General features: G+C 45.3%; 1 protein-coding gene and 2 long non-coding RNA genes across 3 annotated transcripts; all 3 read right to left on the reverse strand.

Annotated features, from left to right (window-relative positions):
• Positions 1 to 7,003: 7,003 nt before the first annotated feature.
• On the reverse strand, positions 7,004 to 13,705 carry LOC135188085 (uncharacterized). Its single transcript, XR_010307559.1, has 3 exons — positions 13,548 to 13,705; positions 12,662 to 12,802; positions 7,004 to 7,102 (listed from the first exon to the last, which is right to left on the reverse strand). It is a non-coding gene; the product is annotated as an uncharacterized LOC135188085 (long non-coding RNA).
• Positions 13,706 to 15,856: 2,151 nt separating this feature from the next.
• Positions 15,857 to 17,609, reverse strand: LOC135188184 (uncharacterized). Its single transcript, XR_010307594.1, has 3 exons — positions 17,572 to 17,609; positions 17,081 to 17,220; positions 15,857 to 16,916 (listed from the first exon to the last, which is right to left on the reverse strand). It is a non-coding gene; the product is annotated as an uncharacterized LOC135188184 (long non-coding RNA).
• Positions 17,610 to 29,300: 11,691 nt separating this feature from the next.
• Positions 29,301 to 33,343, reverse strand: MAFB (MAF bZIP transcription factor B). The gene has a single exon (XM_064167625.1). The coding sequence runs from the start codon at positions 32,650 to 32,652 to the stop codon at positions 31,717 to 31,719; it is 936 nt and encodes a 311-aa protein (XP_064023695.1). The 5' UTR covers positions 32,653 to 33,343; the 3' UTR covers positions 29,301 to 31,716.
• Between the last annotated feature and the right edge of the window lie 37,867 nt (positions 33,344 to 71,210).

The following is a 71,210-nucleotide window of genomic DNA, read 5'->3' on the forward strand; positions in this document are numbered from 1 at the left end:
ATGTAGCCACCAGGAGAGATGTATAGAGCAGTTCAAAGTACAAAATAATATGTATTCAGCTTCAGTGCTGAAATATGCCCCCAGCTCACGGGGGACACTTGGAATGGGCACAGAGAATCCAATATTTGGTGAGAAGGAAACAATCTCTTCATTTATTAATTTTTAGAAGGTGTTATGACATTTGTACAAGGCAATATTGGTTTCACAGCTATAGATCTTGCACAGACTGACTCCTGTGTTTAACTTTCTATATTCTAAGTAGGTCCCATTGACTTTCATGAGCCTGCTTGTAAGTAAAGATAACTTAGAGGATCAAAGCCCTATAAACTGTGTCATTAAATTTTAAGAAGTTAGAAGCTACACGTTCCCTGCCCAGGCTGTAGCAGCATCTCCCATGAGTGCTAATGAAACCAGCTCCCATGTCACTGCTCTCTGGATGTCAGAAGACAGAGATTTGCTCTGAGTCTTGATTGCAAAGATGAAAATGAGCAATAACTCCTGAAAATCATTGAAGTTATATATGGTAGTCAAACTGTAGCTAGTAAAGTTCATGTTCATTTTGGGTTCCTGTCTGAAGTGCAGCTCTCTACTTAACACGCATGATGCATCGGCTCGGTACAGTAGGTTAGCAGAGCTCATTAAAATTGATTCTTCATGTATTTGTCAATAACAGTTCCAGGAGGGAAAAAAAAAACCAAAGGAAAGGACTACACTAACAGACCGATACAGCTCAGGAATGTGTGGGAAAGATGACTCAGATCTTAGCCAAAGTGACAGACTCCTCCATATCTCGTAAGAGAGTTTTCCTGAAAATCAGCTGGGGTTTGACTGATAACAAAGCTTCATGAGATAGGAAGTGAGAAAGAGAAGTGGGGAGGATTTTGTCTCTCAAGAACCTTCTCAAGCCAGTGCAGAGGGGAAGAGGAGAGGTGGAAGCATCCTCCTAGAAACTTATTTTCTTCTTTACAACTATCTCCAAAACAAATGAAAAATAGATGCTGAAGAATCCTTAGGACAAAGACAGCTTCAGTAGTTAGAGCAGATTCTATTTTGCCCTACCTAAAGTACAGGATAGAGGACAATTTCCAGTGACTTCAGGACTGAATGAGACACTTTCCCCTCCAAACATCCCTGATCACATATTCCACAGCAAGGAGACCTAGGCTGTGAGGGAGCCTTGGTACACCCCAGCTAGCATGGCCAGCATGGGAATCTTGAGGGCCAGAAATGCAGGGAACAACTTGGGAAAACCTTTGCAGCCTCCATGTGATGGGTTGGTACATGAAAGGAGCCTGTGTAGGACTTCTTGCTTCGCTCCCAGGACTTCTTTGCAAGATACCCTCCAACAGGACCACCTACTGCGAGTCACCTCTGCCAGTGTTCAGCTGTCATCTCCCTGCAAAGGCAGAGCTTTCTCTGGAGTCCATGAGCACTGCTGTAAAAGGGAGCTTTAGCTGAATAAAGAAGCCAGAATCTGAAGGAAGATGAATGGCAAAGCAGTCTCTGGAACAAACTCCTACCACCACGCACACAACAATGCTGCTTTTCAGCAGAAGACAAGAGAGTAGCATCTCTTGCAGGTTCCAGTGAGCACCAAAACCACAGGGGACACCTTTTGTCGGGGCAAGCATCACTGAAAAGGTAAAACAAGCATATCCTGGGCAGAGAGAGCAATAAATGATTCATGAAAGGAATAGGAAGCATCATGGCCAGGGCAAAGAGAATGCTAATTTGCTTTGCAACCTGATCAAATGGAATGACTGGCCTTGAGGGATGCAGCCATTTTGGGGGTTGATTGTTAGAGTTAATACAGAGCATTAACTTTGCAGCTTTGCTCCAGGCAGAACTTGTCCCAAGTGAGCTGAAACTTTCAATGCACTTATTCTATCAGAAGATTTGTGTGTGTGTGTGTGACTGCCTAATTAATGAGCTTCCATTCAATATTAATATGCAGAAAAGTTTACTGCCTTAAAGGTGTGTCAATATATACATTTTTTCTGGCTAAAGAAGCTTGCCTTTGGCTATTCTGAAATATAAAAGCTATTAATTAAAGTCTACAGTGCTTTAGGAAAGAAAAGGGGGGGGAAGATTGAACTGCTGAAGTCTTTGGGGAGAATTGCTACAGAATTTATGCCAAATGTCTCAATAAATTGGTATGTTACAATGAGTAACCTGAAGTATTCTAGTAAAGGTTTTGCACAAGGCTTCAACTGCTCCCTCCCACCTATCAAGGAAACCTGACAAAGTGGAGTAGAGAAAAAACAAATGCACATACTCCTCCCAAAGCTGTTGAGTTGCTCCTTACCCTGCAGAAGGACCTATAGGAAAGCACAAAGCCCTCATGGTGGCAGACATCACCGCCACACCAACCAAGACTGCTGGTTCTGCGTGCATTGGGCACCTTGTAGAGTTGGGTTATTGGTTTCTGAGATCCTGAGTCTTTTCCAACCTGAATGTTTCTCTGATTCTACTCCCAGCAGCTTTGCTAACCAGCCACACAGCAAACCCCAGCCCCAACTCAGCCCTGTGCCTGAAGAGGCCAAGTGCCACCAGATTGCTGCTTCTCCAGACATCCTCTGACTGCTGCCATCCAAGGCTAGCAAGACCCCACCAAGGCAAGAACAAGGGCCAAGAGTGTGGGCAGACCTCACATGAAGTGAGGTCTTCATTGCAGAGTGCAGCCTGTCCTCAGAGGTGCTCCCCACCCTGTGCCTTGTATCTGGGAGAAGCCAACAGAGATGCAGAAGAACTAATATTATTGCTCTCATTTTTACATAGGGGAAATTGAGACATGAATGCAAAACACATCTCCAAAAAAGTCTTCATTATTTTTCATGCCTAAAGAACTTCATAAACTATTTTCTCCTAGTGACTTCTTTTCAAAGGTTATCCAGGAAGCCTCTGGGAAAGCCAGAGGCCAAGGGTACAAACCCAGTATTTTAAACTGGATCACTACTCTCCCTCCCCAGTGAAATGCTTACCAAATTATCCTTCCCCTTCTTAAATTTCCCATAGCATACCATAATATCCTTTCTTATCTGGCAAATCCTGCCATACAGCTCTACCAGTGACTGTCTATCATAGAATCAGTCAGGGTTGGAAGGGACCACAAAGATCATCTACTTCCAAACCCCCTGCCATGGGCAGGGACACCCTACCCTAGATCAGGCTGCCCAGAGTCCCCATCCAGCCTGGCCTTAAACACCTCCAGCCATGGGGCCTCAAGCACCTGAGCTGAACAGATTCTTAAACCAGAGTAAAACCCTTTGGGGATTCCTCCCAGCCTGTCTGGACCCCAATTAGTACCTGTGGATGCTGCAATAAAGGTCCCAGGAAACTGAAAGGAAAGAAAACTCTCTCTTCTTAATCAGCCTGATGAGGTTTTGGGGGGAAACTGCTGATATTCACAGAGCAAGGCTGGAGTAATGGACAAGGAGCTGTGGCAGCTGTAAGGTTGTGTCAGCCCATTTGTCTCTTCTCCAAGGGGGATGCAGGAGTGAGCTCTGTGGTGGTTTTTAGCAGAGGTCTTCTGGTTAGCAAACATTATTTTGCAGATATTCTGCCAGAGCTTTTTTCTCATATAGGTGATTGTTGTATTCTGTGAGCAAGAGGAGTTAGGTGGCACAAGGTGACAAAAGCAGTAGCAGGCTACAGTGAGTCTTCAGGCTCCCTCAGTTTGCTGAGGGACTGAGAAAAGAATGAGAATGGAAGAATCATGAACTACTCCTGTTCTTTGTTCCTCAACTCCCTGTAGTTGTAAGGGAGATAGGATCACAGAATCATTTCAGCTGGAAAAGACCTCTAAGATCATCAAGTCCAACAACTGAACTAACACCACCATGGCTATTAAACCATGTCCCAAAATGCCATGTCTACACCTTTTCAGAACACCTCTGGGGACAGTGACTCTACCATCTGCCTGAGTGGCTTGTTCCAGTGCCTGACTACTGTTACAGTAAAGAAATTTTTCCTAATATCCAATCCAAACCTCCCCTGGTGTAATTCCAGGCCATGTCCTCCCATTCCATCACTTGATTCTAGGGAAAAGAGATCAATTCCCACCTCACTACAACCTCCCTTCAGATAGTTGAAGAGAGTAATAAGGTCTCTCCTCATCCTTCTCCTCTCTAGACTAAACAACCCCAGTTCCCTCAGCCACTTCTCATTAGACTTGTTCTCTAGATCCCTCCCCAGCTTCATTGCCACTCTCTGGATACACTCCATAACACAGGAGATAAGCTGCTGCTGCTGCTCAGTGTAGGATCAGTGGAGTCACAAAAAATGCAAAGCTTTATAGATGTCATTTGATCTCTAATAAATACACTGAATACATGGCTTTTACATCAGGCTTTGATCTCAGGGAAGCATATTGTAGCTGGGTTGCTACCACCCCTCTAATGAGTGGTGTTGGAGGCCCTACATAAACAGTGGCTAATAAAAGTGGGGAGGAAGAATGTAAACTCTGACATCCCAGTCCCAAAGTAGGTCAAGCTCCTCCAAGGGCAATGGCTTCAGGACGCTCCTGCTGTAGTAGCAGCCACCCGTGCGGGATGAAGTGCTAACGCCTTGGCTCCTCACTGCTGAGGGCAGCTCTAGCTCTTACATGGGGGATCAAACAGGTTGGAAGAGACCTCCAAGTTCATCTAATCCAACCTAGCACCCAGACCTAGCCAGTCAACCAGACCATGGCACTAAGTGCCTCATCCAGGCTTGGCTTGAACACCTCCAGGGACAGCGACTCCACCACCTCCCTGGGCAGCCCATTCCAATGCCAATCACTCTCTCTGCCAACAACTTCCTCCTAACATCCAGCCTAGACCTCCCCTGACACAACTTGAGACTGTGTCCCCTTGTTCTGTTGCTGGTTGTCTGGGAGAAGAGACCAACCCCACCTGGCTACAACCTCCCTTCAGGTATAGTTGTAGACATCAATGAGGTCACTGCTGAGCCTCCTCTTCATCAGGCTAAACAACCCCAGCTCCCTCAGCATTCAAGGGCCACTGCAGAACAGCTTCATATGGCTTAAAGGCTGATCACAGCTCAGGAGTGAGGGCTCTGGCAGACCAGACTGAGGGATCCAAAGGGCTGAGAAGCTGCTACAGTAGATACCTTCTGTCTGGTACAAACCTATCTTGCAAAATCCTAAACTGCCTGCAGAAAAGTTAAATGAAGTTTTGCTTCTCAGATCACTGCAAACAGAAGTACCTGGAGAAGAGATTTAGACCCCGCAAGGTTCCAGCAGCTGTGCTCTAGCTGTCCTGTATTTACGGAATGGTAGGGTTTGGAAGGGACCTCTGAAGGTCATCTAGTCCAATCTCTCTGCCAAAGCAGGGTCACCTAGAGCAGCTCACACTGGAACACATCCAGGCAGGGTTTATAAGTCTCTAGAGAGGGAGACGCCACAAACACATTCAACTGCAACTGCCTTTGGGTGCCTTCTGGTCCATGTTTGTCAGTGTGATTGTTCACACACGTACCTGCCTGCCTCCAGCAGAAACAGACACTGGGCTCTCCAGCCAGCTCTGCCTAGGTGCCAGGCATTTGGAGAGCTGAGCTGCTTTATCCACGCCACTCAAAACAAGCCCCTTCATACATGGGCTTTTTAGGACTAGGAGCATCTCTAGATGCCAGGTCTAGTGGAGTCCTAATTCACAGCTGACATCCAAGGTGCTGCAGTCATATTCCTAGCAAACCAAGTAGGACAGGAAAGGAGGCCTATAGCTGCTGCCAGCTCCTGTAATAACGTGTCCTAAGTGTGCTTTCTCCTGTCTCTTTCAAGTCATGCACGCACAAGTTACTTTACAAAGTGGTCTCTTGTCTGAGCCTCACAAACTTGTTTTACTTAGAACACGTCTTAGATTCTAGCAAGGACTGCCAGAGGGGAAGCAGCATTACACTGGATTGCACCACAGAAACCACCCAACTTAAGTGGATTACTCTTTTTGCCATGGGCTGACTTGCTTATGCAGGTTTGCTTTGTTATCAAATGTCTGTTACGACACAGGAAAGAACATCGAGCTGAGCAAGGCCTCTTCTGTGATCTGGATTATCCACCCTCTGCTTCCCTGTGGGAGCTTTAAGGGAAGAGTCTTCTGTATTGCCCAAAAAAAATTCCTTGTCTTGAAAAGCCCTTGGGAAAAGAAACTTGCAGCATCTGACTTTAAAGAGAGCTGCTCGGTGACCTGGAGCAGCTTGAAAGATGCTTAGTCCTTCAGCTGGTAAAGCCTCAGCTATGATCCATCCAAATGATGACCTGCAGGCTGTCAGGATCCCTCTGATTCTTTTCTTGTCATCTGAGTAAGGGACAATATTCTGCTCCTGCTTGATTTTACCCTAGATTTTTTTCTTTAGACTAGAATTAACACACCTGAAACTTTCAGTCTGCAAGACATGGGCTGGGATTCAAGGAAGCTCCTTTTTTAATCCTGTCTTCTGGCGTGGGGTTTCCCTAAATCTTGCTGTAGGTTTGATCAGCCTCTGACTCCAATTAGCCTCACACAATGACAACAAAAGGCTCGGTTTCAGAGGCAGAGAGATCACAGCTCAACGTTGGGTGAGGGAGCCCTTTCTCTCCTACCTCCGCACCTCCCTGTGCCTCCAGAAATTAGGATTTTAGCTCCTAAAACATGAGCCTTTTTAAAAACAGTTGAAGTGCTCTTGCATTCTGCTCTCGTGGTTCACTATATTCGGGTTTTTGCCACATCCATGCAGGCTGGAAACCTTCTTCTCTTAATTAATCCTGGAACTCTGCTATATACATATGATTCCAAGGTCTAGGGTTTTAAGAAAAATACCAAGTGTCATGAGACTCCTCATAAAATCATGACAGTCAGCTAGCTGAATACACAAAGAACAGTCTTGTATTTTTTTCCCCCTCTAAAGTTATTTTAGAGTAAGGAATCCTAGAAAGAAAAAGAGCAAAGTGCCCACAAAAGATCCTTGTGTCATGCAGCAAACTTCCTGGAATAAAACTACCAGCTCTGCTCCCCTGAAAAGAGGTTGCCTTTGAAGATGCAGCAGTCCATCAGACAATACAGCAGTTTGTGAAGGTATTGGAAGCACTTGTTGGAGAAGCCAGGCACTGCCAGTTGAAAACCAAGCTCTGAAAATGAAAAGGGTTGAAATGCATCATGTGCTAGTTTGAGCCTAGCTGGGATAGTTCAGTGAGAAGAATTAGGCTATAGGCTGTGAAAAAAGAAGCAGTGGTGATGTCTACTTCACTCATAGGCTTGCTGAGATGTAGAAGAACAAGAACACAAAGATAAGAGAGTCTCTCTCTGGGTTTTGGGGCTGCATAAACTTCTCTCTTTCTAACTTGCTGCCTGACTAATCCTTCTGCTTACCACCCCTGGCCGACCCTCCAAACTCACCTTGAACATAAGGCAAAGTCTGGGGTATAGTAAAGGGGTGGGGAGAAGGTGGAAGGGCTGTTGGGAGCCCCTCCTGGGGACTCTGGTTCCTGGGAGGGCTGTTGTGTTTCTGTATCACTTTTTACCTTGCCAATGTCTGTATATACTGTAAACATCTACTTGTGTGTTGTGCTAAGCTGTAAATACAGCTTCGGTCTTCCATTTCCAGCTCAGCTGAGTCGAGTCTGGGTGATTTTCCTAAGTGTGGGGGGGCAGGTAACACCCAAACCATCACACATCATACTACTTTCTGTACTACAGACAAATAAAGTAACGCTTAAAAAGGAGCAACAATCAAATAAAGGCCCCACACTGCGGCTGCCTGTCCTGCAGTAATTCTGAAACCTGGCTAAATATAGAAGAAGAGGCCCTGAAACTTCTCCTGAAGAGAACTGGTGTTTGTAAGTCAAACTGGTGAGGAGAGTTTCATTTTTCACTAGGAACAGATTGTTTCTGCAATGCCAATGCATCAAGGAATCCAAGCCACTGTTAAAGAGAAGTGTAGTTTCATAAGCTAGGAAAGGTCTGTGACAGCAAGGTCTGCACATGCTAGCGAGGATTCTCTCCCCTGTAGAGACCTGTGACTGTCCATCTGCATTGGTGGAATAGAGAAGGTGGCTGTGCAGATGAAAAATCAGAACATTATCCTCTGTCTATCATTTCCAGGGCTATCCTCCTCCATTAGCTGCTTGGAGAACTGTCAAATTGGCTTTGTTTCATTTTGCTTTCCTAGCCAATAACAACTTTGTCACCATCATAAACCTCTGCACCATATTTAATCCTGGTCATCCTGCTCCTTCTCATCTAGAGACGAGGTACAGTGGGGGCAACTGTCTTCACAAGGTGCTTCTTTGAGGAGAGGAGCTGGTAACCCAAATTAGTTGGCAGCTCTAAGAAATCCTAGCAGGTAATTTTTGCAGCACTCTCAGCCCACGTGGCTGCTGCAGTTGCTCTGAATAACTACAGTAGCTCTGATCGTGAATTACTGTGATTTGTCAGATGTAATATAAGCCCAGCAAGGGGTTTGATGCTTTTGCCAGCAACATGTGAAAGAAAATATTTGAGTGAAGCTGCCCAAGCCAGGTTGGGGGGGGGGGGTTGGTAGAAAAACCAACCTGACCTGCCCAGATTTATTTCATGCAGTGATGAAACCAGCTCGGTGCCTGGATTGAAACCAGTGGACATATTTAATCTGCTTGAATAACTCCTGACGGCTGTTGGGCTTCTTTCCCTTGGAAATTATAATCCAACCCTGCATACCATCTAAATAATGCAATAACCTACTGCAGTATCTCTTTTCTTGGCACAATTGCACATAACATTGTGGGGGGAAAAAAGTAGGTGTCTGAAAACAAAAGCAGTCCTCCTGACAAGGATTGCTGCAGTTGGGACAGTGAGGTTTCACTTCTTTTTTCCACTACTGGGGAACAGAGTAGTACCACATGGAGCAGGAGGCAAGGAATCCACACTGATTCCCCAGTCTCAGCTGAACTGTGCAGAAATGGAATAGCAGGCTCCAATCTACCTCTCTTCTCTGCCCTGGTGAAACCCCATCTTGAGTACTGCATTCAGTTCTGGGCTCCTATTTTAAGAGGGACAGGAATCTGCTGGAGAAGGTCCAGCAGAGGACTGTGAGGATGATTAGTGGGCTGGAGCACTGCCTGATGAGGAGAGACTGAGGGACCTGGGGCTGTTTAGCCTGAAGAGAAGACTGAGAGGGCATTTAATAGATGTTTATAAATATTTGAGGGCTGGGGGTCAGGCTCTGCTCACTTGCTCACTGGGATAGGACAAGGAGCAATGGATGGAAGCTGCAGCACAGGAGGTTCCACCTCAACACAAGGGGGAAATTCTTTACTGTTAGGGTCACAGAGCATTGGAACAGGCTGCCCAGAGAGGTTGTGGAGTTTCCTTCTCTGCAGACTTTCAAGGCCTGTCTGGACACGTTCCTCTGTGACCTGAGCTAGAGTGTGTGGCCCTGCTCTGACAGTGGGATTGGACTCGGTGACCTCCTGGGTCCCTTCCAACCCCTAACATCCTGTGAACAGCCATCAACAGCCCTTCCTAGACTTTCCTGCTGGAAAAACTGAACACATTCCCTGAATTCAAGTGGGAGTTCTTGAAGCTTCATTGAGTTATCAAGTGAAATATGTCAGGTAGCTGCAAAAGGAGTGGTGGCAATCTTCATTATTACTATAGGTATAATTATACATAGCAAAATGCATATATAGTTAAATATATAATTACACAGAGCACTCTATATATATAGTTACATAGTTATAGGTGGTTACATCTGTTTTTTCAACAACCTAGGAGTCAGGAAAATTCCTAGTGAAAGTTCTCATCTTGCAGGGAGCCCTTGTAGAAGGATGGCCACGTTTACCTATGCACCTCACAAGAGCCTTGCAGAGCTGGAGTCCAGCTTCTTAATGGTCTCTTTACAAACCTGTGTCCTCTAGTAAGAGCATGAAAGGACAGCACTTCAGCATGCATTCAGCTGAGCTTTCCTTCCTCCTGCATCTGCATATGCTGCATGACAAGCAAGCTGCTGAAGGTTAATTGTTACTCTAGGATATTACATTCCTTCTCTCTCTCTCTCTCTCTCTCTCTCGTTAATTTTGGGGACAGGGTGGGGAAAGTAAAACTCTGACACTTGAACCTTGCTGGAAATGTCTTGGTGGTGGCTCAAAACAAATGTTTATCTTTAAAAAATACAAAATAAAAACAGTCCAAAGGTATTCCTCCTTTAAATAAACCCTGTGTTAAACCCCCAAAAAAAGGGCAAAAGAAATTTACCTGCTGCTTTTGTTGTTTCTGTAGCCAAGGGACTGAGTCAGGAACATCTACTGGGTTTTGTTTAATTGTTTTAACATCAACAGATTCATTATTTTACCTCTCATCAACATCAGAGTTTTCTCTGTGGTTTAAATCCCTGCTTAAGATCAAAATTAGCCCAAATAGCACCAAAGATGCAGGTAAAGAAAAGAGATGTTGTACATTCCAACCCTGAGTGGCGTAGAAGTCTCCACACTGCTTGCAAACTTCTCTTGAGGGAAGCAATGAATAGGAAACATGAGAGCAGGAAGAGGAGAAGGCAGAGGAGAGGGGCTGGATGGAACTCCAGTCTGGACCTCCAGACCCATGGCCCTGTGCCAAATGTCCAGCTGCTTCATCCACCATCACCAAGTGGCTCAAATAATGAAGTTTATTTGAAGATCCCCAAAATACTTTCCTGCACGGGTTGTGGAAAAGACAATCCAGACCAGTTTAAACAGATCAGCAAGGCAAATGCAGGCAAACCCTGATGCCAGGCATGGGCTCCTGGAAAAGGCAGAGCTATTAGGTCCGTGTTCAGCAACTGATGAAGTGCCTGCAAGTGCCTGGTGGCTTCATTTCAAGCTCCATCCTTTTAATACTAGCTTCCTTCTAGATTCCTTTTAATTCTAGACAAGGCTGGGTGATAGGTTGGACTGGGTGATCTTGGAGGTCTCCTCCAACTCGGTTGATTCTGTGAACCACAGGAGGGTGAATACATAGAATCAGTCAGGGTTGGAAGGGACCACAAGGATTGTCTAGTTCCAACCCCTCTGCCATGGGCAGGGACACCTTACCCTAGAGCAGGCTGCACACAGCCTCAGCCAGCCTGGCCTTAGACACCTCCAGCCATGGGGCCTCAACCACCTCCCTGGGCAACCCATTCCAGCCTCTCACCACTCTCATGCTCAACAACTTCCTCCTCATGTCCACTTTGAACCTACCCATCTCCAGCTTTGCTCCATTCCCCCTAGTCCTGTCACTCCCTGATATCCAGAAAAGTCCTTCCCCAGCTTTTTTATAGGCCCCTTTCAGATACTGAAAAGCCACAATAAGGTCACCTGGGAGCCTCCTCTTCTCCAGACTGAACAGCCCCAACTCTTTCAGTCAGAAACATGAGGGTTTCTACCCAATTATACCTCCCTTTAACAGTGTAGGAAACTGGAGAGCTGCTCCAGTACCCAGCTGAGGTAGAGGGAATATTTATCATCTAAGAAGATTTATGTTCATGACCTTCTGGATGCAAGGTGCCAGGACAGCCCATGCTGTGCCACATCTAATATACATATTCATGGCTCGTTTATTCATGAGCAAAACGGCTTGGATTAGTGACGCTTTGAAGGGCACTGATCCTGGAGTCAAAATACACTCAAGTTGCTCACAAATTAGAACTCCCTTTTTTTTTTCCCCCCCCTTAAATAAATTTGTAAGCCAGTGTAAATCCTCCATGCCAGCGTTGTTCTTGGAAATATTACATTGTATTTTATTGGCTTGCAAACACTTCGTAGCTAGCAAGCTGTCAATTATTTTTAGCACAACACAAGGTTTCTCCTGATGATAGATGGTGAGTCTAAATAATTTTTATAAAGTATTTCTACTTAGTGTGGTGTCAGGAAGCTGCCTGCCTGCCTGGGTAATATTGTGACTTCTGAAGCTCTTACCTGTTAGCGCTCCTTAATTGTGTAACACTCATCCGTGTGTCAATCACACACTTAGAACCATAGAATCAAACAGGTTGGAAGAGACCTCCAAGCTCATCCAGTCCAACCTAGCACCCAGCCCTAGCCAGTCAACTAGACCATGGCACTAAGTGCCTCAGCCAGGCTTTGCTTGAACACCTCCAGGGACAGTGACTCCACCACCTCCCTGGGCAGCCCATTCCAATGCCAATCACTCTCTCTGGCAACAACTTCCTCCTAACATCCAGCCTAGACCTTCCCTGGCACAACTTGAGATTGTGTCCTCTTGTTCTGTTGCTGGTTGTCTGAGAGAAGAGACCAACCCCCACCTGGCAACAACGTCCCTTCAGGTAGTTGTAGAGAGCAATGAGGTCACCCCTGAGCCTCCTCTTCTCCAGGCTAAACAAACTTGCAGGCTCATACATGGGATTTTTCTTCCAGAGATTTTCATAGAAGGGGGGGGAAATTAAGATCATAGAAAAAAAACCTGTTGGCAGCATATGGAGGAAGAAGCAATGCCAGACTTGCAACCAATCGTAGAAATGCAGGGTGTGAGGAATAAAGAAAAGAAGAAGCTCTTCACTAATGAGCTCCACTTCTATTCAGGACGAAGATACCTCCCAGTAATGTGTTTTTTCTTTCTCTTTCACCTCCCCTCCCCCCAACTTACATTGAGTGAAAAGGGAAAAAAGCCCAGTTTTGCATGTCTTGAGCAGATGCAAACTTCTGTGACTAAACAAGGTGCTAGAGATCAGATACCTGACATTTCAGTTTCAAAGTCACTTCCAGAGATGAGGAAAAGATGTGAAATAGCTCTCTCAGAAACAAAACTTCATCCACACCGAGACTGCTTCAACCAAGATCATGCCATCAGTTACAAGCAGAGATGGGCTTGGTATCCTAACAAGTATATGAAGTGGTAGAGAGACATTAGAAAACATCTGGAATGTCAAATGCACCAAAAATTACTACCCCTGCCCTAGAAGTGGTGATCACTTTTGCATTCAGCCAGGCTGCTTCTCCAGCAGTGGAGACCGCCCAGGGATCCCAGGATCATCCAAGTTACCTGCTTCAGTGACACTGCTCCTTCATCTCTGGTCAGGAAGAGCCACACCATAGGGGACTGTCTGTGGCTGGCCCAACACTGAGTTTATTTGCCTTACAGTACCCACAGCCTCTCCTGAGCTTGTGCCAGAATGTAATCTGCTTCAGCAGGGAACAAATCCTGTCTCAAGTGCATGCTCAACCACAGGTCTCTCCTGCTTCTGCTCTTGATCTTGGCTTCACTGTGAGCATCAAGTGCTTTGGGGCTAGGATATCATTTACCTGCTACCTGGGCTTGAAGTGGAATAAGAAAGAGCAAAAAGGTGCAAAGGTGCACCCAAAACAGTCCTACAAACCCAAGCCATTTAAAGCATGATGTGTTGCATCTGCAACCGTATCTGTGTTAGGAGCTTCTGAGTTTCTGTCATAGTGTAGTCCAGGAGGTCTGGACCAGCTAGCAGCCCAGAGTACTCTGCATCTGACAGCACTGAACAGTCCAAATACCTGTGGCAGGGCTGGGATCTAGGTGGTCTGGTACTTATCCCTCTTTATACACCACACAGCCTTTTCCAGCCATTAAACTGATTTTATATGTACAAACCTGTTTCAACAATTAGAGCAAGAGATCTTTATAGCTCTTTTGGTTTGAACTGGGCTGGTTTCAAGTCCAGGTACTCAAATGGATAAAATTATCTTGAAAAGCAGAAGAATTACACCATCCTCTGAGCTCCTCTGTGCTGTATTATGAAAGACACAAAGATAATATTTGTATAAATTAAAGCTAGTGGAGACATATGGAATTTCAGTTTCTGCTTCATTAAGTTGTCCTCCAGCCCTAAACATCCCTAGATCTATTCTGCTGCATTTGTCTATTTTAAATTTAATCTACCCTGCTGCAGAATGGAAGCTTAAAAGGATATTGCCTCTTTAAATTAAATGTGGAAAGAAAAAGAACAAACCACCACCACCAACACAACACTGGTGGGATTCTTGCTGAAGCGAATGTAATGTATTATATAAGTTAGAGAAGTCATAACATTTTCATATGTCTGTTAGCTGCCCTGCTAGAATCATAGAATCAACCAGGTTGGAAGAGACCTCCAAGATCACCCAGGCCAACCTAGCACCCAGCCCTGTCCAATCAGCTAGACCATGGCACTAAGTGCCTCATCCAGGCTTGGCTTGAAGACCTCCAGGGACGGTGCCTCCACCACCTCCCTGGGCAGCCCATTCCAATGCCAATCACTCTCTCTGCCAACAACTTCCTCCTAACCTCCAGCCTAGACCTGCCCTGGCACAACTTGAGACTGTGTCCCCTTGTTCTGTTGCTGCTTTCCTGGCAGAAGAGACCAACCCCACCTGGCTACAGCCTCCCTTCAGGTAGTTGAAGACAGAAATGAGCTCTGCCTGGAGCCTCCTCTTCTGCAGGCTGCACACCCCCAGCTCACTCAGCCTCTCCTCACAGGGCTGTGCTCCAGAACTCTCACCAGCTTCATTACCCTTCTCTGAACAGGTTCCAGTACCTCAACACCTCTCTTGAATTGAGGAGCTCAGAACTGGACACAGCACTCAAGGTGTGGCCTGACCACTGCTGAGCACAGGGGCAGAGCAACCTCCCTTGTCCTATGGCCACACTGTTCCTGATCTAGGCCAGGATGCCATTGGCTCTCTTGGCCACCTGGGCACACTGCTGGCTCATGTTCAGCTACTCTCTACCAGCAGCCCATGTCCCTTTCTGCCTGGCTGCTCTCAGCCATTCTGTCCCCAGCCTGTAGTGCTGCTTGGGGTTGTTGTGGCCAAAGTGCAGAGCCCTGCACATGTTAGTTCAGCAGCATATTTCTTTACTGTTTCACTATCACTACACTTAGGTTTTTTTTCCCCCCTTATCGGTTGTAAGGCCAGAAGAAGTGACTGTGACCATCTAATCTGATTTCACATGTATAATAGACCATAAGGCATGTCTGGATTAATTCCTAATTTGATTAAAATGACCTTGGAAAAATATCTGAGTTTTTTCCCTTCAGTTCCCAAGCAATGGAATATACCTTTGGAACCCTCTTAGGAGTTGTTCCAACCACCAACTGGTTTAGCCTTGTCATTACAAAGTGTTTTAAAGGGCTCTCTGGTTTGAGCCTGGAATTTTGTCTTCCTCCAATTTGTAGATATTGGACCTTTCCCCTCAGGTACTTGGTTTTCCTTTGTGTGGATTTGATGACAACCAAATCATCACTGAAGCTTATAACTGGTGGTGAAAATATCAGGACATTGATGTTTTCACTGTGGTTCTTGTGACTCTCCTGTGAGCCCTGTCACCTGCTGAAGGACAATGCCATCCATGCTAGCTGGTAAGAAATAAAGCAGTGAGTTGACTCATGCTTTCATGGGGGTTATTCACCCTATTTGGTCTTATATTAGCATCTACCTCTCTGTTACACTGTGCTAGTTGGAGGCTAGCTGAAATATTTTGGTGAGAAGAATTAGATGGCCATGAAAAGGAAATATTGGTGATGACTACTGCACTCATAGGCTTGCTGAGATGGATAAAAACAAGAACATAAATATAGAAAACTCAGTTGCTCTCTGGCTCTGGCTGCCTCCCTTCTCTCCCTAACCTCCTGTCTGTGTAACTAATCCTTCTGCTTCCTCACCCCTCTGGCCAATTCTCCAAACTCACCTTGAACATAAGGCAAAGTCTAGGATAAGGTAAAGGGTTGGCAGGAAGGTGGAGAGCCCCTCCTGGGGATTCTGGTTTCTTGGAGGGCTGCTGTGTTTCTGTATGACTTTTTTTTTAGTTGGTATATTTCTGTATGTAGCTGTAGATATTGTAAATATCTGCTTGGGTATTGTGCTAAGCTGTAAAAACAAAGCTTCACTCTTAATTTCCAGCTCAGCTGGGTCTAGTCTGGGTGATTTCAAAAGTGTGGGGGTAGGTAACATCCAAACCATCACAGACACACAAAATTTTCTCACAAGGGTGGGCACTCAAAGATCTCATTTCAAAGACCTCAGCTCTGGTTGCCTGTCTAATGGGAGAGAGAAAAAGACTCTGTTTTCTACTGCACCCAAAGGTGCAAGTACCCATTGCCAGAGGTGCTTGGCACCGTTAGTCTCCTGCTCTGCTCTAGCAAAGCTGTTCTGCTTTGTTCAGATGAACTTGGGCCAGAGGGAAGGAAAGAGATTGCAACCATACATGTATAGGCGAATAGGCAGAACATTACATATGCATTCAGCACATAAATCCAGGTAGATCTGATGGGAACACTCTGAGAACACCTTAACAAATTGAGCCTTAAGCTGGAGAGGCTCAGTAACACCTTATTTTCATGTATGTGAATCAGATCTGAGCTTGAAAGAGGCAGTAAGCTGCTTCTGATAATCCCAGGAGCAGAAGTCCAAGGGCCTGGAGAACTTTACAGATAATAGTGTAGATATCTCCAGCCTGTAAGCTTCAGGAACAGTCCAGTGGGGATTTTTGAGAACCTAAACAGAGGACTTAATGTTCCCAGTTCCTTTAATAGGTATTTATCTGCTTGTGTGTTTATGGGTCATCAGGTCCTTGATTACCAGGGGTGGTGTGTGTTGTAAAACATCTTGAAGTTATTGTCCTTCTGGTAGGGCTGCAGTGGAGGGGAGTAAATTCTAAGAAATAAACTGAGTAGAATGTGGGTGGAAGAGACTCCCAGAGTGGGAGTGGTGGGATCCCCACCCCGGGAGGTTTTCATGACTTGCTGAGACAGCCACAGCTGACCTAATCTGCTGTTAGCAACAGTCTTGCTTTGAGTAGGAGGTTGTAGGAGACCCCCAGAGCTCCTCTCCAGCCAACGTTTCTATGATCTAGGAGCATGGATGGATGTAGTCAGGGAGCATTGTCTGTAGTAGCCTTGGAATCATCAGCAGGTTCCCTGATGGAAGCTTCCCTCCAACTCCAGCTACAAGAGCAGGCTCTCATGGGCATTCTCAGTGGGACCACCTAGGAAAAGACAAATTTAGTCCAGAGAGAGGGAATTAAACAGCAATTAAAGAAGCCAGCTGAGATTTCAAGGCAAAAGCACAAATCCATAGGGTACATTAGTTAATTAAATAGAAGCATAATCTTCAGGGCTTTTTCATTCACAGAAAGCTTCTGTTTCTTACCAAAGGCTTCTTGAACTGGAGACAGTAGCTCAAGACAACTGCGGCTGCTTTCAGAACGAAGCGGTTCAGAAGAGGCACAAACACATCCCTTCCCTGGAGTCCCAAGTTCTTGGCTGGAGGAGCTTCCAAGCCCTGCTGTACTGCATGTTCAGGGTGGAGCAAAATGATTCAAGCAAAGGCAGATACTGATTATGGCTTAACCACCACCACAGTGCATCTCTTTGCTGAATATCTCCTGGCAGAAGCCACCCCCTTGGAGGCTGGGGAAAACCTTGAGCCCCAGCAATGTCCAACAGCCAAATTCCCCAGAAACTTTACTTGTCTTACAAACAGGCAAAGTTTCACTTTGTTTCCTTCAAGTCCCCTTTGAGTTCAGCATTGTAGGTTCACACATCATAGCTTCCTATCCTACCTAGCCGGGGGGCCCACCAGGCCCCCCGGCCTTTTAGATCACCTCCACCATTCACCCAGTGCGCACCAGGAGCACTCACCAGCGATCCAGGAGGAGGATCCCTCTGCCCAGTTGGGCACAGCTTAGGGCTTCTGCCCTTCCTGAGCAGATTATAAAGGGGAGTGGGCAGGGAGGGCAAAGTGGTCACACCTGGGGTGGGAGGAGACTCCAGCAGAGCCCAGGTGCTCTGGGTTTGGGGGATAAAGAGGCAAAATGCTGCTGGGTGGAAAAAGTGCAGATACGGTGGAAAAGGGGAGGTTCTGCTGAAAGGAGGGAGATGGAGAGGAAAAGGATGGAGAGGGAAAGGATGGAGATGGAGAGAAAAGGAGGGAGAAGGGAGATAAAAGAACAACAATACAAATGAAAACTAGACTGTAGTGCTTGCATTGAAACCAGCCTTTTCATGACCAACATTTTGTCATTTCTGCCTTACTATGTCATTATTGGCTTACTATGTTGGTTGAAGAAGAGGAAGTCACACCTGTCTAAGAGGAAAAACTGAGGAAACAAAGAGGACAGCTAAGAAATAAAAATGAAAAACAAATACTAATTATATATATATATATGCACAAAGTGTGAGGTCTTTCAGCAAGTTCTACATGGGCCAGCAATGTGTCCTTGTGGCCAAGAGGGCCAATGGCATCCTGGGGTGCATCAAGAAAAGTGGGGCCAGCAGCTCTAGGGAGGTTCTTCTTCACTTCTGCTCTGCCCTGCTGAGACCACACCTGCAATATTGTGTCTTGTTTTGGGCTCACCAATGTGAGAGAGACCGAGATCTGCTGGAGAGAGTCCAATGGAGAGCTACAAGGATGATTAGGGGTCTTGGGCATCTTCCCTATAAAGAGAGACTGAGAGCTCTGGGGCTGTTTAGTCTGGAGAAGAGAAGGCTGAGAGGGAATCTGATCGATGTCCACAAATATCTGAGATGTGGGTGTCAAGTGGAAGGGACTAATCTCTTTTCAGTGGTGCACAGCAATAAGACAAAGAGCAATAGACACAAACTGAAATATAGAAGGTTTCACCTCAACATGAGGAGAAACTTCTTTACAGTGAGAGTGACAGAGCCCTGGAACAGGCTGCCCAGGGAGGTTGTGCAGCCTCCTTCTCTGGAGATTTTCCAAACCCACCTGGGTGCATTCCTGTGCAGACTACCCTGAGTGATCCTGCTCTGCCTGGGGGGGGTTGGAGTCGATGATCTCTGGAGGTCTCTTCCAACCTCTAATGTTCTGTGGTTCTGATTGTCTGGGTCAGGTCAAGCCCACTTGTGAACAGGGCTTTTGTCTCACAGCTAACATTTGCAGATGGAATACATGATGTGGGGCACTCCATTAGACTTTGGGCACTGTTGCTGCTAAAGCCAGTGGATTACAAAGCAAAAGGCTAGAAGAGACCCTCAAAAGACATCTTCTTCAACCCTTCCCCAAAAAAAATCCTTACATTCAAATAATTTGGGTTAGTTTTAATTGGAGGAGGTTTTTTTCCCCCACACACTTAATGAAAAATACCTTTTCCCTACCATAACCAAGAAAGGAGGCTGCAGCACTTGGCAAACAAACTTCTATTAAGTGCATTTGCTGGAAGTGTTTATACTTTGCTCTCGACAACTATCTTGACTCTCCTGAGCATTGCACTGTGCTCTGGCTTGCACAATTCTGACATGGGAGCAAAGTCCTTACTGGGGAGGTAGCAGTGAATTTCCTTAGGCTTTTTTTTCCCTCCTTTTTTAATATTTGTCACTTGTTGTGAGGCAATAATTTGTCTGGGAAAAGGTTTTCAGCTCCCCAAGGATTTTCTCTCTGCTCTGGTTGATTTAACAGCAGAAGGAGAACATCTTTACAGGGAGTGAAGAGAGAGGGGGGAACTCCATAAGAGTAGGGAAATCACCATGTTCTTCCATGCAGGCTGGCAGATGTTTAAGATGAGGTTCTCTGTCTTCCTCCAAAACTCCCCTTCTGCAGTGTGCTGCCTGGAAACCTTCGGCTTCTTCCCCTTTCACATTTAATTACTGCAAATTGCTGAAAACATTATCTAAGCCCATATCAGACAGACGAATCACTGCTTGATTAGGGCAGATAAATGGACCTGAGCAGTTCCAAAAGCTGATCTCTGCCTGCTTTGAGTTTTTGGAGGCTGTTCTCCCTTACTATTGGGATTCGACCCAACATTTCCCAAGCTGAGGAAGAGAAATTTGGGCTAATTCAGAAAGACTCTTGCTCTTCGGTTTTGTATATGACTAGAAGATAAGAAAGGAGGTAGACAGAAATTAGCATAAGAGACTGGTTAAATGAATATGAATGGATGCTCTCACGTCTAGGCAAACGGGTGGCAGCTAAACAGATGGTGGCTGTTCACTAGCCCCTGTGAAATGATGCTAGTGGCAGGGTTATCCTTGCAGATGGATGTCTCCATTGCAGCTTGACTCCCCTTCTGGAAGCCTCCATAGAAAGACAGTGAAATGCAGCCCATATGGGGAAGGCTTTAATCTTTGCCCCCAGCCTCTGTCTTTGCAGGCTGGATGACGCACGGCGTGTGGAGAGAGCCGGAGGGCAGTAACCCGTCAGCTTGGTGCCATGATAATTGGGTGCTTAAATAAGAGGGTGTCGCACGGCAGCGGTGTCTGTGCTGGCACGGCTCCCTGACACTGAGCTTGCATCCACACAGGTGTGGCTTCATGACACTCCAGTTCCCACAGCAGAACCTGCAGCTCCACGTCCTTTCCCTGCGTGGAGCGGGAGAAGTGCAGGTGCCTCCTGGTACAAAGATCCACCTCACTGAGATGGGAACTCCTATGACGGGAAGCGCAAAAGGAGAGCTGCGTCTAAAATCCTCCCTGCCCACCTACTCACACAAGGGAGCCACATGAAAAGACAAAAGTGATCCGGGGGGGTGAGCCCTTCTCTTTCGTGAGTGAATTCCATCGAAGGCCATGAGACACACGCTGTGGGCATTATTTGCAGGCTGTCTCCCAAGGACAGAGCTGGGAGTCCCCAGGACCATCTCCGACTGAAGAACTGTGAATCTGTTAGGAATAATTCGCTCTGTCTCTAGAGTCTCCAACACACAGAGCCAGGGCAAAGCAGAAGGAATAAACCACACAGATGATTTCTAGCAAGAATAGTTTCCCTCAGGTCAAGAATGCAGGCAAACCTGACCCCAGGGCTAGCTGCCCTCAGGGCTTGTTTTTATGAGTATTTTCTTGCCCTCTGACAAACTCCTGGCTGCAGATTCTGCCACTAGCTGGTTTCCACTGAAAGAGCAACAAGCTACAGAGGCACCAAAGAGTTAACCTACGCTGGAGCCAAGGCAGGGAGCCCACACACCCCAGTCAGGCTTTTCTCCCCTGCTTGTGAGAATCCCTTCCCGGATAGCTTTGCACACTCGAAGCTACCACAGCTAACAGGTTGTTTGTCTTTCAGTGGATCGGAGGGAGTCTGTGTAAACCTCCATGCAACTGACTTTAATTACCTGCCAAACCTGCACCAGTGCATAAGCCCACATGTTGTATGTGACATTACCAGTAGAGCAAGTACTGGAATGCAGGGGCTAGAATAATTTGACAGCTAACATAAAGCACTGTGATTTATATTTTGGTTATATTGAGATTTCTACCACCACCCCCCCCTCCTCTTTGAGCATTCATATAAATATTTACTTGGATCCTAGGACCTTGCTTAACTCTCACAGTGCCACATTTTATCTTCTTCCCTTTTTTCCCTTTCTTTTTCCTGGTACTTTTGAGTTGTTGGGGTTTTTTTTCAGCAGCTACTCCAGAAATGCCTCTCATTTTAAAACATAGAAGATTTAAACCAAAAATAACTTCACCTTTAAACTGTTTCATCTGTAAACAACGTGATCCAGTAATCTTGATATATTTACTGTAGTGCTCAATTGGAAACAGATTACAGAGAAGGGCTTCTTTTAGAAGATACAAGATTTATTTAGCAGAAGCATCGGGTTTAGATCCCAGAGCAGAGACCAGCCGATACCTCTGCTATGTTTTATGTTTTATCCAAGCCACTTCATCAATTATTGAGCTATATATAAAAACCAAAATCTGATTATACCACATTTAAACCTCCTTGCTGTTAAATGTCACCGGGAAAGGGACCTTTTCCTTTGTGTCACCTCCTGGGTTAAGTCTGTGCACAGTAGGGCAGAAGTCACAACATGAGAGAGAACTGGTAATGCCACAAATCAGAAAGCCATAGACAGTTTTTTTGTTATTATTGTTATTATCATGATTCCTGTCTGTCTGACTTACACATGAGTCATTTATTACCTAGCCCCAGAGGCTCATGTGTATTTGCTTAACACCCTGCTCTTTTGGGTGCCTGATTTGAGATAAGCGAGGACCTGGAGATACCCTTCAAGAATAATTTTCTAACAACATCCTTTCTACCCCTTTCATCCATCTGTGGAGGGGGTTAACTCATCACTCCACAAAACCAGTGAGGGCCTAAGGAATCTGTGCTCTTCCAATCCATGAGATCAGCATGAGCTCTCGTGGATCAGTGTAGCATTGCCACCTCAATACCCAGGATAAAATGCTTGAGCCATGGGTCAAGGCTGACATAAAAATAAGAAGGGCCTGTGTCAAAATGAGTTTAGCAGTTCTCTCTGGCGTCCTGAATGCACTCTGTGTTTATCAGCCTCAGCAAGCAGACGGGATGGCTTGGTGTTACAGCTGATAGTAGCAACAGCACTAAGGTGATACGGGGAGCTGGATAGGTTTGGATGCTAAGTAACATAGGGGTTGGACAGAGGATAAAAAGCTTTCCTTTAGGATTGCATGAGCAGAGATTTCAGGCTGAAAGCCCTTCTGCCTCTAATCGTTGGCTGCTTTAAACAGGGGGAAAATACAGATCCAGAGAGCTATTAGGGCCAGTGTTAGCTCAGAGACCTGCCTATAATTAAATGTTCCTTTTCTCATGTTTGTAGAGGCTTTAGGTAATAAGTGCACCATAGCACACACGCAAGGAAGAAGCAGTTAGCAGAAGTCCAAGGTGCAGGTTTATTGCCCTCTGTAATTTCTTTTGTGAATGGGTCCCCTGAGCCAGCAGGAAGGTTTCTGCTCCATTCAACAGTAAATAAGACAGGACCCATAAAACCACAGGGCTAAAGGGACTTGTGCTGCCTTCTCTCGCTCCCTGTCCCCTGGAGATCCATGCTCTTGTCCTCTGCTCCCAGATGTGGTGATGGGAACTGAGGCAGCATAACCCAGAGGGACTTGTCAGAGTGGGCCCTGCCATCAGTCTGTGGCTCACCAAGACCAGGTCATCTCACAATGCCTCGATGTCCCCGTCTGCAAAAGGTCAGTGGCCTCTTTTATTAAAGTGCCCAAAGTTCTAGCGAAGAAGCAGCATTGTTGATTTTTAAGATTGCAGGTTTCACAGGGACTTGGCACTGGTTTCTTGCCACAATTATTTCAGAAAAGAAAATTGCACTGAACACAAGGTCCTTGTCATGGAGTGTTTAATGCCCTTTATAAAGCCAACAGCATCTTTCCTGAAACAAATGAAGTCTCGTTAGGGTGGAGTCCAGGCTAGAGCAGAATCAAACCTCTGGAATCTATCAGTAAGAGGCTATAGATTTCAGTAGTTAAATATGGGCAGAAACAACACAGGCATAATTCCAAAGTTTATGCATTACTGCAATATTGAATGAAAACATCAGAGTTCAGAAACCATAGATAGTGACTCATATTATAGGGTCATCATAGAAGTCATAAATAAATAAACCCATCTCTACAGCTGTGTGGACATGTCCCAGCATCTCCTAGTACTGCAGTGAGAGCAGGAGACTGCAGAGAGGTTGCAGCATAGTGTGTTAAAGCTACCCACTGACATTTTCAGCACAGGAGCTTTCTCCAGTATAAACCTTTGCCCACTGCCTCAAAAAAAAACAACAAAGAAAGAAGGAGAAATAAGTTTGAGGTGTGTCTTTAAAGGAAAGCACTAAACTTGGTAAAAGGACACAGCTTTCTTACCTTGCTCTCTGCCCCTCATGCCTCAGGATATCATAAATTTTTGATACCAATAAAACAGAATTTTTGATGAGCTGCTATTTTGCATTAAAGCAACTTTACATGCAAAGATTGCATAATAGGAAGTAAAATTGAATTTTGCCTCAGAACAAGTTCTTATTATTAATTTAAATGTGTTTTTTTAATGTATTTTAGCAGCAGCTTATCATTCTATATATTTAATTTCTTTCAAGTGAGAACACTTAACATTGGTTTCCTTATCTAAACAAATCTTTTAAGAGAACACATGTATAAAGTGGAAATGCAGTGTTTTGAATCTGTGCCTTGAGACAAACAGTGAAACTTTAAAAGGGGAAATAAAACATGGCAGAGGACAACTATCTCTAAAACCTAAGAGCAGCCTCGGTGGGACAGGAAAACGTGTCGTTTGCTTTATGTGGAATGGTTTTCCCCCCCTCTTTACAGCGATGTTTATTCTAACCAGATTGTGACAAACCTGTAAATACACCAAGCCCCCGTTGGAGCAATTCTGTTTAAGGATTTGCAGTACCGTGGGTCTCAAGTACACCGCAGCCCACTGCACGCAGGACCAGCTCACAAGCCTAAATTGCTTCTTCCCTGTCCTGGATGCAATAGCAAGAAAACGCTTTGCAGCACCTCATGCTGTGTTTAGAATTCGCTACCGAAAGTCACTATTTAAAACGCAAGAAAAGGCAGCACTTGAAAGCTTTTTCTTTCTTTTCCCCATTTTCTGCTTGTTCTCCTCCTTCTCCTTCTTGCATCAAATAAAAGTCTTGTGTGGGATTCTATCAGACTGCTGCATGCTACGTTACTGAACACACTATGGGATTATGCAATAAGCTATTTAGAGAGAACAAGTGTCTGTTTGTATGTGTGCATGTAACTTCAGATTTACCATAACCTTACGCAGTGAAACATGATGGGTTTTTAAAGGTAAAATAAACCGTAAGTGAAAGTTATCCACACACGGAGCAAAACAGTGTCCCCTCCCGACCCGACCCGGTGACGGGGAGATGCTTGCTCAATTTTGTAACGAGGAGATCAGAACTTAAAATTAAAGAGGAAAAATACAACCCTGGAGCAGAGCAGCGGCAGGGAGGATGCTGGCTGGCGGGCAGAAGGAGGCGGAGGGGTGCGGAGCCAGGCTACGCGGCCGCGGGAACCGGGCAGGGTCGTTCCGCAGCCCCGCAGAACTCAGCGCTTCCAGTCCCGAGGCTGCGCGGCCGCGGAGGAGCCAGGAGGGGCTCTGCTGAGCGCCGGGGCTGTGTTATCTGTCTTCTCCGAAATCCGACACCAGCAGCCCCGAAGAAGCTAGCTTCCCTGACCTTGGGCTGTCAATCACCGGCACCAAGCAGCCTGCCAGAGCCAGACGGGCACTGAGCCCGTCCGAGAAGGATGGAAAAAAAGATGTGTTGTTTTTTTGTTGTTTGGTTGTTGTTTTTTAAGAAAGAGAGAGAGAGAGAAAGAGAGGAAGAGAGGAAGAAAGAGAGGAAGAAAGAGAGGAAGAGAGGAAGAGAGGGAGAGAGGGAGAGAGGGAGAGAGGGAGAGAGGGGGAGAGGGGGAGAGGGGGAGAGGGGGAGAGGGGGAGAGAGAGAGAGAGAGAGAGAGAGAGAAAGAGAGAAAGAGAGAAAGAGAGAAAGAGAGAAAGAGAGAAAGAGAGAGAGAGAGAGAAAGAAAGAGAGAAAGAGAGAAAGAGAGAAAGAGAGAAAGAGAGAAAGAGAGAAAGAGAGAGAGAGAGAGAGAAAGAAAGAGAGAAAGAGAGAAAGAGAGAAAGAGAGAAAGAGAGAAAGAGAGAGAGAAAGAGAGAGAGAGAGAGAGAAAGAGAGAAAGAGAGAAAGAGAGAAAGAAAGAGAGAAAGAAAGAGAGAAAGAAAGAGAGAAAGAAAGAGAGAAAGAGAGAGAGAAAGAGAGAGAGAAAGAGAGAGAGAAAGAGAGAAAGAAAGAGAGAAAGAAAGAAAGAGAGAAAGAAAGAAAGAGAGAAAGAAAGAAAGAGAGAAAGAAAGAAAGAGAGAAAGAAAGAAAGAAAGAGAGAAAGAAAGAGAGAAAGAAAGAAAGAAAGAAAGAAAGAAAGAAAGAAAGAAAGAAAGAAAGAAAGAAAGAAAGAAAGAAAGAAAGAAAGAAAGAAAGAAAGAAAGAAAGAAAGAAAGAAAGAAAGAAAGAAAGAAAGAAAGAAAGAAAGAAAGAAAGAAAGAAAGAAAGAAAGAAAGAAAGAAAGAAAGAAAGAAAGAAAGAAAGAAAGAAAGAAAGAAAGAAAGAAAGAAAGAAAGAAAGAAAGAAAGAAAGAAAGAAAGAAAGAAAGAAAGAAAGAAAGAAAGAAAGAAAGAAAGAAAGAAAGAAAGAAAGAAAGAAAGAAAGAAAGAAAGAAAAACTTAAACCCTAACCTAGCTGGGAACAGTTATCTTGCAAGTCCTGGCTCATCCTCATAAAGCATCTCACCTGCCCACCCCACGACGGAGCAACTCATCCGCCGACGGCAGCATCTCCGGGAAGTCTTAGATCAAAGCTTCTGTCTTCAGCACCCCCAAATCCCCCCACATGCCTCCCCTCCCCCTCAAAAAAATTTAGTCTTTTTAGACTCACATTTCTCTGGTTTGGAATTAAAAACAATTGGGTTTATACACTCTGTTGAAGGGAAGGCAATATTGAGAAGAGTCTCTTACATGGTTGGCAGAGATAGTCTGTAAGGCTTGGGTCAGCAAACGGGAGAAGAGGGGGGTGTTGCCAATTGTGCTTCCTGCCTGAGCATCTCGTTTAACTCTGGGAGCAGCCGCAACCGCTCGTCACCTCTGCCCCGGCGGGGGGATGCAGCTCTCGCTACAGCTGTTAGCAATAGCTCTTGCAAAACTGTGAGATCAAACGAAATAATGTGATTTTCACTGAAGGGAATCGTCCTCCTGCACTACATGAGATCGTGTAGGGAACCGTCATAGGGCAGCCAAATTTAGCTGTTGAAACCTTGGGCTCTTCCCCCGCCATGTCCCGAGTGTGCAGGGCAGCCAGCTTGTCCCCGCCGCGCTGCTCCCGAGGAGCTTCGACGGGCCCATTGCTGGCTGCAAAGGCACCGAGCTTCTGCTCCCAGCACACCGCAGAGCCCCCGACCCCTGCTGCATCCGGGGATGCACGATCCGGGTCGCAATTTGAGTCCGGTCCTGGCTCATTGATACCCCGACCCCATCCTCCCCGAGGCTGCAAGGAAAGGATCAGAGTCGGAGTCCGCTCCCTGGTCATACTGGGATATTTTTGGAGGCAGCTTGCAGCACCTTCGCTCTGCAGAGCCTCAAGAGCAGATTCCCGGAACGGAAGGTGGGCAGCGCTCTGCCCCTCCGAACCGTGTCGGTCTCAGGCACCGGCGAAGCCCCCGTGCGCGGCAGCAGCTGCAGCCTCCCGGCCTCCTCCGAGCCCCGGGGTGCACACAGGCTGCTCGGGGGTGCTGCACCCTACAGACCTCCTCAAACCCTGACCGGGATGTGCCTGGGGACAAGTAGCTCAAAGGACGAACAGAGGACGCGCATGCAAAGCGACATATCCGAAGAAGGCATAAAGCGGGTTTTGGGCAAGAAGTACTCTTTATCCCCCAGAGTTGCCACTCAGCTTCTCCACAACGCTCCCAGTGGGAAGTAGGGAGCCCCGGGAGGGCGGGCTGAGTTGACCCCCAAGACCCCTGGCTTCTAAGGGAGCACCCCGCTGGCAGGCCGGTCCCGGCGGGGGGGAAGGGCGGGGGGGGGGGGGGGGGGGGATGGTCTCGTTTTCCTTTTCTCTTCAAGAAACCTCTCTCCATCGTGCCCTCGACTCCTGTGTCTGTTCTTTATGAATCAGTGATGAACGGCGAAAGATCAAAGTGGATACGCGGGCACAGCAAGGTGCGAATGATGCCGGGGGGCAGGGGGGGTCACCTTTCCCTGGCGGAGCTCCTTCGAGGTGAGGGGGCAAGGCAAAGTGGTGGATAGGCAAGCCCTGCCCTCTCCGACACCCACAGGGCTGCCTGGCCCTGCTGCCGGTCCCTCAAGGCAGAGCTTTGCCCAGTCTCAAGCTCGGGCGACCACAAGTGCAGATGGTTTTGCCCATTCCCCCCTGACATGTCGGAACCCCCTCCCAGCCAGCCCAACCCGGCTCCCGGCCAAGAGAGCAGCCCACAGGCCAGGCTCAGACAGGTTCATCCCTTCCAGAGCAGGCTGATCCCGATGCCACCATCCCGGGCTGTACTCGTGATGGTGACAAATTGCTTGCTTCTTTTCTGTGAACTGAGATAAATGAAATCCCTGGATTGGGAACGGGCGCTGGGAAGCACTGGGGGCTGCAGCCACCCTGGCCATGCAGTGGCTTTGCCCTGCCACTGACACAGTTCTGCGGTGGGAATCGGGAGGGCTTTTCTAAGGCCTGTTTTTCCTATTTGTGTGTGTGTGTGTGTGTTGTTGTTGTTGTTCAATTAGCCTCAGTGATTTATTCAATGCATGCATGAAGGGACATTAATATGCGGTGGCAGTTCCCACAAACAATATTCCTCTCAGGCTTTCTGCAGCCATAGCATTTACTGGCAAGGAGGGAGGCTATAGAGGGAAAGCCAGGCGCTCTCATCCTTTTCCTCTGCAAACTCCTGTCCCCCCTTTGCAGGGCAGCAGGCTACGAACTTGTTCTCGGGCCTGACTCATGTAGCCGGGGGGCTGAAACGTGTCCCGGCCGTTTCCAAGCTCCCCCAGCCCAGGGGCTTGGCCCAGCTGGCTCTGACAAGACCAGGATGGGAATGGATTTCGAGGGGTTTTGGTTTTAAGTTACTGTATTTCCTTGTAATTTTTCTGTTTTGCCCTACGCTGTCCTTAACTGTTTGGTTGTCTGTGTTGGGTTTGTTTTTTGTTCTTCAAAAGCTCCTTATACCACCCCTGCAAAGACAGCTCGCTGCTATTGGGAAAAGGAGCAGGACAGAGGGGGGGGGATTCTTTTTAGTCGTGTGGTGCCTTGGGTTTTGTTTTTAAGAAAGATTTAAAGTTCAGCAAGAGTTTTTCCACACTTGGAGAACACGCTGAGACCCGACTCCAGGGCTCCTGCTCCCGCAGCCAGGCGAGGAATGGGAGCGATTTCTAACCTCCTCCGGCTGTGGTTTAAGGAGCTTCGCGATTCTTTGCCTTGGAAACAGCTGACGAATTGGGGGAAGACCGTGAGGTGTTGAGCCCTGGGGGGTGGCGGGGGTAGACCTGGCATCTTTGCCACACGATTCGAAGAGTCTTCTAAAGCACTCGTTGCTCAGAAAGTAATAATAAATTTTTTTTTTAAAAAAAAGAAAATAAAAATAAAAGAAACACCCCCCTAAATTAATATTTAAAAAAAAAAAAAACATAACACAAACCAACTAAAGAAGAAGAAAATAAAAAGCCAGAATAAACAAAACGTGCAAATGGAGAGGAAGGTGAATGGGCAGCCTGGATGCAAGAGGAGCAGGGAGAAAAGACAGGCTTGTCCGAGTCCTCGCATTTCTAATGTTAAGAAAGGAAAAGATACAAGGGGAGGGGAGAGAAGAAAGTGTGCCTCCCCTTCGCGTTTCCCCTCTCTGGCAGCCCGGGGTGGCTCGGGCCGGAGGCTCCCGCTCCCTGCGGGCTGCAGAGGGGACCCCCCGCCGGTAGCCGGGCCCTGAGTGAGACTCCGGCCGCTCCACTTCTCCAGGACGGGGTTGGGGGGGAGGGGAGAATGGATGTTCACCCCCTGCCACTGGAGAGATTTGGGCAAAGCGGGGGAGGGGGCACTGCAGAGCGGTCCTATCCTGTGTGCAGCAGCGGTGCCGAGCGGGCAAAGCAGCCTTGCGATCCCCCGAGCAGAGCCCGGCGCTGGGCGCTCGGAGCGGGGCCGGGCTGGACAGCACTGCGAGGGTGCGGAAGGTCCTGAAACCTGCCTTTCTTTGGAAGTGTTGGAGGGGGCAACTTGAGACGTCAGAGAAGCAGGTCCCTTCAAGAAATGCCATTTCAATGATTTTAATAAGCAAAATAGGAAACAATTTTAATAACCAAAAAACAGAAACCAGTCTGAATAAAACTACAATAGACCAGTTGGTTTTTTTTTAATATTTTTTCATATCATAAGCAGGATTTGAAATTGATCCCTTCAGAACTTTACATGAAATAAAAACAATTTTTTTTTTCTCCGCTGCTGCAATGTTTTGATTTCAACACAGTTGAATCAGTAAAAACCAAAGATCGTTTTCTGATGCATGACTAATATCCACAATATTTAAAACTGCAAGCACCATGCTGTTCATTACAACCTTGTTATTACTGTTAATTTATAAACTAATACAAACTTAAAATGCATCCGGCCAGCAGTGCCAGCTATCCTAAAAGGAAACTAAAAAATAAGTTTTCATTTTGGTATTTTTGTCAGTGCAACATAAAATCCTTTTACTGACCTGCAGGAGGAAAAAGGAAAAAAAAAAAAAAGGTAATAAAAACACCCATAAGACTCCAAACTACTGCTACTATACAACTGCAAATAAATTCCGGCTAAAACTTTCACTTGCTGCGTAGGGAAGCAGAGAAGCAGGTTACAAATCATTGCAAAAGAATACATTGAAAAGTTGCAATATGTCTTCTTTAAAAAAAAAAAAGGAGGGGAGGGTGGTGTTACTTTTAAATCCTTTTCCAGCTTAACTCATCCACTGCTCCCAGTGGGAAACCAAACTTCAGTTCTCACTCAGAGCCCTCGCTGCTGTTTTCAGCCGGACTCGGAATCAGCTGGGTTTAGGGGTTTTTTTGTCTTTATCTACCCAAAAATCAAGGGGCAGTTGTTTCTTAAAAAGGAATTAGTATCTCGTCCTTCGCTTCCTGAGTGTATGATCAGAAGGGAAACTTTATGGCCCTGCCTCACCCCTCCAGGCTGGGAAGTGTCCTAAAGGGAAGAGCCTCTCTGCCACTTTAAAGCGTGGAGTAGACTCTAGTGACCGGTGAGAGTTATCCCTCTTCAGCTTTGCCAATGCCATACAGGCTGGTTTGCTTCTGCCCCAACAAACAACAACCAAAATGAAAACTAAACAAACAAAACTAAAAACCAAACAGAAAACCCAACAACAACAAAAAAAAAAAACAAACCACCAAACAAACTCAAAAGTGCACCAGATACACAAAGTTGTTTTCTTTTTTTCTAATGCAAAATGCCCATAACTTTTTTTTTCCTCCTTAAGTATCTCTTTAATACCAAACAAACCATACAACCAGCCTGCTGAAATGTTATTTTCTCTTTGTGTGAGTGTGGGGTGTGCTGTCTTTTTTTTTCTCTCCTGTGCGGTTTGAAGTAGCAGATATTTACAAGCTAACAACCATCAAAGAAAAATAGAGTGAAACCAACGAACAAAACTGCACAAGCAGTAAAAAAGTTTGATAACTCGTGATGCTTTCCTTATCCATGAAACAAAACAACAACAGAAATCTATGGTCAATGATCAACATGCTATAGTTAAACAAGAAAATGGTACAAAATAGAAATTATTACCATACATGTCCAGCATGCAGGATTAATATTTTTAATGCAGATTTTCGTATTTTTCTATATAATCAAGCAGGCAATAAAACTGATGAGTTTTTTTCTTTCTTTCTTTTTCATTCTTTCTTTTCTTTCTGAGATTGAATGTCCCATCTGAGTCCTGTAAATCATTTCTCAAAGCAGGCAATATATGAAGACTTTGCATATATTGTCCTCTTGATTTAGGGTTGAGTTTTTTTTCCAAGCAGGTAAATTGTGCATGAGATGGTGCTGTGCATGTCCTCTCTATCTCTCTGAACAGGCAGTATGCTATAGATGGCTTGTTCATTGTCTTTTATTGTTATTCTCTAAAAGTCCATCTCATTCTGCAAGCAAGCAAGCCATAAAATGCTTTACTTGTCCTTCTTTGCCTCTGTCTCTGTCCCTCTCCCTAACTTGCAAACAAAAGCCAAAAAGTTGCACTTTACCTCTCCCATCCCCACCCCCAGCCTACTTTTTCCCACAGCTACTCTAGAAGACTGGATGCTGGAAAAAAAAGAACAAAAGTAGTAAAATCAAGTCTCTATTTTTCTCTCCTTCTTTCTCTCTAGTCAAGCAGACGGATGGAGATGTCAGAGGAGGATGGGGTAGGGGAGAAAGGTGACGGGGGTCAGGTTTGGGGGTGGGGTTTCTTTGTTTTTTTGTTTGGGTTGGGTTATTTTTAATTATTTTTGTTAAGCACTCACATGAAGAACTCGGGGGAAGATGGGTTGTCACTGGTGGAGCCGGCCTCTCTGAAGCCATTGCTGGCAAGTTTCTCACACTTGAGCTTGTAGGCGTCTCTCTCTCTGGCGAGCCGGGTCACTTCTTGCTTGAGCTGTTCCACCTGCTGAATGAGCTGGGTCTTTTCATTCTCTAGGTGATGTTTCTGCTGGACACGTTTATACCTGCAGGACTGGGCATAGCCCCTGTTCTTCAAGGTCCTCCTCTTCTGCTTGAGGCGGATCACCTCATCTTTGGTGAAGCCTCGGAGGTGCCTGTTGAGCTCCCTCACGGACATGGAGACCAGCTGGTCATCCGAGAACCGGTCCTCCACGCTGCTGGAGGGGGGATGCTGCTGGTGCGAGTTCTGGAGCTGCTGGGAGGAGCTGGAGGAGGTGGAGGGAGTGGGTGAGGCCTGGTGATGATGGTGATGGTGGTGGTGAGGGTGCCCGCTGCCGGCCAGGTCTTCATGAGTGACCGCGGGGTACTGGTGATGGTGTTGGTGATGGTGATGATGGTGGTGGTGGTGGGCCCGGAAGCCTTCAAAGCCTTGCAGCTGCTGGGATACCTGGTGGGACCCAATGAGGGCTTCAACAGCGTCCTCCGGGGTGAGGTTCAGCGCCTCGGGGTTCATCTGCTGGTAGCTGTTTGCCATCCAATACAGGTCCTCCAAGTGGGTCTTCTGCTCGGTGGGGCTGAAACTGGGAGAGGAGGGCACGGAGCTGCAGGGAGTGCTGATGGGAGTGGAGGAGACGGAGCCGGCAGGCTGCAGGCGGGTGCAGTGCCTGCCCGAACGGTCGTTCCTGCCCAAGGGCTCCTTCTTCACGTCGAACTTCATCAGGTCGAAGTCGTTGACGTACTCCATGGCCAGGGGGCTAGTGGGCAGCTCGGCTCCGATGCTGAGCTCTCCGGCCATCGTTGTCTTGCGGGCACCTCTCCCGGTGGAGGGGGCTGGAGACCTCACTCCAGCGCTCAGCCTGGCAGAGGGTTGGCCGTGCTCTCTTATTCCAAATCAACTTTAGCTTTGCTTCCTCGGCTCCCCCCTCCACCGCCTTCTCCTTCTGCCGGCTTCTGAGACTTCGTCAGTCCAAAGCAACCAAAGACAACGACGAGCCGGCACCCGGGGGCCGCCTGGATGTCTCCTTGCCTTTTTTTTTGTATCGGCGTTTGCAGCGCACCGCCGGCTGCAGCAGCTCCTGGCACTTATCGACACCCGGTCACAAGGAGAAAGGAGCAGGAAGGGCAAAAGCAAAACAATACAAAGATGCTGCCTTCAGCTTTGTGCAGGAAGAAGAACGGTGCAAAACGTCTAAGCAGCCCGTGGCCCCTCTCCCCGTCTGGGTTTTTGTAAGTCCGGAGCCTTCCCCCCGCTGTAGCAGAGCACCCGGAGTCTGCGGCAACTTTCCAGCCCGAGCACCGGCGGTTGGGCGGTGATGGCCGGGCTTTTGCACGGGAGTTTTCTCTGGCTCCGGCAGTCGCGAGGGAAGGGGAGGGAAGAGGGGGAGGAAGGAGGAGGAAGGACAGGGAAGGGAAAAAAAAAAAAAGAGGAGGAGGAGGAGGACAAGCAGGACCCAGGTCTTCCCTGTAGCTGCTGCCGCCACCAGCGCTCGTTGTGCAGCTGTGATTCGTAGCGCAGCCCCCCTTGGCTTCTTATACGGCCGTGCCCGCCGAGAGCGCGGCGGGGGCCGGGGCCGGCGGCGGCCGCGCCAATGGCAGCGCAGCGGCGGGGCCGGGCCGGGCCGGGCAGGGCGGGAGGGAGGGAGCACGGGCGGCGGGGGTGGCGGGGCCGGACGGCCGCGGCGGCGGGGGCGGGCCGCGCCGTGACAGCTTCGCAGCGCCAGCTGAGCGGCCGCCGCTGCCTGCCCCGTTCCTCCGGGAGCTCCCCGCCCGCTAGCCCCCCCGCCCCCCGCAACATCGCCTCGTCTCTTATTTATTTATTTCCACACGGTCCCCTCTCTTTTCGGCAGCTGCAATCCACAAAGAAGTAGAGCTCGGGGACATCCGGCCCGTCCCTTTGTTCTAAATATAACAAAGTCCCTTTTTGACCGCTGCCGTCCCGTAGCCAGTTTCAAGGCAGTAATCATCCCCACATCGCCCTTTCCAACTTTATGTAAACGGCCCGAGAAGAGGGTACCGAGAAAACAAAACACGCTCCCGTCCTACAACGCGCACCGGGTCCGACCAGGGAAGCAGCGCTGGGGCTGTGGGTTGTGCCGAAGAGGATGCTCTGGGACCCGGGAGGGAGGGAAGCATCAGCTCGGCAAGGCTGTCAGGTCCCCTTATAGAACCGGGGAAATCCTCCCGGTTGCAGGAAGCAAATCTCTTCCTAAAGTAAAGCAAAGGCATTGATACAGACAATTGCAAACACTGGGGAGAGAAGGCAGAAAACGTAATTACATTTCAGTACTGAAGGGACCGTATTTGCTCTCCTCTGCTGTTCCTTGAGTGCATGCAAAGGCGTACCCGGCTAGTAAGGGGTTTTGGTTTGGGTTTTTGTTTTTTTTTTTTAGATTGCCTTTTTTTTTTTCCTTTTTGGTCCGGTAACAGGATTTTTTTTTCCCCCTGAACATTTTGTAACGATTAAGGGAGATTAGAGCTACTTTTTACAGTTTTTACGCTCAAACAGACAGAAATTGCGACCCCAAGTGTCCATTTGGAAAACGACAGCGACTGTTCAAAGGGTAAAACACTCGGACAAAAAAGGGAAGCGGCGGGTGGGAGCGGAACGATGAAGGAACGGCAGCGGGAACAGAGTTGCTGCGGTCCCGACACGTCCACACTGCTCTGGAGCTACTCCTCCGCCCCCTACACCTCAGCATATATCCCATGTGTTCCAATTTATTTAGCCGAAAAGTTCCAAGATGTGACTGCTTTTCCGAAATTAATTAGGAGGCAGCTGTCTCCGTGGAGCTGGGACAAAACTAGGAAAGTCCCCACGCGCATACCCCTGGCTTTGGTCTCTCTCTGCCAGACCCAAGCGCATTCTCCGGGGCGATGCTCGCAGCCCAGCCCCGCTCGTCCCGCTGCTCCACATCCCCACGGAGCCAGCTGCTGCCGAGCAGGGAACCGAGAAGGCAAAAGCAAGGGAAAGTCTCCCTCTCCAAAAAATTCCAGGGGGTTCGTTCAGTAACGGGATGGAGGAAGGAGGTGGAAACCACGGAGGGGGTTTGGATTAAATCCCGCTTCACAATGCATGCGCTGCGGGGCTTAATTTAGTATGAGTGCCTCGTTAGAGTTTTTCCCCACGCATTGGAGGGGACATAGCTCCTGGTCAGTAATGCCCTAGAGCGGTCAGCTTCGGTGCCCCCTACGAGTTATCTTTTCTTGGGGGAGCGAGTCCCTTCGTACCCTGATGCCAGCCGAAGTGGAGCCGCACACCTGGGAACACTCACATCTCCCTCCACAGATCACTCTGCTCCAAACGTATGTGTGGAAGCACACGCGTGGAACTCTTACGGGCGCTTCCTGCATCTCCCGTGGGTTCTGGGAGCTCCGAGGTCCATACGGGCACTGCGCTGAAGGTTTCTCATCAGCGTCAGATTTGGGATATCGCCGTTTATTTGCTGTTTAACGAACAGCCCCAAGGCAAGCGGAGGTGGAGAGGTCCGCGGTGCCCCTTCCGCGGAGAGGCCTGGGTCGGACGGGAGAACTCTAGGGTACACGGCCACCCTGGCAGAACAGATAGAAGCAGGAACTCGGCGGTTTCTGTCTGCCTCCCGAGGGGGCTTAGGGAGCGCCGAGAACCTCCTCAGTGGGTCCTCTCGGTTATCATCAATGAAGTCCTGGAAGCTGCTTGGGGAGAGCTCTATTTTTACCTGCCCGCTAAACGTTATCGTTGGCAGTAAGGAAAAAGGGAGCGCTTGAGAAGCTAGGATGCAGCCCGCAAAACGTGCCATTAGATGGACGATACTTTTTCCTCTCATAATTACTGAGGTATATTCACAAGGTGGAGCTACTGAAAGGCGGAGGAAGCATTGATCTGATTATCTCCCTGTCCACACACACACGCTGTCCCTTCTCTTAATCTTTTAAGCCGCGAGTTAGAGCTCCCTTCTGCGCCTCTATCCTCACTGTCATAACATTTCGGGACACTTTTCTGGGGCTGTTTCTTTGCTTTTCCATCCCTCGCTCTCCATTGTAAAATATATCCAACAAAACTTGAGGCGTTACGTGGCTAGCTTAGAGTAAGACTCGCTTTGCGTCCCGAGTCCCCGGGTAAAGGCCAGTTTTGTTTATCGCAGAGCTTTTAATTCAGACAGCAGAGGTGATTCTCGCAGGGGTTCAGGTGTCAGGGGGGATATTCCTCCGTCCGATCTATTTTTAATCAGAATTGGGGAAGAAATAAAGTTACTGGAGAAGCAGAGGATGATTCCCGGGCTCAGCAGCCCGCCTAGGCAGCCCTGCAGGATTTTGCCTTCCGCGGAGCCGAGCTGCTGCGGTGCGGCGCGCAGGGGGAGCTCCGCGCACCCCAACCCCATGCGCCCGATCGCAACTCCTGGAGTCTCTGCGGGGCAAAGCGGCTGCCTACTCCTGCGGGAAGGGTTTCCCGTCCCTTCCGCGCCCGCGGAAAGAGGTAGCCACCTGCCCGGCACTGCAGCGCCGCGGCACAGCTCGTTCCCACCCACCCCGAGCCTTCTCCCTCTACCAGAAAGCTGCTAATCGAGCGGCTTTAGTTATTTTTGTTTCTTTCTGGGTTTTTTTTTTTTTTTCAAGATCCAGTTTTCTGAAGGTTAGTTTCGAGTAATGAATTACTTCTTCCCGCTCTTCCTTCTCTCCTCCCTCCCTTTCGCAAACTCCCGGCCAAAATCGGGAAGAGTTCAAATAAAATGAAAATGTCATTTCAGCTCAGCCTCATCCGGCGTGGACACTCAGGGCAGGGCACTGCGGTCCTTGGGCCACTGGAACTGCAAAGCTTGCCTTTAAAACGCGAGTATGTAGATATCTGTAAGGGTTTGGTTTGGCTTCTGCATGAACCGGAGCGGGGGCTATGGAGAGCTGACGTTCAGAAATGGAACCATGTTACAGTGGCATCACAGCCCCCGGTTCCTGCAAACAACAGGTCTGGGTAACTGACAAAAAATCAGACGGCCGTCAGATATGTATTTTCCACGATTCTGGCTCTCTGAGAATCGCTCCTAGTTTGCTCTTTTTTTTTTTTTTTTAGCTCCCCTGAATTATCTTTTCCACCCCATAATAGAAGTGGCATATGTTGCCTGAAGTGGGACTTTTGATACTAAACACACATCCAAGCCGCAATTACCCGCGGCTGGCAGCCGGCAAGGATGGAGAAAAAAGGGCATCACTCGTCCCAATTCTTACCTCCTTTCGCCTGACTTTTGATTTCCCAAACTGCGAGCAGGCACAGCGCAGTTTGTCAGGATTTTTTCCCCCGCCATGTAAACAGCGAAGGACCTGGTTAATCATCTATCGTAGATGCATGTGCATGAGAAAGAAAAGTGTTGATGTTTGCTCGTTCGGGCTGATGGGAATGGCCCACGAATTTAGGATTAAATTACGAACGGTAACCAGAAATCTTTGTTCCCTCTCCCCCTCTCTTTTCTGCCGGGAATGCCCAAGTACAGCTTGTAACATGCTTTGGACAAAGTATGTACCGCAGCTTTGCAGCATAAAATTAGCGATGGTTCCCCTCCTGGGTTAAACTGAGGTCTCCTCAGGTTTTAGCATGGATCAGTTAAGATCGGGGCAAATCGCAGCCCTAACTTTAGACACGCTTTCACAGGTGGATCTGTGACAAGGGAGTGGAGCAACACTTCAGAAGGGTAGGTTTTGCTCGGAGTCTTTTTCTTCCCCGTGGCTTAGCAGTGTCCAGCATTAAATCCCCGCTCGAAGTAGAGTGGGACCAGTATGTGGGGGTGGCGGAACTGGGGTTCGCTTGGTCGCGGAGAGCGTGCAGCAGAACAAGCGCATCCGGGCGTGCGCTGCTGCTACGCAGGACACTGTCATTTAGGGGGCTGATTTGAGGGCATCGCGTTTAATTAACGTCGTGAACTCGCCTGTGTGGGGACCGGAGAGGGGGCGGGGGGTTTGGCTGCGAAACTGTTCCCCGGTTGCCTCTGCAGCGGTACCTGTCCCCAAACCCCCCCGCCGGGGCTGGTACCCCTCTTCTCAACACCGGCAGCTCTGTTTGGGGCGCTGGCCTGCTGCGGGTGGGGATGAGGGATGCTGTGGCTCCTGGAGTTCGGGGGGATCCCCGGCGGCTGCTAGTGCCCACCGGGCCGGAGGCACCGCACCAGCGCGTGCTGAGGTGATGCTCAGGCGAGGATCCGCGTCCCTGCGAGGCTCGGTGGATGCAGAAGACGAGGAGAGACGTTGGTTTGTTTTGGAGGGAGCAGTGGCCCCCTCAGCACCCCTCACTGCTCAGTCTTAGCCCTGGCACGGGGCTGCAGGAATTCGTCGTCCTGAGGGGCTGGAAGCGGAGATGCTGCTGTGCCTTTCCTCCCTCCTTTTTGTGTAGAGAAAAAAGTGCAACTCTCCAATGACAGCCTCTGCAGTTTTCTCAGGGTCTTGCTGCGCCCTGGGGAAGAGGACAGGGAACGTCTTTGGGAAAAAATGACAACATTTTGTCCTCTTCTATAACGTTCCACAAGGATGTCTTTGGCAGGGAGGTGAGCAGAGAGCAGAAACTTTTCCCTTCTATTTCTTTCAGCTTTAGCACCGTTGTACCATGAACAAGTCCATCCAACGTTGTTTTCAAAAGAATCTGCCTCTTTGTCTCCTTCTAAATTCCACATTCTCATCATAGCCTCCTCTCTAACGCACCCGCTTGTTGATTCCCCTTGCCACCACGGTAAAAACTCTTTCTAACAGAAACACTTGGTCTGGAAGCACAAAATCTCTTTCTCAACTCTTGCTATGATCAGCTTCCCTCCTGTGCTTGGCTACTTGAACCCTGGCACATCGAATTCATTATCTGAGCCCTTTCAGGAGCATTTAGCTAATAAGCAGCACCAAAACCTTTCTGAGTGATCAGAAATCACCTTTTGGAACTGAAGTAGCCCGTAGAAACTGAAAAACTATAATTACTGCAGTCATGTCCTGTTAGAACACTTCATGTCATTCAAAAGGTTTTCAAAGTCTTCAGAACTTGGACCACTGCTTACTAGAAATGTTTCTCTTTTGCTTATCTGCTTCTCTTGTGAATACAGAGGTATTGTACAGATATCTGGGTGGGATAAATGATCCTCACAAGGATTTTTTATTTCCTTGGATGTGATATAGAAAATGGAGATGGGGAGATAGGGCAAGTGTCCTGGACCTATGCTCAATGTCACAAAGTCACGATCTCCCAGATCTGGAAGGAAATACAGATCTTCCAGAAAATGTCAGTATCCCTTTCTGGCCACAAATTGTTCTAAACTAGGGGCTCAGAGAGAGATTTTCTTGACAATCAGATCTGTAGACCCTCAAGAAGAGAGGAAGGAAGGTCTGCCATCAGTTGTTCTTGGGGAAACCCAGGACTATGCATCTTTTCAGCAAGACTCGTGTTGCTGCAGGTTCAGTGGCCACGGCATCGGGGAAGCTGCTCACAGTAGAGCTGAGCATGTTCCCTGGCCCTTGCAGGATCAGGGGGCTGTCGTTACAGCCCAGGAGTCCACAGGCATGCTTCAACACCCGCTGGGACCAGTACCCTTTCATTCTGACTGATCTGTAATTCCTTTTCATTGCACAAAGTCCTGGATCAGAAAAACTGCTTATATATAGATTTTTCCCCCCCTTTTTTGGAACTCCCTTACTAGCATTTGCTGCATGAGGATTTAAATATAATCACAAAGCCTATACTCTATATTCTTCTTGCTCTTTGCACCTTTAGTCCCCATTAGGGATTTTGTTCTGTTTCTGTTTTGACAGCCTCTGTATATATGTGTTTGTGGTTGTTCTGTGCTGTTTCCTGATTTAATATCAGCGCAGTTACAGGAGAAGGATGCACCGTTAGCATTTTTTGCTCTGAGTATTTTTCAAGCTCCTTTTTGATGTACTGGTCAGGCTTGCAGCTTCTGTGCTCTTGCTGATCAGAAGAGGAGGGATCAGGTTTATTGTGCCCTTTGGGAATGAAGCTCTCTGTTCACCTAAGGATTCTTAGGTGAATCTTATTCACCTGCTTCTGTGCTAGCCCCTGCATATAGATTCACATTCAGAAGAGAAGCAAAGAAGTACTTAACTTAACTGTTTTTCATTGAAATTAGTGTCCTTTTGTGTATTTCTGAGAGTTAAAGATGAGCCAAGCTGGAAACAAGGTGTCTTCTGCAAGCTCCCACCTTCCTCTTCAAATACTTTAAAGTCCTAAACATGGGAAGGGACAAGAGGAGAGGCAGAGAAAGGGAATAATTATGATAAAATGCTTTTGTTTACTCTCCTTGCTAGACTGGAAGACTTATTCATCTGTTAACCAGACAAGGGAAAGAAAAAGGCTCTCAATTTTTTGTTTCTTTTGCGTATAAACAGATCCACAGCCTCAAATAGCCCTAGATCAAATGCTATTAAACTCAATTTCTGAGTGTAAATTATGTTCCATTTGCCTAAACAAAGTATCATCTCACAGAGCAACTTGCCATTTTCTCTTTGGGAAATCAAACTGCATTTCAGCCTGTCTGATTGTGTGTTGCTGAGTGTTGTGAATACTTCCCAGCCTAAAGCTCACTAGACCTCCAGGCCCCAGAAAAGCTGGAGATGTTTCCCATCATTGGCTGCCACGAAGATCCTATGGAGGGTCTGAGGGGAGCAGATCTAATGGGACCCAACCAGGACATGTGGAGGGCTCACAAAGCTGATTGCTGTCCCTAGAGCAAGCCACAGTTTCTCTGTAACTATTTTGTTCCTTCTGCAGCTTCTCTGCAGCATGGTTAAATTAATTTGCGCAGGAGAGCTGGCAGCACGGCAGTGCTGCAAAATCTCACCCACTGTTTTCCAAGCTAAATGCTCTCCAGCCAAATTGGCTAGTTGCTGAATAGGTCATTCTGAGATCTCATAAACAGTGACCGCATCTCCTGGACTGGTGTGAGGGCTCACAGAGAAATGCAGGCAGGAGAGGAGCAGTATGAGGTGAGTGCAAGCTGCCGGGAGAATGAAATGTGTTCCAGGAAGGTTGCTTCAATTCCTGTGTCTATTTTAATGGCAATCTTATGGGGCACTTCGGATATGCTATAGCAAGGGAGATCATTTCTGCTTGTTTTATTCTGGTAGAATCAATTCCTCAATGTGTCAGTGGAGATGAAATGCACCCCCAAATTTCCAGCATGTACCCTGTAAGGTAGGAAAGAAACTGCTCCTGCAGCAATCAGTGTATACCCATGTTACATTAGATGGAGTTATCCTTCTTTTAGCCAGTCTTTGGCTAAGCACTAATACAGGAATTAATTAAATTACATATATATATTTATATACACTTCAAAAAATACTCACTGTGTCTGAAATTACAGTAAAAACTTTCCTCTAATTACTGTGAACTAATCTCCTTTCTCCATATATTAACTGACTACCACTTGGCACATTGCAGAAGACCAGAGTGGAGTCTCCTGGACCTTCTGTGCTTTCAGTGTGAGAACCCTGTTTATGTTCAGCCTTAAATCTGTATTTGCAGGAGTTTTAATAACTCTATTTTCATCCTTCAAACATCCTGATAAAAAGATGGACCCCTTGAAGCTGTGCCTGCACCTCGGCAACTTCTCTTTTGGCAATCTACATGTGGTTTCTGTTTTGTTTTGTTTTTCTCTCTTGAAATAACACATTTCAAACCTCTAGCATACTTCTGTAATAACTGATGTATAAAGAAAGGAGAAGATAGAGAATTTCATCCAAGAATTTCCAGCTGGAGACATCTGTTCAGCAACAAGTCACCTGATGAACAGCTCTAACCAGCCAAGTGTGAGTTGTTTTTCATCAGTTCAATGTTTTTAAAATAGGTATTTTTTTTTTCTTTTAATTGATATCTTTCTAGACAGTTTAGTAGAGTTCTACGATGATCTTCATGGACTTGGATTTATTTCTCCTGAAGGATTAGCACAGCCCAAACCGAGTGATCCATTCCAAAACCTAACTGTCTGGCTGAAACCAGTAGGTACCAGTTAAATGCTTGAAATGAGAGTTTCCACTAGGGTAATCAAGTTTCCCAGGAGGTGATGGATTTGATGTATAGCCTGTCACGATGAGTTGCAGGCACTCAGCACCTCTGAAATCCAGGCCACAGCAGCTTTCAGCAAATCTAAAGAGACGGGTGTGCACGCGTGCGAGCCAGAGCGAGCTGCAGAGAGGACACAAGTCTTCATTGATCTCGAAAGGGAGGCTGAGCTGTTCTGCCTTGAGTCACATGATTTGTCATGTTATTTAGCAGCTGTTAAGCTTAGGTGAGCTTTTAGGATCCTGTTGGTTGATTGTTGATCCAATTCTCTCTCGGTTTAGTTGTCCATGCTGCTACCTGGCTCCTAGGCAAAATGAGGCTCTGCCATTCATCCTGCACCACTCCTTGAAGTGTTAAGCATCCCTCCTGTCCACTCCACTTAGCATCTTGAAGGTCTTTTCCAGAAGATAGGGATGATATTAAACTTGTCTTTCCACTTTTCTTCTGTATTGTGTTTAGGAAGACTTTTGAGACTCATAAAGTTTGCCTTTATTTGAAATCTTTGTTGGAGCAGGACCCCAGTTTGACATGGAAAGGGTAACTCAAGAGATGACAGAGGAGGAGAGGTAGAAGTACAAAAATGGATGAAGAGGATGAATGCAGGAACATGGGATTGTACCATGTCCATGATGCTGTAGACCCTCTCACTGTCCATCCATGAAGAAAACTCTCACTCTGTCTGCCAGCAGCTATCCTGACTTCATCTGCCATTTATGACCTTAAACTACTCACTCTCCTTCTACTGGAAAAGAAGCTAGAGCTTCGAACTCTTTTCCACACCCCAGAACATGACAGAGTTCATTAAATGGGTGAAGAGCATCATGAGCCACCACTTGCCTGCACTATTCGGGCAGTGGGTTCTTGGAGGAAAGATGCCTGGGGATAATCCCTCCTGGGAGCCACTGAAAGGGCTGAAGTCTCCTCAAGGACAGTTTAGATGGGGGTGCATCAGTACAGCCCCTGATCCTTCCTGCATTTCACCATGATGAGATATTTGCAGGCAAAAGTGGGACTTCACAGGTAGAGAACACACTAGGATCTTCCCCTTTGTTCTTCCCCTTTGAATAGCTTTAACTAACACTTTTTTACCTTTCAAAAGAAGAAGAGTTTTTTTCCCCACTCAAACAAAGAGAGCAAATGTTTCCTGAAAGCTGCATTTTACCTGAGCTGGGTTTGGGAACTGGGGAGGCAGAGGGAAGAATTACTGTCGTGGAATTAACTTTACAAAAGAGAAGCAAATCTCCACCCTGTTTAAACATGGGGAAAACATCATAGAGGCATCCTGCTGCACCAAATGGTAAACATGTCCATGTATTATATCACTTATGGCTTCCTTCAGAGTTTTACGATGCTGTTCTCAATTACTGTGTTTGCATTTGTAATTAGAGTACAGAACACATTGTGAAGGCAAATTATAAAGCTAACTTGTCCTTTCAAAATAACTCATTTGCTCAGTGTGCTCCCAGAAGCTTCTTTTTTATTCAAGGGACTCTAGTGGAGGACTAACCTTCCCTACTGCAAGCATTGGAGTATACATTCACTGGAGGGAAGAGGGAGGAGGAGGAACCCATTTTTGCCCCAGGACATTGCATACTTGGGCCTAACATTTAAACCATTGAAACTCCTGTTGGTTTCTACAAGCACAATCCTCCAGAAGTTTGAGCAATAATGGAACTGGGGGACAGTGGGAGAAGAATCAGGTTGGGTCATGCCACTTGGCCTTTTTGTACCTTCTTGGTGCAAAAATTTTGTACCAATCTTATACAAATCTTTGTACTTTCTTGGCTAAAAATCTCTTGTGGAAGAGCTTGGGTGTTACTGTACAATCACATCAATTACCTAAACGAAGGTGAATTGTGGAAGCAGCTCCTTGGAGCTGTTTTGATGTGTGTTTGGCCTTCAGCCTGGACTCTCCCTACACAGGGGATCACTCTCTATTTAGGTGTATTGATGATACAGTGCTTTAAGCCTTGTTACCCCAAGTGGTCTACCAAGTCTCTACTCAAAGACATCAGAGGTCTGTACTGCTTGGCTTTGCTGAGTGTCTGGGGGGGGTTCACTGAGCAATTTCTGACCAGTTGCCCTTTTGTTTTGTTCCAGCTATTGAATGTCATCAGCAGAGATCTGATCTTCCATTAAGGCTGACCAATTTGGTATGCAGAAGACAGGAGCCCAGGCCAGCTATGCACTTTACCTTTGAATTCAGTGAGGAAAAACCTGATCTTGGGGGTAGTAATGTTCTACTTGAGTGAAAAGGAGGTAAAGTCTCCAACTGTTACTCTTCTGCCCTGTTTGCAAATAATCTTAGGATTTGGGGTATTTAATTTTGCAACCCCAGCACAGAGCTGGAGAGCCTGGCTTGTAATGGGTTTCCCTGCAAGTGCAAGGAACATTTCCATCTCCTGTACCTTGGCTTGGAGGGCACAGGGAAGTGCATACAGCTGTCCTATAAGCAGGTTCTCCCCACTCTCGGTCATGAAGAGTTGTCTTGGCTTGACTCTCCAGCCAAGGTTTTGTAAAAGCTCAAGATCAGTGCCTGACCCTTACCTAGCAAGCCACCTACTATCATCTTCTGCTCCTACTTTGTGAAACCAGGCCAATATCAAATAGAGGACACCTTAAAAGGTTGTGTCCTCCCAGGGTGGAAGTGTTTGGATGATAAAAAAACACTGAAGAAACCCTTAAACATTGCACTATGAGATTACTACCAGCTCTGTTTTTTCTGTCCTTTTCACCACTCTTCCCACTATGAGGTAATTCATACAACTTTTACTGCTAGCATAGGTTAATTCCCCACTTTGCTTCCAATGTGGCATCTTTAGAAGTTCATCACACCAACAACTCTCACCTTGCTGATACCCAGTTATTAAATTCATTTCTTGGTATCTCTTTCATGGGTCAGGAAAGTTGATTCCTTGGCTCCAACTATCTGTCAGGTGCTTGTTCCTCCTGAGCAAAGGTTAGATCACCCTCTGATGATTCATTGAGAAAACTGGGTTTATTACTTTCCCCGGGGATGAAAGTTTCCTGAAAGAGTGAAGCTGCAGCACATGGGATGACCATCCCCAAAAAGACTGCCAAGGGGATTGTCCAGGAGTTAGGGGTTCATCTTTATATCAAGTATCATTTTCTTCTTTAATTGTTTAATCCAGTAAAGTTTATCCTAGAGGATTGGGTTTGAAGTTTACAAATGGTGGATTTCTTTGTGAGGTGATGTAGGAAGGACATTTTCTGCTGCTGGCATGAGAGAAGAAGAGAGATTCCAGTGCTGTGCTTCACAGTGTCAGATACACCCCAACTTCCATAACTGTGTGTTTAAAACATGGACCAGGTTCACTGAGCAATGTCAAAACATGTCTGCAAGGCTGACCAGGGAGTGAAAAACAGCTGTAGAATGGGCAAGCTCAGTTTTGTTGGGGGAACAAAAGAGAGAAGGGCGTTTGTCATCCGGAGGATCAAATCTGAGCAACACCTACTGTTGTTTGGCTAGCTGGGATTTAAAATATGTATGTCATCACCCTGTCTTTGTTGCCAGCAATGCTGTTTGCTTTGCTGTGGCACCACACTGCTCAGGCAGCTAAACGAGACGGGTAGCTTTCCCTTCTGGTTGCAACCAGAGGAGCCCTGCTTCCAGCACCTTGCTCCCTGGGAACCATCATCCAAATGCCATCAAGGGTAAGTCCAGAGATATGGCCACTGAAAAGTAAGATGTGAGGTGCAAAACAGTGATGTTTGTTTTTCTGGGAGGCCAATAGTTTTCCTAAAATTTCATCTTGCAATGCTTTTTGGTTTTGATGAAAACCTATTTCAGCAGTTGAAGTAAGCAAACAGCCTCCATGTAATCTGTGTGTTAAAATAAGTATCCTTCAAAATGAGAGACCTTTGCCTGGCTCATGAAGCTGCATCAATTTCTCTAGAAGTAGCACGGAGGAAAATTCATATTCATGGTAGGCTTTGCCATGTGCCTTTGCAGGAGCTGCAGTGGAGTATCCATGTTTTCTGACTACTCACAGCTTGAGCAGAACATAAGCATGTAAAAAAAAAAAAAAGAAAGAAAAGGTATTAAAAACTCTTTTCTTGATGATATCCTTGCAGTTTGTGCTACTTTGAACATGTCAATTGCCTAAGTAACAGCTTGTCAGTGGTGGCAGCCCAGCCGAATACAAGCCCTGGTAGTATGGTAGCAAATTGTCAAGAGCTGAGTGATCTCCTGGGTTGTGATTTATGACTCCATGAACAATGACCAGCCAGGAGAAAAGGCCCTGGTAATTTTGGAAGCAGTTGTGGAAACAATTAGATCACTTTTTTATTAGGTCACTTATAGAATCCTTCCCTTTAAAAATTAGATCCTTGATGACTGCATTTTTCATGCACTCAGATGCTTTGTCCTGTTTTTCAACTGGAAAATCCTGGGTTTCCTTTGGAAACATTGCTGTGAAGTGGCTTTAACTTCATAGGGGCTGAGAAAGCTGCAGGAGTACGCAGGACTTCCCTGAGCTCACTCACAAGCCTTGATCCATCTGCAGCTGAAGCCTGTTGGAAAGATGAACTCCTGCAAAGTTCTTTGTAGGAATTGTGCTGGATTCTGCACCATCTTCCCACTACTGGGTGCTCACATCTGTAGCAATGTAAGGCTTACTGGAAAATTCCAATAACAGAAACTGGCATCTACCACATCATCTTTTTGCTTGCCTGACCCTTGCCTGTGACAGAGCTGCAACCATCTCAGCTGATGGGTAGTTTCTAGCACATGGTACTGGTATGGGCAAACAATATCCACAGTGAAAACTTGGATCAGTGCTGCCATTTTTTGTTATTTTATCCTGGTTTTTTGATCCTTTTCTTTCCAAAAGCAGAACTACTCTCCTGCTGTTGTTGTTGTTGTTGTTGTTGTTGTATTTCTGCCTCTGATTTCTCCAGCAGCAGTTTGTTTCAGCCCAAGGAGCTGAGCAGTACAAGGTCCCCTGCTTTTATAAGGAGTCAGTGACATTTCCCTAGAAGTCCTCAGCATCCTGCTACCACCCTAATGAGCTTGGGAATGTATGTCAGAGGTTGCTAGTGGGCTAATAGCTACTGTGTTTAAAAAGACATGCTTAACCAAAACCTCTCTGTTTAACCAAAACCTCTCCTTTCCCTTGTTTGCTTTCCTTGGAGTTGTCAATCATTGTTCCCATGTTGCTCTGCCTTGATGAGACAGCCACAGCAGCAATATTTCTGCTCTTACAGAGAAACTGGCTCCAAAAAGTGTCCAAAGCCACCTGGCATCTCTGCAGCTCTCCACAAGCCAAGGGGCCTTATCATAGATTCAGGCTCCTGGGATGAGTCTTGAGTTATTTTGCACCATGACCATGTCCATTGTTTTACTAATTTCTGCTAAATAATTAAAAATAATGAAAGAACAACCTGCAAAATGAGATTTAGATTTTGTTGTAGAGGCCTTCATTTCATTCCTTTAATGACAAGGAGTGAGAAGTCTGCTTTTCCCTAGCACTGTGTGTTGAGGGATGGGGAGAAGAGCCGTGCTGTGCCATATTTTCTAGCCTGATGAAAATGGAACTCACTCTTAGCTTTGAGTTTTATTATTCCCTTACAGAACCCTCTTCTGTTGTGCTATGCACCAGCAAAAATCCTTTTTATTGCCATTAAAGAGGCAGCTGAGGTGCCCATTTTTATTTTTTTTTGTTATTTGTACAGAACTCAGCACATAAAAATGGGTCCCAGATAAAAGGTGTGTCCTTTCTAGTAAAGTACAAAAAAATCCTAATCTTTGGTCCAGAAGCAGTAGATTGCCACAAACAGTCGGCAGCTAAAACCATTAATCTTTGCTGCTTGCCCAACTGGTACTAGTAGTAAAGAAGATAATACACTAGCAGAATCAGTGACCCACTACAAATTGGTCCTGAAAGGTCCACCAGCCTAAATAGACTTTTGCTGATCCAACACTTGTTAGGAATCCCAACAAAGAGACTATTGGCTCATCTGATGAGCCGCTCACTGTTGGGCCTTTTGCAATGGCTGGTGATGGATGACCATACCCTCTTTGAGGGGGAAGATGCAGCTCCTGGTATGGGGCCTTTTCTCATCTTAAATTTGTACTCAATAAATCACAGGTGCAGAAGAGACAGCATCAGTTTCATTACACCTACATGCTCCAGTATCAATCATGCCAACACAACGGGCTGCGCACAGTTCATTTCAGGAGGCTCTTTCGGTTCCAATACCATTTCCATTCCGTTGTGCTTTAGCATTCCTAAAGTGTTGAGCCTCCGCAGTGAAGCGCTGGGGAGAAGAATGGGATGTGCTGTAATTGTGCTCTTTCAACACAGGACAGGGCTTAGCTCATGTACTTTGGTTTATGATCCCTTGCTACTGTTAAAGGTAAAACCTTTAATAGTTTGGTAAATAGTTTCACCAATGCTGTGGTCCTCACACATCACTTTCATTTTTAACCTTGGGGTTTTGCTTGCACTTTAGCACAGACCTTTAGTCTGGGTGGCAGCGATTGCCCTGGAATGGTCTCCTTTTGTGATTATAATATCATTTCTCTATCTGGTTTATGATATTTGTTTAGATGATGCTGCAATCTCATACTTACCCTTGCCCAAACCTAATTGAAACAGAGAAGCGCTTTCAGGGAGTTTCTTTGGTGTTTTCTCGTTTAAAAGAGTTTGTGCCATGTTCTCCTTGGCTGATAAATACCCTGGGACCTTTGAGAGGTATGTCCATTACAATCCACAATTTATGATTGCATTGCAGAGCTCCCACATTGTTATGCTAATTCCAGTGTCAGCAGCTAATATACACTTAAAACGAAGGCTTTAGTGCTTTCAGACCTGGTATTGAATGTACATAATCAAATACTTTCATGGCACTCAACACACATCTAACACTCATCACAGAAACCATGAACTATGTTTTTCAAGTATAATAAAAGGTAATAGATTATTATTCCCCATGTCTGTCCAAAATCCACTTTGCCATCTTTATACAGGGGGAGTAGTTTCTTAGTGTCCAATTATGCTCAGATTTGCATAGGGACGACTACGTTGCATGCAATTAAGTTATCACAAAGTCCTGTCATTCTGCAGCATTCTGTTAATCTTTAACTCCACGAAAAGCCATGTCAGCAGAGCAACAACACAGAAAAGATGGGTGTTCAAAGGAACTGCAATAGGAGCACATTCAGGACTGTCAGACAGAACAAGCTTTTCAAAAGGACACTTCCATTCAGTTTAAACCTACAAGGGTGTTGGGCTGACACCTCCATTTATTTGCTGTAGGGCTATAAGGAGAGAAAGAGAGAGACTTTCAGTCTTATTAAAGCAGTATTTGGAAAGCAAAAAAAAAAAAGAAGGGATTCTTTCCCTCTGCTCTTTTCACTCTGTCTCGGTGGCAGATCATAAAGCATGGACAGAATTAATAGAAGACAAGAAAGTATGGCTTTTAATGTGCAGCTGAAAGACTTGATTTTCTCTGAGCCAGCCACCACGGCTGTTTACTTGTTTGGTTCAATCAGTAGACAGACAAAAAGGGAAATGTATTTTAAGAATGGAACTAGAAGAACAGAAGTCCCAGTAAATAACATCTTTCTGTGGCATCATTTTGTAGATGCCTGCTCCTTGAGCTAAAGGCAGCTTGCAGCTAATAGCAACCACAATGATTCTGTGGTTATTCTGGGCTGGTAACTGCAGCAGGATCAGTTTTAGGAGGTTAAAATGGTAATTGATGTTTGAGAGAATGTTTCAGGGCAAAACATAACAGATCCTTAGTTGGTAAAAACTGATGTAAGGCCATCATAACCAGTAGAGAGAGCCCAGTTGCACCTTTAACCCCAGCTACTCCCACAATTCATTTACTATTTATACTATTTACTCCCAAAATACTGGACTCTGGTGACATCTGAAGGTATGAATACTGCAAGTAAAAGTTCATAGGTTGATTATTTCTGTGTGACTTCCAAAGCTCTGATATATGCATCCCAAGCAGGCTCTTCCCATTAACATTCTCATTATTTTCACCAAGAGCTGGCACTTAGCTCTCGTGTTTTGTCTCAGGGATCTTTACTTCCACGAACACATATTTTCTAATACTCGTTTCACCAGGTCAATGTGCTGAAAATGTTTTGTTTTCAAGGTTGCTTCTAAATTTTTATATATTTCATTTTTCACCTCAATTAAAAATAAGCCATGCTGTGAGTCTGCTTTGGAATACTTTTATTATGCTACTAACTCAGTGCATTTTTTAACCTATATACTAATAAAAAGCTCTTTTCAATATATAACTCTCTCTATATATATATACACACACCTCAGAAACTGGTTTTCAGGGCTACTGGCCAAAGAAACTTTTCTTGTCTCTCCTTTGCACTCTGCTGCAAACCCAGTTTTGACTCAAAAGAGACTGTAAAGAACTCTTTGTTATCTTCATTTTGGCCTTAATCTATAATGAATATTAATAGCACTTGTAAAGTGAGGTACAGATTAAAAGCATTAAAACAGAGCCTGGATGTTTTCAAAGGTTGCATGCTGGGTAACGTTTCTGGAAGTGCCAAAGGGCCAGATTTGTTAGTGCAGTTTTAGAATTTACTTCAATTCCTCTTTTTAAAGGTGTCTAAAGCAATACAAAAGCCCAAATAGATGTTTTATGTAAGGTTCAAAAGCACCTTCATCATCATCATCATCAATAGAAAATAAAATTGAGGTGCTTCTGCAAATACCTTCAGAAACCTGCTTGCACCATGCAGTTGCTATCTAAATAACTTCCAAATATGGGACTCTGTAGTTTGGACCTTGCTGGAAAGTCCAATATGCCCAGTGGGATAGCCCAGGGCTTTAGACAGAGGTGAAGTTCAGGTAATAGATTTTGGGTGGAAAATCAAGAAGACCTTTCAAATAGGCTTGACCTCTATTCCTGACAGATTTGGTGGCATCAGTAAGATGTGGTTTGATCTACTGGGACTCCTAGAAAACAGCAAAACCAAGCTGTTGCCCTTTCAGCATTGTGTCTACAGCTGAACGCTAATAACCTCTTCAATAGCAGGAAGCTATCTCACAGGGCCGTAGGTGTATACTCAAGGCTGAGAAGATGCCAACTGATTTGGCAGATGAGGGCTTTAATGCTGTCCATATTACTTCTGGTGGAAAGTCCAGGACCTGTGGGGACCTTGTGCACAACCCCAGGCTGCACCCCAGTCTTTCTGGACAGGCTTTTTCTGCTCACACAAGCTGCAGAGCCCAGACATAGCATTGGCACCTGTGTTTGCACGTGTGAGGATGCGTGGACCTTGGACAGTTTCTACCACGTGCTTCTATTCACATCCTCTGCCCCGAAACAACCCCCAGAAGAGATTTTAATGGACAAAATGGACAATGCAATGCACAGCCTCTTCAAGTCAAAACCAAATCTGCTCAGTGAACTTGCAAGTGTTGGTACCAGCGAGCAAGGGAGAGGAAAAGTGCTTATATTTTTGGCAGCATATGTCATGAGTTGAGTTGGGACTGATTACCTCCCTTTGGATATCATAAAGGTGTGGGTCTTAAAGAAGGTGTACAGGAAAGTGATGGTCTTGGGAGGCCAGTTTAAAGCATCTGAAGATAACCTTGAAAAATATCCACCTGGAGTGGCTGAGAGAAGTTTGTCCTAACTGGGAAGGGTTTTTGTGAAATACTTTGCTTGCATTGGTGAATAGGTACAAAGCTGGATTAAAGTGCTGACCACCAGAGTAAAATCTTAATCCATGCCTCACAGAAAACTATGGAGCCCAGGCTGCTTTGGGGCAGCCAGAAGACACGAGAGTAACTCTGGAAAATGTTCTTATAACCTGATAAAAGAGCTGATTTAATAAAATTATTACATTGTCACTTTATGGTTTTACTTAGAATCTTATGGCCTAGTTCAGGTTAAAAAAAAAAAAAGTCACTAGCTCCAGTTCTGCAGAAAAAGACTCCATCATTTATTAGATGAATGAAGATATCAATTTCTGTTTAAACATTAACAGGGTGACGCCAAATATTAGTCAGTTCCTAATAATTTTGAGGGATTAAAAAGATAATAAAAGTAATAGTCCATTACATTACCTACTTCAGCAAGATTGTAATGAATGTAATAAATTCCAGATCAGGGTTATAACAACTTCCATCTATTTAAAATGAATTTGTAGGGTTACTTTCATTAACTATGTATATGGAGAAAATGATCTGACATATTACTTTAAAAGAGCTGTAAAAACGATTAGAAGGAAATATGCTTCCCAGACAGTGATCTGGGCCGCTGGGGAAATTGTATCCCTGGGAAGAATGGGGAGAAAAGGAAGGCAAGAAGGCAGCATCGCAGAGGATGCTACTGCATTATGTTTTTAACCTGCCCTGAAGCCACGATGCTCCTCAGGAGAGATTCGGGCAGTAACACCGGGCAGAGAGCAGGAAAGGGCTGAAAGCCACTTTCTCTCCTGGCTTTTCTATTCCCTCTGCTTCCTGCCTCAGGAAAGGATGGATCTGTTAATGAATAAAGGATTCCTGCGCTGGGGATTTGTGCATGGAAATGAAACTGTGCCTGGTTCTGGTACGGCCTTTCGGCAGCCCAAGGGAAGGCTGAGGCATTAAAGGGGACGGTGGCCTCATTGCTCGGAGGAGACAAGGGACCTAGCACTTGACTGCACTACAGAAATTACTGCTGCACCTAGAATGCAGCCTTCATTTATCAATTTCATAGCAAGGGGGAAAGCAGGAGGGGGGGGGAACCCAACATCTGACTGCCTTTTTCAGCTCACGCTACATCTAGCCACCGAGAGCCCTCCAAATCCAGCCATGTGTGTTACAGAGAGTCTTGGATAAAGTAACTTAATACTAATGATTTATACTTAATTGGACCTCTAAGTGATTAAAGTGGCAGTAATGAATGAGTAACATCCTTCTAATTCCCTTTTTCCATTTGGCTTGGGCTGAAGGCCTTTTCTTTGTGCAGGATTTGACTTGGGGGCAAGCAATGCCAGTGGGTTTTAAGCTTTTAGCAGCATGCCTGGAATGAGCCACTTGGATCATGTTTACAATAAATGACTCCATAAGCATGTTACCAGGGCACTGGCAAAAGTCTCTCTCTTTTTTTCCCCTCTCTTTCTCTTTCTTTCTTTCTTTCTTTCTTTCTTTCTTTCTTTCTTTCTTTCTTTCTTTCTTTCTTTCTTTCTTTTTCTAGCTTTCTTTTATTGGATTAGCCAATTGTGAGGTTAATGAATATGCATTTAGCAACCCATATTTGTGAGGCCAAGTCCCATGTGGACACCAAAGAGTTTGAAATGTGTAAGGGTAAGTATCAGCTTTGTCAAAATATTGATTCATATTAAGAGGAACACAAAGCCCTCCCCTGTGCCCTAATGTCCATAAGCATAAACCTGCTTTATTTAATTTTTTAAACTTATTTTATAGGACTTAATTGGTAGTTGATTGACTGAATCAGCTGAGATTTCCTAACTTCAGTGCTCTTTCCCTACTTTTTCAATCTAGAAATGAGTGTTAGTCTCTGCCTTTAAAGATAAATAATGAAATATGTAAGTCTCAACACTTGTAATACATAGCTTTTTAAATAGAGAGAGAGAACCAGAACCTCACCTGTTTCATTTTGTGTTAGTAATGGGGATATTGTGCAGCATTTAGAGGATTTAAATAGGAAGAGATTTGTGGAGTCCTTGTCTCAAGACAGGGCAGATCCAATTCACCTCTGGAAACAGGACCACTCTGAGATGGGTGAATAGGAGAGGAGCAATCATTTGTTTACAGCTCTCTGCTAGATTGGCAACTATTGCAAATTAATTTGGGTATCCTCACCCACCTCCACTTACACATCTCACTGGAACACAGAGGTGAGTGTACCACACAATAGTTGTCATGATGATGCCATGACAACAAAGCTGCCATAATGTAAATAACACACACACACACACACATACACCCCAATAATAGTGCTTAGGCAAAAAATCTGGCTAATTTAGACAACCTCTCAGTTCTCTGTCACGGTATGTTTTCTTATACAGCTATGGTAAGATCTAAACCATCCAGCTTCACTGTATTAAACAAGACCAGGGATAATATTTTTGACATTATTTGGGACTTTTACCTTTTCTTTTCTTTTCTTTTCTTTTCTTTTCTTTTCTTTTCTTTTCTTTTCTTTTCTTTTCTTTTCTTTTCTTTTCTTTTCTTTTCTTTTCTTTTCTTTTCTTTTCTTTTCTTTTCTTTTCTTTTCTTCTCTTTTTCCTTTCCTTTCCTTTTCCTTTCCTTTCCTTTCCTTTTCCCTTTCCTTTCCTTTCCTTTCCTTTCCTTTCCTTTCCTTTCCTTTCCTTTCCTTTCCTTTCCTTTCCTTTCCTTTCCTTTCCTTTCCTTTCCTTTCCTTTCCCCATCCCCTTCCCCTTCCCCTTCCCCTTTCCCTTTCCCTTTCCCTTTCCCTTTCCCTTTCCTTTCCTTTCCTTTCCTTTCCTTTCCTTTCCTTTCCTTTCCTTTCCTTTCCTTTCCTTTCCTTTCCTTTCCTTTCCTTTCCTTTCCTTTCCTTTCCTTTCCTTTCCTTTCCTTTTTTAAATCCCTGATTCAGGAATATTTGCTGGTGAGAAAGCTTTATGAAATGGCTTTGGTTTCATCAGATACTGCCAGAGATGAGGACTATTCAGCAAGCATGAAAAGCCCCTCACTTGATTCTGAGGGCAGATTGCTCTCGAAGGCTGGCTGCGGTCATGGGTAATAAAATTGCACTGTGGATGTTGATAGAAACTGGCTAATTAATAGGCCATTACTGTGCTATCATTGACTAACATTAGAACCCTCTGAGACTAGTTATGCTGGCAAAAATCTGGAGAAACTCTCAGAGTCTGGTAAAACTTAGATTTAGAGATAGGTTTTGACTAAATTTTTAAGTACAGAATTTTTTTTGGGTGCTGGTTCCTCTCCTTTCCTCTTTCCTCTCTTTTGGGGTCACCTTGACAAACTGTGTTTGTGGGGTGAGGAATGGTTTGACACATCAGGTTTTCTGTCTTGCAGTTCCAGCAAGGAGTAATCTCAGTTAAACATCTTCTCAGATGGTGCAGCAATGATTCAGGAACAGGCTGACAAGGACATTAGTAGGGAGTAGCAGAGAAGGGAGAGGTATTATCCAGAGCTACAGAAAATGCCTGGTCAGGAATACAAGAAATGAGAAAAAGTGAAGAGTGGAAGAAATAAGCAAAGAAAGAGAAGTAACAGTGGCATTTAACCCAGGCAGAAAGAGTCAAAGAGATTTCTGCAGCAGTGGGAAGGAGAAAGCATGAGGGAAAATAAGATTTATGGAGAAGCAGCTAACATGAGATTGGAGCCTGTCAAAGGACACTAAAAAGAAATAAACTGAAAATAACTAAGCTAAACTAAAACTAAAATAACTTCAATAAATACTATACAATACAGTAAAATAAAATAAAACTAAACCAAATGGTTTTTAAATCAACAAACTGGGCTGAAGCTAATCAGCCTTTGCATCCTTGACACTGGCCATCTCTGCCACCCCAAAACCTGCATCCAGCTGCAGGAACAGACAGGCAGCACTGGGTGTGCTAGTTTGAAGCAAGCTGGAATGTTTTGGTAACAGAACTAGATAATGGACAGTGAAATGAAAACAATTGAGGTCAACTTCTCTCACAGTCTCGCTGAGAGCTCTGGGAAGAAGAAGAAAACATTCTTCATTTTGTTTCTCACTCTTGCTTTTGCCTTAGACCTGGTCACATCTCATTAACCCTGCTCCTACTAACCCTGCTCCCTAACCTCATGGCTGCACCTCTCTTCTTCCTGAGAACTGGGGTAAGGTTGAGAGGGCCAGGGGGGAGGTGTTGGGGTGGTTTGGAAGCCCCTCCTGGGGACTCAGGTTTCTGGGAGGGGAGTTGTGCTTTTGTATTGTTTATCCTTTGTATATTTCTGTATATAATTGTATATAACTGTATATATTGTAAATAGCTGCTTGTAAATTCTGCTAGCTGTAAATAAATTGTTTCATCTATATTCCCAGGGTCCGTCTGAGTTAGCTGGGGCAAATTCAAAAGTGTGGGGGGCGGGGTAACCCCCAAACCATCACACTGGGTTTTCAACACCTTTGGCTGCAGTACTCTTGGTTGGGTGATTCATTGAATGTGTTTGTCTCATCTCTAGAGCCTAACAGGCAGATCTCCCAGTCCCTTTCCTGTAAAGCCATTTCTACTCAGTCCCTTTCCATCAAGCAACACAATCTTCAGAAGAAGAGTTATGGAAATGTCACTTGTTGGGACCCTGGAAAAGGCCCCTTCTCTAGATCCCCTGGAACAAAGCACATCAAACCATGGTAAAACGGAAGAAGCACTGAAGGCACAACTCCATTCCCCAGTAATCCCTCCAAATTCTTCTGAAGACCCTCACTCATAGTTCAGAGTTCTCAGGAGGCCTCACTCTCTTCAAGGACTAGTTAGCTGCACAAACAAACCATTCCCCCTTTGCATCTCTTTGAACTACCCTCAAACCACCACCGTAATAATTGGATCCCTTTCCCTCCACTGGCCTGCGCGGCGCGGGTCACATATGTAAACATCAAACTCAAATAACAACCCCCAGATTTAATTTATTTCTACCTAAACAAGTTCTTTTATCATAAAGCAATAAATTTGTCTTGGTGCTAGCAATTTGTTGCGGGTGACATAACACTGCAAATTGATTAATCGCTACTGTACACGACAAAATGAGAAAAGCAAGGAATTATTATGAATAGCGTCCATCTGATACAGTAGGGATTCATTATTCAAAAGTGTTAGCTAGTGGTTAGCTATCCCCTGGTTGCAGATTACATTCATTTGCAGAATCCTACATCATGCTTACACAAATCAACAAACATGCATTTATTAAGACGTGGAATGAAAGCTATTAAAATGTGAAAAATTGCATTTTTTCCTTAAAAAAAAAAAAAAAAAGAAGAAGAGGCAAGTTTGGGAGTAGCTTCCCCCCTCCCCTTTTTTTTTTTTTCCTTCTTTTTTTTCGGGGGGGAGGATGTTTCTATGTGGCTGAAGCTTATTGCATTGTGTCTGTGTTTGTATCCAGAAGTCACATCAGGCTAAGGATACATCGATAGTGGCTGTTAGAGTCTTACACTGAAACTCCATATCATAGCCTGGAGGATTTGGTGTACCAGAAGGGTTAGACTAAATGTAGTGAAATAGTGTCTCTAAATGTAGTGAAATAGTGTCTCTAAATGTAGTAAAACAGTCTCTTCTAAAGGTAGTAAAATAGTCCCTCTTTGCCCTTTCAAGTGCATTTTAGTGTTCAGCATTATATTCGTACTCACACATTACAATCAGGTCTGAATAACTCATGCTGCTTGAGGTGAGGTACAAAACAGTGAACAAAAGAAGAGCTCTTCCCTCTGACCCAACAGAAAAATAGGATTTAGGGCCAAATTCATAGAATCATAGAAGCATAGATTCAACTTGGTTGAAAGAGACCTCCAAGATCATTCAGTCCAACCTAGCCACTCAACCAGACCATGGCAGTAAGTGCCTCAGCCAGGCTTTTCTTGAACACCTCCAGGGACAGTGACTCCACCACCTCCCTGGGCAGCCCATTCCAATGTCAATCACTCTCTGCCAACAACTTCCTGCTAACATCCAGCCTAGACCTCCCCCGACACAACTTGAGACTGTGTCCCCTTGTTCTGTTGCTGGCTGTCTGAGAGAACAGACCAACCTCCACCTGGCTACATCCTCCCTTCAGGTAGTTGTAGACAGCAATGAAGTCACCCCTGAGACTCCTCTTCTCCAGGCTAAACAGTCCCAGCTCCTTCAGCCTCTCCTCACAGGGCTGCTTTTCAAGCCTCTCACCAGTTTCATTGCCCTTCTCTGGACATGTTCCAGTATCTCAACATCTCTCTTGAATTGAGGAGCCCAGAACTTAAGGTGTGACCTGACCAGTGTTCCACATTTCCTCACATGAACACTTGACCTCATGTTAAGCATGAAGTTATCCTGAAAAAAAAACTAAAAATCATATACACAGCACGGGAAAAAGCACTATCTAGACCTCTTCTCACATCGTTCTTCTGGTATCTGAGGATCATCAATCTCTCCTGAGACTGGAAGCAAAGTTTTGTGTGTCCATCTCTGCTGCACACAGGTGATGTATCTAAGCTTGTCATCACTGTCAGGCAAGCCATGTGTTCTCTGTAAGCAGATTTTGGCACAATAAGACATTAAAAGGAAAGAAAGATTGGTTTAACTTTTGAGGAAGGGCATGAAGAAAATTGAGTCTTTTCTTCTGTTCCTGTTTCGGGAGCTGTTGCACTCCTGCTTTGTGATGCTTCTACAGATAATAGGATTAAGGGCATCAAACAGCAAACTTTCCCTGCCTCCTTCCCTCCCTCTGCTCCTTCTGTCGGTGCAAAGTGTTTCTCCTTCTCTTTGGAAAATTGCTTCTATCACACGTTGCTTGAGGAAAGAAACTCGCTGACTGTGGAGGCAGTGGTTCAGCAGCAGCTCAGCCTTTGAACTCAGGGCTCCTGTCTTTTAGCTCTGCTCTGAAATGCCACATCTTAAATTGCTTTAATGGCCACTTGCAGTGAATCATCATCACTAAAACATCACCAAAAGGGGATTTTGAAAATGTTGCTAGAGTCTTAAAGTGGAGTTAGTCATTCCACTGGGATACTCTGTGTAAGAAAAGAAAATTACTGTAAACTGAAACACAGCATGTAAAAGAGGGGAGTCAGGTCCCTGGTACACAACAGTGGTGCACTCTGGTACTGACCACTGGTACTGTTTTAGATCTACTTTCATTAATATGCTGTGGTTAGATTAGTTGAGATAAACATGAGATATAACCATGGATCTTGTGCTGAAATATCCTTAAGCCTGAGAAATGTGAGTCCAGAGACAGCAGAAAAGCTCTGTGCTGTGAGTGGTTTCTCCTCACTTGATTCCACTGTAGCCATGCAGACCTCACTAATCAGTTCTTTGTACACCAGAACCACTAAAGACAGATCATTTCCGAGTTGGAGATGGAGTCAGCATTGGCTCTCCTGGTTTTGATGCTGTTGCAAGCCAGGCTTGCCTTTCTAAAGAGGATGCTGCCTGTTTCTTTTGGAGAACTCTCGCAGCCAGCCATTCCTAATCTGGTTTTTCCAGGCTGTTTGAATCACTTTCATTTCATGGATGCTGGCTGTCTCATTTCAAAGGAGAAGACAGTACGCTGTAACCCAAAATGAGCCCTGCCTGGAGAGCAGAGCAGTGATGCTCATCACATCTCCCTCTGCATCTGCTCCTGTCAAACACAGAAGGGAAAAAATGCTCTTCAATGAGGACTCACACTCTGCACAGGCATGACAGCTCAGGAGAAGAAATGTGGGAACGTCTTCACACCAACTCTATCTGAGCAGACCCATTAAACTTGCCTAATGTGGTCATTTGAATGTGGCAGGGATGTGCTGGGACCAGCAAGACTGAGAGGCCTGACTTACAGAGAGCTGGACCTCCTGGTCTTGTTGTGATCATGGGAATGGACACCAAACCCTTGTGTGGTCCTGGAGCTAACCAATTTGTATCCTCAGGGACAACAGAGGTGGACCTGATTGCAGCTGAAATCCAGGGGAAACCTGAGGGAAACTCTGACCGCCCTGGTGGTTAAATAAGACTGTGAGGCTGCGACTGGCTCTGACAAGAAATTAGGGGGCAAAGAGCTGGAATAATTTGCTTATCCCTTCAGGGGCAGCTACAGTACAAAATAATTGGCAGTAAACTCCAGATGATTATAGTTTTAATCTAATCTGGACTCGGACTTGATTCAGCAAAGCAGTTTAAGCACTTTTAAGGTGCAGTCAAATCACTCTATCTAGAGGCACAGCAGAGTCGATTCCTGCAGCAAATTAGCTCTTGACCATGAATCTCTGTGCTGGGTAAGTTAATTCTAACAGCCACCTACAGTTGTAATGAGAAGAAGAGGATGAAGAAAAAGAAAGCCCTCAATCTGGGCAGTCCTTCTTTGCCCTGGGAGTACTTCTGTGCTGCTGTGCAGTGAATAGTCTTTCTTGATAGGTGATGCATGTGGATGGTACTTCACGTATTCAATACTGAATGTTTGATATAGCTCAGTGATCCCATATAAACACTGCAGAAGCAGAAAGGACCCTGGGCAAGGAAAAGATCTGTCTTAAATCTCTGTTTCTGTCACAACATCCCCCTGTAATGACATGCAAACTTCAGAGAGGCTGCAGCATCTCTGTCTAGTCTGGGAGACACTTGGCTGTTAAAGACTAACTTCCCAGTGACAGCTTTTCTTTTGTAGCTTGTTTCCCTTTGGATTGTTTTAAACGTCCATAAAATAAGCAGATAAATAAAATCAATCTGTCAAGGGCGGGCAACTTGTGTAGGTGAACAGCAGGAATCTGCAACCAAGTCAATTGTATCTGTTTGGGATCATTTCTCAACGTGGTGGCAGCACCTTCCTTCCTTCCTTCCTTCCTTCCTTCCTTCCTTCCTTCCTTCCTTCCTTCCTTCCTTCCTTCCTTCCTTCCAAATTCCTTCCTTATTCCAAATTCCAAAATTCGTTCCTTTCTTCCAAATTTCTTCCTTCTGCATTCCTACTTCCAAGGTGAATTATTGTTTAAGAGGCAGAAGAGTGACTTCATGCAGGATAAAAATGGGTTTGAGATTCAGTCACAAGATACTGCTTAGAGTGTTTGAATACCCAGGAACTAAGAAGCTGCTGAACATACTCTGCTAACAGCTTTGCCTTGTGCTGGTGGCAGTCAGCATTGCTGTGCTGGAGTCAGGGAGGCAAATCAGCCAGATCCCAGCTGGGGATTTGGCTAGTTGTCCTGGAGTACAAGATAAATGTTTATGGAGGCAGAAAGTTTTGTCTCGATAGTGCCATTGCAGGAAAGAACGGCTCATACAAATCTCTTTGTCTCTCACTTTACCTGTTGTCATTAACAGATCTTTAATTGTTGTTTTGGGACTAACTACACAATCTATATTCCAGCCAAAATTCTGTGAAACGGCTGTTAATGCTTCCCTGTCTTAGACACCAGAGAAGTCTCCCTTACAAAGCTCCTGGATGCAGTCACACCTCTAATTCTCCCTGGTTCCCTAATTAAAGAGCAGCAAAAGCTTAATCTGCCCTAGAAATGCTTTGTCAGTAGGCAGTGGCGGTCTGCCTGCAGAGTTAAGTACATCAGAGATTTCATCTCCTTACAAATGTTGACCTCCAGAAAGGCATCATAAGATACATTGGTAAAATAAACCCTCCAAACATTTTGCAAGTAACCTGTCTCTGTCAGCCTAGGAGTCCAACAGGGTGAATGTGGGACATCTCAGGCTCCTTATGGCTCCCCCGAAACCTAGCCTCAAAGTGTTTGGTTACAGATAGACAACGAAGTCTGCAGGGCTTTGCTACGACCATCTGCAAGTATCACCCTGCAGCTTTGCCTCTGTCCTCATGTTTGTTTTTTTTTTAAGTTGCAGACATTCACCCTGTAAATTACCAGTTATGGACTGGAGGGAATGGGAAGAGAAGGAGTGTGAAGGTGTTTGTATGACAATAGGACTAAGAAGAACAGGAATAGGAATCAGAGCAGGAATAGGAACAGGTAAATGTTCGTTCCAAGGTCACCTGAAGAACAGCAGCAGGTGTGGGAAAAGCCAGGGCTTTCTTCATCATCTGCCTTTCTATAACAGCCATGAGTTTGATGGAAGGGGCATGTGGTCCAGCTGCACTTCTCCTACCCTGCTCAGCTCTGCCATTCAGCTGTGCACCTCTCAACAGGTCATGTCCTCAGCAGAGGTAATTGAATGGGGACATCCTTGCCTTCCGATGGAAAGGAGTAACAGGAGGGATGAATGGAGGTGAATATGCATCGTGCCCTTTGTCAATACATCATTTTACTCTCAGCAGAAGAAAAGAGAGCCAGGCTTTTATTTACCTACTGGCTGAGCAAAGGCCAGCAATCCTCACTCTGTCAAATTACTTAAGCCGAGCAAATGCTGCAAGAGCTGAACCAAAAAAAGGACTTTAAAGCCGGTGAAAGATTGTCATGGGGTGGGCTATGCTGCTTTTATAAAACAATTGCTTCAAGCTTGAGAAGGGAAAGAATCTAAGGCCATTAACCCAGCAAGGGATGAGGCTGTCAGCAGAGATAGAGAGCATTAAATGGCCATTTGCAACCTATTTTCAGTGGGAATCAGTCACCGAACTACTTCATGCACCTCTGAAAGTTCCTGGCCTAACATGGACATTATGGACACTGCTTTGTTGTTGCTACATCCAGCATGGATGGGCAAGGAATAAAAAGAGGATGTTTCCTGATGGGAAAACAAGACTAGTTGCAGAGGAGCTGGGGACTCCTTCAGGCTGTCACCAAGCTGCTGCATAGTCAGAGGACACAGTTTCACATCTCTGTGCTGCAAAAGTCCTGGTTCCCCACTCCCCAGCCTCATTGTGCAAGCCAAGAGTAAAATCCTTCAAAGGCAGGAAGTTAAACTCCCTGCTTACAGATGTAAGTGGCTATCTAGGGTGGAAGGTTGTGATGGTTCCCCCTGGACATAGCAGTTTTGGGCTCTAGAAGAGGTCGTTTCTTGTCTCTCTAAGGTGCTGAAAGCTCATCCACAAAGCTGTTGTAAATCATCAGGTTAAAACCATCCATGGGAGTGCAAACTGCATTCATTCATTTTGAAATAAATATCTCTCTTATTGAAAAAATCAAATCAAGTGTGCAGAGGCATCAGTAGGAAAGAGGGGGAATGGGAGCTGATTACAGGGTAGCAATAGACATGACTTCTGAAAAGCTTTTTCCCCCCTTTTTTTTCATTTCTATTTAAACCAGGGAGGAAGGAGAAAGAAGCAGCATCTTGATTGGCATCAAACCCTTCTTATCTCACACATTTACACTCTCCACTGCACAGATTAATCCAGTTCACCTTTAATTTGCTTTCTGATAGTTGTAGGCTGATCCCAAACACTCCTGAAAGCTGACACTTGTCAAATAGCTCATTGCTCTCTCATCTCAAGTGTATGACATCAGAGAAGGGTTTGAGGCCACAGGAGCTACGAAAGCTATTGCTGGTGTGATCCCAGGACATTTTAATGTGACTTGATTTTGCTATTCCTGTGCATCCCAAATGCCTAAGTGTGACAGAGGGACATCTATTTTAAAAAATGCCAAAGCAAAGTGCCAATGATCCAAGCTGGACATCTCATATCAGAAACATCTCCCTCCACCTTCTCTTCCTTTTTGGCAGGTTCCCAGCAACTGAGCTGCTTTCCATGCCCATATGTTCATCTATACAGGCAGTTGATTTATCCTTCACTCTCCTCACCCCAGAAAGTTCCTCCACAGTCTCTTCTTTGTCACTGACACCCTGAGAGGCCCTGACCTTTGCAGCATTTGATAGTGAGCCTCTGTGCAGACATGCTTAAGGGTTCAGACATGTTGTATTGCTGCTGCCCGAGCTGTCAAGAGGACAAACTGCAATAAGATAGTTGTAGAGCATTAAATAATTGGGAACTAAGTGGATTACTTAATGGTACTGGCAAAACACCTTCCTGTTGATAGAGCAGGAAACATAATCACATGCACTTTGTGCAGGAATAACCAGCAAAGGTCTGAACCTGAGTGCACTACTTGAAGCAGTCAGTTCTAGCTCATAGTGTTTCATCTGCATTTTGCTCGTTGAATTTTCAACCTGCCCTACTGACAGCCAGCCCAGGCATCATTTTCATCTTCCTTCTAAGGGAAGACCACAGCCTGCAGCCATGGTCTGTTTCTGATAGAGAAATAGCTGCTGAAACTGATGTTCCCATGATGCAGAAACTTGTTTATAGACAGGAGGTTTTGGGCAACAGTTTATGTTCAGCAGAACAGCTCTGGAATTTTGTGACCAAAAAAAAAAAAAAGAGAATGGGGGAAAGTAATAAAAAAAAATCCCTTTCCAAGTGATTCCATGAGTATAAAGCAAAAATAGACTCCCACCTCTGATTTTTTATGGAGTTTTTTTGATCTGAAGAACAATCACTAAAATGGAGTGTACAAAGCCTGGTTTCCAGCCCTAACCAGGAGTAAATGCTCTGATTGATGGTGAATTGATACTCTCCCTGCATCCAACACCCTGCACAGGTATGATGCAGTCAGTGTTTACATCACACTACAGCTACATAAATCTCAAACACATCACAGAGCAGCATCTGGAGTGTTCTAAAAGTGATGCTGGAACAGATTCTCTTTTTTTCTCTTTTTTTTTTAATTTTAATGTAATATTTGTTACTCTGAGAGGTACTGGAGGACAAAAGTGATTTGCACTTGTTCAAACAGGGTGTTTAAATATGAACCTTCACTCGAGCTGGGCAATCATTCAGACTAAACACACACTCATGTGCATCAAGGCGCTTGAAGGGCTTGGCCACCAGGTCACATTACTGCTCACAACCTCATTTCCCTTCTCTGCTGCCCAGATTTGTTTTCTTCTGAGTTTCTAAATGACTGTCTCATCCAACACGATCACATATAATTAAATAGCTGCCAAATTTACCACGAAATGAAGTGACAGTGTCCCATGGAGGGTCCAAAGGAATGCTTGGGAATGAGGGAGTTGATTTGGTGAACAAGGCTGCTCCAATCTTTGCTGGGGGATATCCACAGGCTGGAGGACCTCCAGTAACAAAGTAATTAGGAGATATTTTCTTACTTGAAGCAAAGGAGAGGTTAAAAAAAAGTGTAATATGTTAGCTTTTGGTTTGATCTAGGCTGCAGACATCTCTCTTACACCTTTGGACCCTTTAGCTAGGCAAGTTGCTGCTGCCTTTCAAAATGGGTAAGGACTCAGCTGTGATTACCTCTGGTTCAGCAGGAGCTCTGTGTTTGGTACCTGTATTTTGCTGATTTAAAAAGAAAACAAAACAAAATGATGGAAATTGCATAACAGAGAGACAGACAACCTTCACTTTGTTAGAAAAATGGGGTGAAAGCTAGTTGGAAAAAAACCTATTTCTCCTAGGCTATTGCTTTTCTACCATGTTCCTCTTGCTCCTGCCTCAGGATAAGAGAGTTTTGACCTTCATACTCTAATACTAGGGCGCAAGACATGAACCTGTGCTGCCCACGAGAACTTCACATCATTTCTGCTTACATTCTTCTTGCTGTTGTACCTCTGCTCTTTCCATAACCTTTGATAATAAAGTAATGTTTAAAAAAAAAAAAAAAACAACAACCACAAAACCCAAACCAAATCAATTCTCAGGACATGCTTTGCAAAAGCCTAAAGCTCTTTTCCAGTGTGAGATAGTGATGCCTCTCCAAGATTGCCCCCTTCATCCATGACAACATCACTCTCCCCCCGTCTTTTCCCATGTGTCTTTTTTTATGCATGACAAACCTATCCAGGGAGGATTTTGCTTGCTCCTCACATGAAGGATCCTTTGCCTGAGCAGGTAATTTAGAAAATCCATCCACATTTCTCCTCACTCCTCAGACTGGGGCTGCTCCATTCCCTTTCCATCTCCCCCTGACATCGCCATGCACCACATCAAATAATTGTTGTTATAGCTCTCCTCCTTCCCCAACTCAAATATACTTGATTGGGAGGGAGAGTGGGAAGAGGGAAATAGCTGGGTTTATTTTAATAGTTTCCACTCTCCGTTCAGTTTTATAGTACAGTATATTTAACTTTAACGTGTGGACAGCTGGATGCATTTAACAGCACAATGGAAAGAATTTAGCAAGTATACATTACAGGCTGTGTATTTGGAGCTGATCACCACATATTTGGAGCTGATCACCACATATTTCTTCATAATATTTAGATGCGCCTGTTATGGGCTGTGCCAGGCTGATCAAAATGTGTTTGTGTCAGGTAAGATTTGTCAGAGATGAGCCTCTTTATTTCTTTACTTACTAAAACTCCTCCTAGAGGAAGAAGCTTGGTTTAGCTGATATCAGCAAGTTTAGCTCGATGCTTACAACTGGGTTACTTGACTTCTCTGCACAAGCTAGAAAAAGCCATAAACACACAGAAAGAGATGGACATATTCTGACTGTGTGCATATTACTCCACTTGTGGTGTAAATTCCACCAGCCAGAGTGCAAAGGATCACCAAAAGATCAGTCTCTGTCCCTCCCCATACAGTGTAATGATGGAAAACAGCCACCACCATGAGGCAGAGCTATAAATCCTTCACGTCTCTCCATCAGACTTGCATCCCGCTCTGAACTGGCTGGTTGCCCTCTTGCACTCTCTCCACAGCATTCTGGAGAGTTTTTTCATGACTCCAGTGAATCTAAGGCAGTAGACTTCTAGTTTTCTCTCAGAAATAAGAATAAAGATGATTTTCAACAAGATTTTGAGATTCACTGGCCTTCTATTAAAAAAAAAACAAACCCAACCCCACACACCCTAAAAAAAGAAGGAAAAAAAACCCCAAACCCCCAACAGTCAAAAAAACTCAAACCCAAAACCCAAAACAACAACAGCAAACCCAACAAAAGCAAAACATGAATTCTGTCCACTGTTATTAAATAACTTCCTCCACTGCTTTTGTGTCCATCACCCACAAGGCAGAACAAGATGATTTTATGAAATTGATCTTGTTTCTATTTTGCTTCTCAGTGCCTGCTGCAGCAGAGAAGAAATCAGCCAAAGGACCTGCCAGCATATTTAGGCAGCGTTCTCCAAGGCTGGAACATAACAGCTTCATCTTTCAGTAGCCTCGTTGGGTTTTATTTTCCCTGTGTGTGTGTTTTCAAAGTGCTGTTTTCCTCTGCTACTGTCAAATCATATGTTCAACCCTGACAACATGTAAGGGGTTGCATTTAAAAGGTATTCTTATAAAAATACCAAAGAGAAGTTGGAGCCTAAGGAACAGCCAAACTTATGATCTGGAGAGATTCCAACAAGTAACACAGCTCCAGCTCGCTTTCCAAGCTGTGAACAAGCTTCAGTTATTCAGGAAATTATGATGATTGTAGATGCGTTTGGGTGGATGTGCTGCTTTGCCTCTGAGCATCAAGGGAGGGAGGAAAGAAGGCAAAAGATGCTCAAGGAGAAAAACCCTTTTGGAGGAAAGACCAAATTGTTGGAAACCTCTGAAGTGTTCGCATTAATGTCACGTCATTAGGCCGTATTGCTGCACAGGTTAATATAATTGGGTTACTGTGTGTGAGCAATGATCCATAGCATGTTATGGCACTGAAACAAATGACATTTAACCAAGAGATTTGTAAGGCACCTTGTTATCTGCATGGTGAGCAATTGCAGCAGAGAGTCAGGTTGCTAGACGAGCGACTGACAAATTAGTTGTTGGGTTTACTGGACAGCTTGGATTTATAACTGCACAATTCCAACATAATTTATTAGATCCATAAACAGACAGATCTAGTGTTTTTACTTAGATTACGCTCTTATAGCAGCCTCTGATCCTGTCCCATTTGCAGTGTTGTTACAGGATGGTTGTATAATTCATGTAGCACCCAGTCCTTGCTTGGGGGCAAGGTGAGCTTAGATCAATAAGCTGCAGGTTTCTAGCAATAGAAATGTCTACATGGCCACACATTCTAACTTTAAGCTCTCCAAGAGGGCAGGTTGCAAACAAAAGGGATCAGTAAAAGATGCAAACTCATCTCAGAAAAAAAAAACAAAATCACTTTTCTTTTTGTCTCTTGGTGGAAGAGATGCCAAAGCCCCTTGCCAGTATGCTAAGTAGCAAAGACAAACAAGGTGAATGTGATGTGTGGGAAAAAAGGGTCAGTCATGATGGTCTATTTCCATCTTGGCCTCTGGGAGGAGGAAATCTTCTCATTTGTTCTGTCTCTCTTGGGCTGAGCTGGAGAGCAAAATGCTCAACATTGCCCTGGATGCAGGACAAAGCCGTATCTGTTCTAGGCAGGCTTTCTGATTGAAAAGGATCTCCAGGCTTCCCTGGGCAGATTATTCTGGATCTTTAACTTGTATCAGTTCCCCAGTACCTGTCTACTAGGACTCAGTGGCTTCTTTTTCTTTGTCCAGGGACAAAGAAAAGAAACAATCATCTCCCTCTTTCTGACCTCTCAAACAAATTGGAGGACAGGTCTTAGGATGCCACCAACACATGCCCCTGGCTGCTCCCTTGCACCTTGTCTTCCCTGCTCACACTTTGCACCAATTCAAAGCTTTGCCCTTTCTTCACCAACAGCTCTACAGCCTTGCATCCATTCTCTTTCACAGTCACTGCTGCATCCAACGTCACTGGTAGCACATGGTGCCCGGAGCTGGATCCAGGATCCCCTGGCCCTTAGGATGTCTTCTCAGGGGGAACAAGTGTGTCCCATGAGGTTTTTTTTTTCCATTCAAGGAAATGATGAAATCTTGCCTCTGTTGAGAACCTTGGCTTGCACTGAAATTTTTATGAGGTGATAAAACAATCACCTTTGGGCTTGTGGTTGCTGACTTAGACCAAAACTACAAGTCCAAGACTACCACCCAAGAGAGTATTCTTGTTTTCAATCCAGCTGGCATTTGGAGATTACTTGCTTGCTTTCCAGGTTAGACTAGGTTTGTTTGGGCTGGATAAACTCTGGAGAGATGCCCAAGTTCTTTTGGATGTTCCTTCACAGCAAATCCAACCTCCACTTCTTTTGGAAGCTTGCCTTTCTCCAAATAGGATTTAAAAACTTCTTTCAAAGGTCGGTTGAGTCAGAAATAACATGGAGTAGCTTGTGGGGCTGGCTCTGAGTTTCAGCTGTGAGCTGGTGAACGTTTTGAATTAAGTAATGAAAATAAGAGAGGAGTCCAAACTCAATCAAAGTGTTGGAAAGCCCTGGGCTGTGAGTGAGTTTGAAACACCAAGCCGAGATGTGGAGCTGAATGAGCATCTCTCTGCATGTGCCTGGGCTGAGCTGCACACTTGATAGAAAAGATGTAGTCTGCATTTCGGAACTTGAGCAAACTGAATGGCATCACGCTGGAGAGGATGAGGCTGAGAGTGGAAAACAGGTCATGGTCTTCCTGATATTGCCTGGTGCAGTTCCAGTCCCTCACCCATAAATGCAGCTGAGCCTGTGATGTGTACTAAGCCTGGGCACAGCTCTGCTTCTCACTCACTCCTTAGCAACAGCCACAAACAGTCCTGCTGAACAAGTCTATCAGGGGTTCCCCTCATTATTGTTAAAATAAACACTCTTTTAGCTTCACCATATAATATTTCACAAGCCTGAGGCGCAGCAGTTGGAAGGCATCTCCCCAGCTTTGAAACAGGAGGCAACACGAATGGAGGCGCTGGAGCACTTTCAAGGTAAACAGTGAAGGATTTTATTGATGCAGGCTTTGGTGTGGCTGTCACTGTGGTGGGGGGCTGCATGCTGGGACATCTCTGTGCCTGAAACAGTGCACTGCAAGCTGATCCAAACTACTGGTCTTTCAAACATAGCTAACAACCAGCTGCTGGAGGAGTTTGGTCTGGTTCAGTCAGATGTGCTGGATACTTCAGCCCACACCTGATCCAGTGTTAAACCCTGGCTGGACACTAGCATCAGAAAAACAAACCCTGCCTGTCCCTGCCTCATGTCTTCTTCAGCAGTTTTTGTGAGATGCTTTCTTGGGATAATTTTATTATTTTTTAATATTATAAAATATTACAGGTCAGGTTCATGCCTGGATTAGCAATTAACCTACCAATGGGTAATGCCAGTGAAAAACATAGAACTGAAGCAGGCTTCTTTCTTGTTTCCTTTGAAGCAGGTTCTATACAAAGATGCAACAGCAGATTTTATATAAAAGTGCTAAACTAAAGCCTCCAAATGATGCATTTTCATTTTGCAGTGTTCACCCCTACTAATAATTACTGAAAATGAAACTCAGCAGGGCAAAAGGAACCAGGAATGGCAGTGGAGGAGCAGAGATGCTCGGCATATGGAGGGGTTAACGAAATCTGAGCCTGCCATAGCACTATCCTATCTGCCAGGGAGACTGGGGAGAAATCCTAATGGACCTACTGGAAACTGTTAATGCATATTGGTTATGTGTACAAAAAGGACACGAAGCCAACTGAAGTGGCTAATGAAAAATTATGTGAGCATTCAGCAGCGAATATTATTCAGGGCCCTGGTGGTGGTGGAGGGATGTGAATGACGCTGGTCAGGTGAAGAACTGGAAAGCCTGGTGCAGGATCACCTTTCAAGCTGAGTGCTGCCAGCACACTTAGGGAAATGTTGAATCGTAGCTGGAAGATGACATATAGCTTGAGGGAGATGTAGAGAGACATGTTCCTAGCACACGCTGCAACTCAAAGAAAGCACTCGTTTGTTCTACAGGTGAATAAATGACCATTTCCTTGAGCAAGCCCAGCAATCGAGTAGCAAGCAATGCTATTACTTAGGGTTTCATCACAAGCAAGAAGTGGTGCCTGCTACCCCACTAATGGGGAAATCTCAGAGCTAGATGTAAGACAAGTCTGTGTGGTTCCCAGACACTTAGATTATTGTGGCTTTGGGCTCAGGCTCTCTTTGTGCAGCACCTAGCCCAGGGAGAGCTTGCTCTAGGATGGAAACCTCCGTATGTTGCCACAGAAAAATGCATATATATGGTCTTGAATACCCCAGCTGTAGCTTTCATAAAGACACAGGGAGGTGGAAACATGACGTGAGGTTTTTAGGAGAACTGAATTGTGGAAATCACTTTTAGAAGTTTTTATTTCTACTGAATTTTCCTCTGTACTATCACTCAAATTTGAGGAAATGAAATGGCAGCTCCTTTTCCCCATCAGCTCAGTGGGACATTGCAAGTGATCTCAGAAGTCTTTTCCAACTGAAACAATCCTATGGTTCTGTAATAAATCTCAGAGATTTCAATGTAGAGGTGAGCTTTCTTTCCTTCCAGTTAGGTCTCAGCATCAACAAAGAAATGAAAAATACATTTTGCATTCAAGATTAAGAAAATTCTCCTTTCTGTTGCTGCCATGGAAGTTCAGCCCAAATCTACAGCTAAACTATGGTAGTTTCTCTATCACCCAATGACTCCCCCTCCACAGCAGAGAAGGGGATCAGGAAAAGGACAGGAAGCCCATGGATTGAAACAAAAACAGATTTAATGAAGCAGCCAAACTAATATCAATGCCAATATAAAGTACTATACAAAAGTACACAAAATTACACCCAGCCCAGTAAATGCACAGTGGTCACAACAAACAGGAAAGCAGTCCTCAGAAATAGGAAGAGGAGCAGGGTCAGGACATGTCTAAGCAAGAGATTCCCCACTGCTCATCATGCTTCCCCCTTTATACTGAGCATTATGTTTGTGGTCTGGGATACACCTGTAGCCAACTTGGGTCACTGCCCTGGTGGACTTGTAACAACTAATGGCCTGC

Source organism: Pogoniulus pusillus, chromosome 29 (genome assembly GCF_015220805.1).
Source record: "Pogoniulus pusillus isolate bPogPus1 chromosome 29, bPogPus1.pri, whole genome shotgun sequence".
Taxonomy (NCBI): Eukaryota; Metazoa; Chordata; class Aves; order Piciformes; family Lybiidae; genus Pogoniulus; species Pogoniulus pusillus.

Coding starts and splice junctions, on each gene's coding strand:
- MAFB (XM_064167625.1), bottom strand. CDS start 32,652: ATGGCCGGAGAGCTCAGCATCGGAGCCGAGCTGCCCACTAGCCCCCTG.